Raw genomic sequence first — 72,089 nt, 5'->3', positions numbered from 1 at the left:
GTTAACCTGAGCACCGCTGGTTCTTGTAGTCCCATTGCTTACCCAGGAGTAAGGTAAACAGTGTTTTCCTCTAACAGTGGAATTGCTTCAAGAATGCTTTTTTCAAGCTTTTATTTATTGTATTCACCTCAGGATCATGAATAAAACAAACAGTAAAAGATGCAACGCTGTTCTCACAATAAGGTCAAATAATATAGAGTGAAATCCAACACTCTGCAGGAGGCCAATACAAGTCATACACCCCAATTAAGCCATCAGAGTAGATTTAAGTGGAATTTATTTGGTGTGTAAGATTTGAACTATGAGTTTCACCTTTAGAGAGGCAGTCTACAAAGAACAAATGCTGGGCTTGAACTTGTCCCCAAATAAATCAATGTTATCCTGCTGATACCACAGGAAAAATGACTTCTAGAGTCAAGTCACTTGACTCTTGTTTGTAAATACCTATTTCTAAACCTTTGGAAAAGTATTTCAGTACAGAAAATAAGTAGAACACATTCCTATCTTGGCCTTATGGCTTTTGTGAATTATTTATTCTGGGTTCTGAGTGGCTTGTTTTTTGCCCTTGCCATCTCTAGATTTACTGATTTATATTTCCACTGCAGAACGTTACCCAGGACTGAATATCGAGTACAACAGCACAAGGCATAAGGAGGTGGGTATGCACAGGAAATGAAGATCTTCATGTCAACCACGTTCAGAGGGTGAATGAATACAGAACAAAGTTTTTGCATTATCATTTGATTATCTTTCTCTTTTAGTCCATGTTTGGACATTTCTAGTACACAGTAGAGAATACAATGTCATTAAACTTTTATCTTCTGGTATATACGGAATTTGTAGGCTCTATGTAAACAAACATTCCCAATACACTATATTAAAAGTCTCTATGAAGTTTCTTGAAGACCTGCTTAGGGAACATGTATGGTTTTGTATATGCTGACTTTATATATTGGCTTAACTTGATGCTGAGAGTCTGAATTTGTGATCATTTGGCCTTTGGTTGGTTGGTTGGTTTTTAAATTATCTAATTATTAGTTGAGCCTAATGCCTTAGATGAACCTTTTTTCCCTCCTTCAGATGAACAAAATAAATTACTACTCTGGTCCCTTCTGTATTGTTTAAGATGTTCAGTTTAATAGAAAACGGGGAAAACATCTACATGAGCTCAGCTTCTTGGCTGAGCGTGTTTAGTTAACCTTGAGTGGAATGTATCTAAATGGAATTAACAAGCAAATTAAACTAATTTGAAAGTTCTGAGTTTTTTATATGTGCTGTATGTAGAATTTGGACAGTGATCTGCATTTGCTAATTTATGATTGTGGGAGCCTCGTCTTTTAGCAGAGCTGGGAATGAGGATACTTCTCTCTTCATTGCATATTAAAACAAAAGCTAGAGCTTTTTTCTGATGGAACTTGCTTACTTGAAATAAGTACATGTGATTCAGTATAACATTTAAACATCTCATTATGTCCTTTCATATTTATATTTTTATTTTTTTTTAGTGCTGCAATAAATTTGGCCCTTAAAATGTGTGGGTTTGCTCAAATGTAGTTTCAAAACATCAGCCTTTTCTGGACAGAGCTCATCATGAAAGGAACTGTCAAAGATGAACATGCAGTTTGTTACTGCAGGGAACCAATAAATAAGAATTCAAGCTTGTCAACATCTAGCTGTAGGAAATTTGAAGACGTTCAAGCTTTAATGTCACAAACATTCATAGAGTGCTGAGAGAGCTGTCGAAATGTCTTTAATGACGCCACTTAATGGGAGCAGATAAATGTAGAATGGGACCCAAGGCCTATACCTGAGGAGTGCCATAAACAACTCTGTCAATACAGGGAATAATATAGATCACTGAAATCATATTGTGAGTGGAATGAATTTACTATCAGGATTAAAATGTTGCAAGTGTAATCCAATGGTCTGGGAAGCTGCCAGTAGTTTCATTAGCTGTAGGGAATTCTACCAATTCAGATTGGTTGTATGTATCAAATAAAGACGTTAAATAAGAACTTCAGAAACAAGACCATTGATGGGCCTCATCCAGGTCTCAGATGAAATGTTTGGAAATGCCCTTTTCACAGTAAGTATTCCTGAGTTTTATACTTTCTGTAAGGTAGCACAAGGTGACTGTGGTTGTAGAACAAGTTACATATTCTTCTCTCTTGAGAAAGTTATGGTCTTCTCTTTTCCATTAAAGTACAAGCCTTTCATCCTGTGAGGGCATGTTTTCTTTGCCTGTATAAGGACACGTAACCCATCTCACTGAATAGAGACCACAGGGATGTCCCAGAGCAGCACCTGGCTTTGTGAGACCAAAGTGCTCGTCTTCCAGGATTAAGACTTGTGCTTTGATCAGAAGCGTTAAAATACAACAGTTCCTGTATTGTATCTTCTTGCATTGCATATTGTTTGGTTTTGCTGCTTTTTTTTTTTTCCCCATGAGGTAAGAGGAAGGATTAGAAAAACTAGACTTATCTTAAGTTGCATTACAAATAATTTTGAATTGTTCATTTAAACTCTGTGATTCTTATGTGCAAATACTTATGTAGGTTAAGTTTTAGAATATTTAACTCCTCTTCTCAAGGAGATGCTTCTAATTATCCATTTTTAATAATCCTCAGTGGAACAGGTACCATTTAAAAAATGCACATTAATCATAAGTAACCTATAATTATAAGCAGAAGTAAGTATACTTGCACTAATGAGCCAGTGACATTTAAGGACGTTTGTGCTCAAAGGAGTACGGCATTATGAAACGTTATGTCACAAAGGTGAAACACAGCAAAACTCCTAAAATGCTTTTCTTTAATGAAAAATATTGTATTTGACACGGTGATTTTTCTGCCAGTCTTGTTTGTTGCAAGACAAATTGTTGCATGCAATCTAGGTTACAGTAAGAGCCAACTGCATGTTTCTGGCTGTGAAATGAAATTAAAAGTTGGGTGAACGCAAGCAGTCTCCCTCTTTGGTCTGCCTTTTCATTCTGGGGAAGTATTTGATCAAAACTGAAGTACAGGCTGCTCAACTAACTGTTTAAGGTATAATTAATGTTAAGGTTGTGATTAAGTCATTGATACAAGTGAACCTTCAGCACTATGCTTTAAAACTGTACTGATGAGAAATGGACTGCTGAATGCAACTCCAAACCACTGGAGCATTTGCCTAGCTGCCACTGGTTTCAACGGACTTTCACCAATGTGAATTGAAAGTACCTTTGCAGAGAATTAGGTCTGAAAAACAGTTTAATTTTATTCATTTAATAAACTGCCTACAAATGTGTTACAATACCTATAAAAGGAAACAAACGTCTGTAAAATATATCGCAGTGAAGCGTCAAAGGTATTTTCAGTGAGAATCTATATGTTTCTTTCTCTAATTTAAATGTAAAACTAAGAATTTTAAATTAAATTAGAAAATAAAATTATGGATGTTACATAAATGAAACAAAATTAATCTTAAAAGTATTTTCTGTTAATTGGAAAGTGGGTTTATCATTAAAATTGTGAAAGGGAAGCCACCAGGTATCACTGAAGATGAATATACTACAACAGGTGAGTAATATTAAATACCTACAATTGTGAATTTCATATGAAATCTCTGTCAATAGGATCTGAATGCCTTTTTGCTTATCACCCTAACAAAGACATACAGGGAAAGGTCCAGAGAATAGGAAAGTAGCGGTTGTAGATCATTTGGCCACAGGGTTTTAAGTCCAATGAACTAGATTAGGTTTATGCCTCAGAATCCTGAAGAAGCTGTGCACTTTTTGAGTGTGTGTTGTATCCAAATGTCTATGTTTGCCAGCATTATTTTCCTAGTATTTATTTCATATTTTATAAATTGTTGTACCTGGTAGATAATTTACATGTAGCTTATACAGATTTTCCTAGGTATCTTACCTTAACACTGCAGGAGTCCTTTTACCTCTCTGTATTGCACACATTTTGTGTCCCATTAATGTCATTGGGTGTTGTGTGTGAGCTTGGAAGGAAAATGGAGCTAGGGAAAGAGCACCTGAAACTAATATTTACCACCAAATAGACAAATCCTGCTTCTAAGACAGGATTTCACAGAGTCATCTATTTTAAATGGCAGAATTGTCGCTGTATAGAAAACAATAAACATACAGAGCCTTTATTATGTAGTGCCTGATACTGAAGTGCGCTTAGCATTATTAGTAAATCATAGTATTTTATGATAAGCGCATGGCTCATTCATCTGCCTTTTTTATAGTGCAGCTTTTGCAAAGCTGCCCAAGTTAGTTCCGATATAGAAGGCCTGTGTGAAAATAGAAGCATTTCATTAAGAATACATTAAAAGGAAACTGAAGTGATGAAAATATGCCAGTAATGAATCTCCACAATTAATGGCCCAAATTAATGAAGGTTTCTCAATTCAGGAATGAAATAAGAGCTTCTAGCATACTTGCTCACAGATATCTAGCTTTCAGTCCGAGAAAAGAGAGGAGTAATTTATGTCCTTTTCGATGGATTAATGTTATTTGGCACAATTTGTAAAGTTCTTTCTTCTCTCTCGTTCTTACGTATAGTATCAGACCTGTATGCTGAGAGCTATGAGAGGAAGTAGCGAGTAAAAGGAATAATGCATACATTATCCCTGCTTCTCGTTAAGTATCCTGTGCATCTGCAGATTCAGTTAGTTTTGGAAATAGGATAAAGTGCTTGGATAGCAATATTTTTTCAGATGTTTTTTACATGGAGGTTTAATATGCATAGCCTGTCTTCAGTACACCTGTATGTTGTAGACTGAAATGGATCTTTTATGGAAATGCATTTATTTTGCATTATCCCTGAATAAGCTTTACCATGTGAATACATTTTAGGTTCTTTTAAAGCAGAAAGATAAATACAGGACAGTTATATTTAAAGATATTCCACAAATAATTGTAATGTTGCTGATGATATTTTAAAAAAAAAAACCGATCATATTGCTTATGAATAATAGGTTTAAATATACTTTCTTTACATCTTGGACAGAAATTTTAAAAACCTATGTGAATTTCCCATTATCCCATATATTATACTACGTGTAGGTTACGCACAATTGGCAAAGATGCAATGTTTGGTCATCCAAGTTTGTCTCTTCCTATGTAATTTACCTTCACGTGATAAGGTTGGCTATTGATGTTTATTAGAAGTGATCCATAGGTGGAGATACCTAACACTGCAGGCATATACTGTAGTTGGTAGCGCACCAAATGTTACCAAGGCATTCAGTGTTGTTATAACACGAATCATCCATAATTGGAGATAGTCAAAAGCTGAGATTTCTGCAGCAGAGATGCTAACATCAAATTCAAACTTTCAAAATATTGTGGGGAAAAAAAAATCATCCAGAGCTTCCTATTGTAGTTATCAGCAATGCCAAAGACTTAGAAGAACAAGGAATTCCAGAGGAAGAGCTGATACTTCAGTCTGCAGAGGCTAATGGAAATTCAGGAGTGTAGGAAGTCACGGATGACCATTGTTAGAAAAATTCAGAGAACTCTTAGTGCCAGTACTGGAATAGCGTCAGGACTTTGATGAGGATGTTACCACAGCAGCTCTTTTTCTTTCATTGTTATTGATAGCAGAGTATTAAAGGATGCTGTCTCTGCTCTCTACGTTTCAGATGAGACAGAACAACACTTGGCCTGATTCCATGTACCAGTGTTTTTGTTAAATCAGTATTTTAAGCTTAGTGTTCTTGCCAAATTCCAAACATGATTGTTCTTTCCTTTCAATTTTAGTCATGAGTAGTTATTCTCATTATCAACTTTTGCCTAGTGCTGCTAAATGTACTACCCTGGTGACTGGATATCAGGAACCTGTCTCTGAACTAATTTTTAGAGAAAAAAATGGTACTGTGTGAGTAAAGCTGCACACTATGGCTGAGCCTGCTGAAAGGGGAAATCCATCTCCTCCCACCCCTTCCTTCGTGCTGGCTCTGTGGCTCGTTGGACCATTTTTTAGGCAATTCTGTTTGCTATACCCAGCAGAAAGGTATTAATTTTTTATTTGCTGGGTTATTTCTACTGGTATAGAAGGCTTTAAGGTATGTAGAACTGGATCAAAACACCAGACCGTATTATCTAAATGCTTATCATGGTACATCTGGGTAAAAACTGCTGAGATATTGGCTGTGCTAGAATTAGTAACTTCTGTCTACCTTTTTGTTTTTCATATAGGACTTTTTTTTTTTTTTAAATCAGGTCTTTCCTACTCCATTTCCATTCTCTTTGTGCCAGCGTCACATCTCCCAAAAGTTACTGTCCTCCTTTTAAGGAAACTTGGGCCAATAATATGTCTGTGTTTTCCTTACTGTTTCTCTTACAGTATATGTACGCATATATACTTTCTTTCCTCTGGGCCCACTTCTAGCTCCTGGGCACGTAACTAGCTTCTCAGTAGTTCTGTCACTTCCAGTGTGTGAGCTTCAGGCATAGCCCAGCTCCTGGAAGGGATTAATCTGGCGAGTTTCCCTGACAGACAACGTGACTGCCATAGCAGAACAGGGACACAAGTTCCCCACCCTCAGCTTCTGAAGCCCTTTAGCCTTTCTCAGAGGAGAGGAGGAGTAGTAGTACAGCAAAAAAACATTAATACCGTACTTTTCTCAGGCTAATATATCCTGCTCCTCAGGAGGGATAATTACAGCAAGCCCAGCTAGAGCATCATGCCATGTATTATACCCACAGAGATGTGTACACAAGGCTCTGTGGCTGGAGAAGGGCATGCTTTCCTGCCAGGGGAGTCCTGCTTGAGTGTGGTATCAGGCAAAGCTAAACGTAGCTGCCTTGGAGCAAGCTACTACCACATTCTCTTTGTTAGTATATTTCTAATACTGAGTCATTTTATATTTGTCTCTACTTAGAAATACCTGATTTGTCCCCAGAAGTGTGTGTGTGTATGTATGTCTATAAAACATACCCATTGAAATATGATGGATATATACTTATAAGATCACACTGTAAAGATTTAAATGAGATATATTAAATATTTGAAGTACAAATATTTAATAACATTTTTTATAATTAAGAAATCCAAACCAGCTATTTTCTCTCCTTTGCCATTTGTTAGAATGAGCTGATCCTGTGCCATTTTTTTCTCCATTTAGTACAGTCTCTACTATGAAAATGTATTTTGAGACATTTTCATTATTTCAGATGCACAAGGAAAGACTAATCAGCTAATGTTAGAAGACTAACAACATTCAAATGCAACAACAGATGGCATTAGGAATATTGCTTGAATAGGGAGTTTAAGATGAGGCTCAGAACTCCACGTGTATTTCTGCCTAGGTTGCAGCACATGCCTCTTGATGTACAGCTGCTTTTGTCTGCAGATCCCAGTTATATTTAGGCACTTGCAAAACTAAAAATGATGAACTGAAAACCAAAATGAATATTGGTTTAAATATCAAAACATGATCTTGCTTACCAGTTATTAGAGCATGAAATGTTTACATTGAACTATATTAACTGTGTTACTATAAGGAGAACTGGCAATTGCCAGTTCATTATTAATGTCAACTTACACGTATCCTAACTGCAAAAACTTAACAATTTGGATTACAATTCTCTGTACCAAGCATCAATGTCAAGAAAATATTTCCTTTTTATTTTGTTTTCAGAATATCATCTAAATGCTCTGCACATGTACAGGAACTAGGGAAGGAAATAAAGTGTTCTTTGCTGCGGTTAAAACAGCAAGAACCCGCTGGGTACTTACCTGTGAGAAGGCTTGGCGCTGCTGGTTTTTGCAATAGGGAGTTGGTATTTGGCAGAGATGGACATTTGTCTCTCTTTTTTGTTTCCTTAAACTCTTGACACTGTTAGACTTTTGAAAATGTTCATTAGATGTTCTGTGCAGTCTTCTTAGTGTGTGGTCACTAAATCCTGAATTATATCCTTCAACCTCAACCTACTCCAAACCCTCAAAACATGGATTTACGGATATGTACAGTAACCGGCATGTTGTACCCCTCTCAGAGACTGATCAGTCAAGCTACCCACACTCTAGAACTGCATGAGCTCCGCAGACACCTTGTAATTCATACTTCATTGCATGGGAATTAAAATGGATATATAGAAATATCTCAGCTTTGGACGGTGACTGTCATGTTTGACCAATGCAGCTTGAATTGAAATTAATTTTGAAGGAACAGAAGTGTCTCACACAGAAGTGTCTCACAGAGTGTGTCACAGATGGAGATGAGTTAAGGTTAAATGGACCTGTAGTGGAGGATTGGATTTGGAAGCTCTGTGGTAGAGCCCTACGAGTATTAAAGTTTGTATACCTGATATAGGCAAGTAACTGATCTTTATTACTGCAGTATGAGTTGCTTCAATATTCAGTGTCTTTGAAAGTCAGCCTGCTGATTTTTAATATAGGTGTACATGCTGAAATTTTAGGCTCACCTATAAGGACGGGTTGGTGTGAGGATATTTGCAGATTTCCATGAAGCTATAAGAATTTTGAGTGCCTGAGGTTATGGTCTAAATTGTTACAAATACAGTATGCAATCAAAATTACTAATACTAAAATAACTGTAAGATGCTTTGAGCATTAAACCCCTTATTATGATTTTTGTCAGTAATTAAATTATACGCTTTTGTTCTTAAAGCATTAACTAAGATCATCTCAACTGTTAAATGAGTCTTCTGCTGAAAGTATGCGTTTTCTTTTACAGTGGCTCCAAAACACTGAATGTAATTTATCTGGTTCTCTTTTTATATTGACATCATCACTCCAGTCTCTGAATGTTTTCCAAGCATGCATTATATATTCCTGTGAATCAGAAGCATTATGACAGAGGAATGATTAAGAGATGAAAGTTAACGTTATAGACAGATTTAGCATTTGAATTGGTTACAAAGGTATGTCCAATTAAAAATGCTTAAAGAAGCTTTAAGTCCTGTCAGAATTCTTGTGAACAATATCTGGAACTTCTAAAATATTTCAGACCTTCATTTTCTGAGTGTCATCATTTTCCTACTATGTTTTTATGTATGCTTTAAAAAACATTTAAAAAATTTTCTAAGCTGTTTCATGAGTTCTTATGTATATATGCATCATATGAAATATACACATGATATGTCATAGCACAATAGTAGACATATTGTAGTATTTAATTTTATATTTAACTTTTATCTTAAAAGTCATTACAACACTTCATCAGATTAGTCTGGAATTAAGTCTAGTCTGTTAATGCTTTTATTTTGGCTAGGTTTATTTCTGTTCAGTCACTCCGAATATACTAGAAATAACAGCTTTCTTTCAGGAACAACTCCAACATAAATTTTATTCTTTACTTATATAAATATATATTTGCTCATATACATCCATGGGTACACCACCCTGCTACTTTGCATTAGCCTGCTCTGTCAGGCCTGCTGTCAATATGGTACTTGAGAAAAGGAGTTCCAGAAATCACCTCCGTACGTATGCTTTTGTATTTACTTTATATATTAGTCTTCTAAGCATTTGCCATTTATGTTTAACTTCTTTAAAACATTCATATGCCTAATTCTAAGTGCATATAATTCATATACATAATACATATATGTCAAATTTACACTGGAACTTTATACTGTATCACTATGTATATGTTGTACTAATTTTACTTACATAATAGATGGTTTATTCACTAAAACAAAGTTTAACAGGCAAGTGCTGGAATTTAGTAAATAATATCAGTTTGTCATTTTTCTCTAACCACTAAATAACTCCAGCTTTTCTAAGTAATAAATTTCTGTAGATCTACATACCAATAACAAACTTCATTTATGTCAGGCCAACTCCAAAAATTGCCTGCTACTTCCATAAGCCTAGCAAAACCTGAGCAAGTTCAACAAAGGGCAGCTGCAATACAGAATGGCTTGAAAGATATTTTGAAAGATGTTTGAAAGATATTCCCTTCTTGCTGCTCTGAATGGGTGGCTGTAATGAAATAGCTTGACCTTTCATTCAGAGTGTTCCTATTTGTGTTGGTATGAAATGGCTCTACTTTTTTTTTTTTTAAAAAAAAAAAGCTGAAATTAAGGCATGAAATTAAAAAATAAAACTTTTCTGTAGCCATTTTACGTGACTGAAGTATAGGTGAAAATACTAAATGTACTTTTCCTCAGTTTTAAAGGTAAATATGAATATGTCAATGTTTCCTATAACCCATAAATTCTAAATTTCATACAAATCTACTCAGAACCCAAAACAGAGCCAAAGATGGTTTTCAGTGTAGCATTTCAGTGCATGGTTGGTGATCATTAAACCTGTTAACTGACCTCTAAATGTCATAGTTGGAGCTCACTACAATTTGAGAGCAGTGTTTGAAAATTAATTTCTGAATTTGAAAAATATGTTCTTCACCTCATTTCCTGAAGTTACAAATGAAGAAATTTTGGAGCTATTAATTGCCTTAACCACTGGATTGTCACTCTTACCTCAGTGTGTTTTGACAGAAGGGTAGAAGGTTAGGCTATGAGAGGATTTGTACTTCATGGAGCTGAGTTGTCTTCCTCTGAAGCAGGTGCAGCTCTTTTCACTGGAGTTTTTCCTTTTTTTCTCAAGTGTAAAGTTGGGCCCTGAACAGTGATGGATTATGCTGGCAGCTATTATGTCCTGTTAAGGTCTTTGCTAGAGCCTTTATTTTACTTGTCTGATATCAGTGATTTTCATCATATCTTCTGATTTCTGGAGAGAGCGTATGGACAGAAACATACTGAGTTGCCTAATGTAATCTTTTTTTTTTTTTTTTTCTTTTAGCATCTATGTCTCTTTTTTTCAATTTTTCACTTAATAAAATGAAGTGGAAAGGATAGGAAAGAAAAGCAGAGAATAGGTCCAAGGAAAACCTGGAAAGAACTGTGCAGAGTAAAGATAAAAACTTCTGTTTTCCTCCTTTATTAACATTTTAAATTCAGGTCCCACTATCTCAGCAAGGTATATCTTGGTAATAACTTGGAGATCCAGGTAGGAATGGTAGCATCATAGAAAATAGGCCTCTCTAAAATATTCTTTCCAAAGAAAGAATCCTGAAATTCTCTCCCTTCTCTGTTCTTCTGCCATAGGAATTCTGCTTTATTGTCATGACTCGCTGTGGAATTACTCAGGTGACAACAGCTCTGGTGTACATGGGCATAGTTTAACTGGTGACGGTGTTTTTCAAAAGAACTTACATCTTAGCTGAGTTTTGTCATCTCTTTCTCTGAGGCATATTATCTCTTATAAATGCATATGTCTGCCTGAATGCAGGTACTCTACGAGAGCTTTATGTTGTCATCTCATTCTCAGTTGGCTAAACACAGCACTGCACAATAAAATCACCACTGCACAAGTGCAGTTGTACTGACCAAAGATGTCATTCTTGAAAGCACTGTTCACTTCAATAGAGAGTTTCTGCTCAAGAGCAAAAATCCTGGGGCAGCCAAAAACCAAGAGGAAAAATCTTTACTTTTAATTACCTTGAAACCAGGCTTCTTAAAGCTTCAGTTTTCCCAACAGCCTGCCCACTAAGCAGTTGACAAGTACAGCACAGACAAAAAAGGTTCTCTGACTGAAACAATTACTAGCCAGACCAGAGAAAAGCCCTAATGCAAACACAGATAGTGTGTCCCAGTAGCATTTCCTTGAATCTACACCAAAGCCGCTTTCAGCTACAACAGTAATATATAGATTTTTGACAAGGAAGTGATTTTTGGTGGAGGTGGCAGTATCATATAGCTTTCCTGCTCTTTTATCAGCATAGCAATGGAGCTGTCTTCTATCAACAAAAAGGGAAAAATGCCAAGGGAAATAAAATCAACCAGGCAAACTTTTTACATTTCGACTGATGAGCTGTATGCCCTTGTTTGGAAAATTTAAGGCACTACAAGCTCAGAAGCCTTTTTGCCAATGCAGAGTTTTAAATGCTAATGCAAAGGCTTTTGTGAGATTGCTCACAATTTACTCTAATAAAACCAGTTCCGTTGTGAGTTTAACAAGTGCTTGTACTGTGTGTTATGTAGCAATACTGTAGAGACATCATCTTAGATTTTGATGGCAGGAATCTCCTAGCTATGGCTCTGTGGTTTTGCTTTGCTTTTGGAGGTTTTGAACAGAGATTTGACAGAGACTGTGAGGGAAGGGATAGTCAAGAAGTTAATCCTGGGGGAACCTCTGGTTACAGGCACTTCAGGAAAAGAGATTTGGGAAAAGTTCAGATGTAGATTCATATCTAATCTTTCAAACTTGTCCATCTTATTACCTGAATTTTAAATTTAATTAGATCTCAGTATCTGAGCATCAGATGCTTTCCCTGGACATTTCAGAACTATACTACAAGTATGAATTTTTTGCAGACATTTTCTCAATTCACTGATATGCTGGGGATGGAAGAATTTTAGTTGAAATAAACAGAACTAGGTTGAACTTGCCCTAGCCCTGGTCCCAGCCATCTGGATTAATTTCTCTCATCTGATAATGAGCCCCCATCATCATTTACTCCTCTAGTAGATTTTTGGACCTGTTCTCAACCCTGCAATCTCTAATATTGCCTGAAGAGTTTGCAAAGATAGCCTGGAAGGTAGCTGCAAAGACATTCTCATTACTTTAATGAGTTTCTGACCACTGGTCCAGGCTATCAGCCCTATATTTAATTAAAGTAGCACAAACTGTGTATTCACCAAATGTCTAGGCAAAGGTCAACAATCTGTTCCAGGCTCCAGCACTCTTGTAATTGTTAGGATTGGAGGGAGGCTCTAAAAAAGACAGAAACCCAGCTCAACTCAGGTCTTTTTAGGGATGCTGTGGTCCTGTTCCTTTTCCTCTTAATCTTGAACTGGCTGACACAGCTAACTACCTCCTCCCATCACTTTTTGGGGAAAATACTTAGCTATTCAGCTCTCTGAACCATTCATATACATATTAGTGTCAGGACTGGGACAGGGATGGGGCTTCATGGGTAAGAGTGAGGGGAAAAAGAAAAGACCATCTCTGACTTGGATTATTTTAAGCTTCTGTAGAGCAGGACCTTTCAACCCTTCACTCTAGGATGTGCATGTGTCATTCAGAGTTTTTGAAAAATCTTGATGCAGGTGTTCTGCTATCTTCTATTTCTCCAACTTTTCCCCTGTTATGTCCTGAGGCAAATTCAAGAGAGGGGAAACAGATACCCCCTACCAAGTCTGCTACCAAGTGAAAGGAGTGCTTTTGATGCTAAAGTAGGGTTTCTTCTTCAATACTCAGATCTTCCTCCTCGTAAAAAAACAAGAACCACTTTGGCAGTAGGAAGATGGGGAAGCAGTGTTTACCTAGACCATAGAAGCTATCTAGGGAACTGAATTCCTTTTAAAGCATTATTTTCAATATTTAAAATTAATTGGGTAAGTGTTGAATGATCAAGACCATTTTACAAAAGGCTATAGTTCTGTTCTGAAATCTGAGGTTGTAGAAGAGAGGTAATTAACATCTGCCAGCATAAAGGCTGGCATGGATTTTATTACAGGCATTACTTTCTGAGGACTTGAATGACTTTGACCTCGAAATGTTAATCTTACTGAACTCCAGAGCAAATATCAAATGTCAGGAAAATCCAAATAGATGTGTGGACTTTGAGTACTCAAATTAGTCTACCTTTAAACAGAAAGGGGTTTACAACTTATTAGCAGAGCTGTCCCTCAACTCTGATATGAACAGAAATGGTTATTCAAGATTCTGTGGTTGGCTGATAGAGAAATAAGAGCAGAGAAGGGTGGTAACCTTCCATATTAATGGGTGAACTACTGTCTGGAGTCTAGCTGCCTGGGGCAGAATAGTTATCTTTGAATTGATAGATCTTTCCAGAGCCAGAAGACGACACTTAGACAGCTGAAGTCTGTGCCACCTATCTCTCTATTTTTCCCTTGCTCTTATCATGAGAGATGTAATGCTGCTTTTCCGGACCTGCGTCCCCAGCTGCCAATAGGTTTTACATATAGCTGAGCCTGTGGCTCTGCCTCTGTGCCTGGCTGACTAGCAACAAATTGTCATATACCATAACCAGCTATACTATAAACTAGTCAGCCTTGGCAACAGCTTGAGGAAAGCATCGCGAAAAAGATTTAAGATTAATAGGAGGCAACTAGGCCTGTTTTAAGACAAATGGAGTGGGATTTCTGAAAAAAATCAAGTTGTTTGAAGGGAACACCAGTACAAATCACTTTGTAATCTTCTCTGGTAGCTGGATTTCAGTGGCTTTGTATACTTTTATAATGCCTGGTGGGATTCAGCTGGCTCCTAAGTTTTGGGGTTTTTAAAGGAAATACCTACTATTTGCAGTATTTAGTTTAATATACATGGAACGAATATAAAACTACTTATCAATGAAAGCATTTGGTTTTGAATTACATTTTCAAAAATGATATGAATTTTCTCTTTCTTAGATTTTTTTGGGGTGCAAATAGAAAACATCTTCCCTAAAGAATGAAATCTGCTTCACAAAAGTACAAAGACAGAACTGGAATTTTACCTGCATACGGTAATTGATATTAACTGCTTGGGGATGCACTTTAAAAAGGCAACATAACTAGATATTTCCCTAATGCAAATACTATTACGCAAATCTGTTTCTAATGTGTTTGGGATCTTTTCGTGCTATTCGCTCTAAAGCTCTTCTTGTTTCTTTGCTGCTGCTTGCCCCCTGCTGTTTTTGCTATTGTTCTCTGAAAGAAAAGTTTAGTGACCATATTTCTTTGATTTTAGAGATACATATATATATATATATGGAGGTATGCATGTGCCTGTGTATACATACATGAAATCAAAGTGTATACATAAATAATTGCATATGTAAACTTCTTTTCATTCGACAAAGGGAAATGGAAAATCATTGATGCTTGGATTGAAATTAATTAAGATTTTCCTGTACTTAATATAACAAGGAATATAACTACATTAACCTGAATGCATTAGTACAGAAGTGCCATGTGTTAATTTCTCAAAGATTCACATTAAAAAAGAAGAATATCTGTTACAACAAAGTGGGAATGCTTTTCCCTATAGTACTGTTTTTTAACAGAGAACTGAGGACTTTACTGTGCTCAAAAAAACTGCACAGATATAGTTCTGTGACTCGTGGCATTCCCACTAGGAAAGTTTGCTATTGGTAAAGAAAAAGAAAAAGGTATTTTGGTTGTTGTTTTGTATTGATTTAGCAGCTAAGTAAACTCTTTTAGTAAACCTATTAACAATGCCGGAGTGATCTTTTACTTTGGACCACTTGCCAAAATTGGCAGTCAGTTTTGCAGCTCTAGTTTGTGACCCCAGCCTACAAATCTTTGTTCTATTATTATGTGCTCTATCCTTCTTTGGTCGTAAAAATATCATATCTAGGGCAACACGGGTAGAATAAGCAGGTTTGTCCATTGGCTGCAACTCCCTAGATATTTTAAGTTTTGGAGAGGAAAAAGCATTCAGAGAGGATCGTGTAGGGTTTCCTTCGCCTTTTCCTTTCCATAAGGAGTTTTTATGCCCTACTATGAGAACATTATCTCTTGAATAATACTAGTCAGTTCACTAATAGCACATCATGCATCTTTGTTCTGAAGAAACCAATACAATATGTATCTGTTTCAAAAGCAGCTCTTGGAGATGGGTGTTTGTAAAAGCAATCTTGCTCTGTGCAGTTGCATTCAGCCTTGGTGCAGGATTCCCAATGCTCTTCCTCTGTGCTGGTGCTTGAATTCCGGTGTAGTGCCCTGAGAGCTCCCTTGACCTTGACAAGAGTCCGCTGCTGTTCTCATGCACGCACATGGAAAAGATCTGTGCAGTTCTTTGCAAATAACGTCATGACTTACAAAATTTTGTTATTGTATGCCTAGAATAGGAATTTATGAATAATTATTTGTCAGATACTATGTTGGATAAGATCAGTTATGTACTTTTGTGGACGTAAGAGCTTTCTGCTGATTTATTCTTAAGTTTCTGTGTGATAGAAATATGCAACTTTCTTTTAAAAACATGTATACTAGATGACATATATTGTTCATAGAGAAGTAGCCAAAGCTTATAACTATATTTACAGGGTGACAAGATACTTTTTCTTATAAGTCTGTGGATAAGGAAGTGGTGCCATGAGGGAATGTGGGATGAGCAAGAAGGGAACCATGCCTCATTTCAGTGCCATGAAATCAAAAAGTTTATTTGCTAAGTGGGATGGGTTGAGTGGGTAGAGAGCAATCTCTGTTCTTTATGTTCTAAGGTTTCTATTCTATTACACTGACACACTTTACACTCACAGCAGTCAAGGCCCCTGTCCCTCTAGTCCCAGCTAGACAGGCTTCGTAGACACGGGGGAACAGGACACTCCTGACAGTTCAACATACCTCAGTGCTAGCTGGTGGTCTGACTACATCATGGCTCCACCTCAAGCTCATACTTCTGCATGATGTAAGGTGTCTGTATATGGAGATGGGTAATTCCATCATCTTTTGAAATATTTAGGAAATATTTTGTTGGAAAATTTGGAACTGGCATAATTTGAGATAAATGTTGGCTCTGTATGCTGAAGCTTTAAACATAGTAATAGCAAATATTCCTTTAGAATTCTTTTCCACTACTTAAAAAAAATAAGGGCTAATCAGGTAAAACATTCTGGTTTTCAGATTATTTTTTTTTTTTATTATTATTTTTTTACATTATATCTGGCCTGGGAGACAAGCATTCTAAGTAACATCTTTCTATCAAATCCCTTGAGAATTTCTTTTTTTTTACTCTTAGCCTGATTTTGTCTTTCATGGAAGATGAAATTCCTGTGAACAATCACATGTGTTAAAGGAGCGAGAAACTAGAAGACAGTTACTGGTATGATACACAAAAAATGCATTAAGGTTTGGACATAAACCTGCAGGAAGGAGGTGACTCATCCTATAGTCACCTTCTTTTGAACTTATGCCAGGATTCAATATTGCAAAGTATAGCACACAAGTTCAGCTAATGTCTGGGGACACTCAGTGGGAGTAGCAACTTTTAATTCTGGATTTCCTGTCTTTGGTGGGTTTTAGTCTGACCACTTACGTTATTTTAATGGAGACATTTCTGTCTAATTTCCTTTGTTTCTTTTCAAACCATTAGAAAAAAACCCAAACAAACAGAAGGGGGTGATATTAATAATATATTATGCCTGAGACTTCTTCAAACGTGATCAATGTTAATGGGATCACTGAGACTCCTCTCTAGAGATCAGAATTACGCTTTAGAGCTGCTACAGATCATGTTTTCCCTGAACACTAAGTATGAAGCATAGTACACTATGGTTCATTTGTGTTATCGGTGTCAATGGTGCTTTAACAGCCAGATCATTGACATTAGACACTATCCATTCTAATGTAAAACTTTTTTCCTATTAAATAGTAAAAAGGTGATGTGCTTTTTTTGTTTTTAACAAATATCATCTTACGTGGTAGATACCTGTAGAATATTTAACTGGCTTTGAAAGGAAAAAATTGAAAAGTTCAAAGTAATGCTACTCGCAGATTTGGCAATATTATGCGGTTTCAGTTAACATATCTTCATAAAATGTCAGAAAACAGTATACCAGCCATACAAGGTGTGATTATATTTCTGATGTAGTTCAACAAGCCATACTATATCATAATTTTTTCAAGACAGAGATTTGTCTCTCCTGAATGGCTACAGTGCTGTTAGATTTTGAGAATTCACATTGGAAGTTGACAGGAACAACAAAAGATGTTGTGAACGTTCAGTTTAAAACATGAAGATCAGAACAGATGCCTTTTCCATGGTTTTGGTGCAATATCTGTGTGTCTCTTCCTTGGCACTGTCAAAGAAGTTATCAATCTCGTTACCTTCATGTTTCAAATTGGGAAGTATAACGTGAGTAACTGCATATGTAATAATCCGTTTTGAATTAAGAATGAAGTAGAAATATCATTTAATCATCCAAGGTGTCTTTCCTAGAAATAGCCATCAATTATACTTATGTAGTTCATATATCACTTGGCCAATGAAATTTGCCCTGGTTTATGGAGGATTACCTTTAAGTATGCCTGAGTCTAGACTGAAATAGCAGGGCATTTGTAATGGTGTCCAAAAACCAACTTGTAAAGAATGTGAGAGGAAGACAGTGAAAATGCCCACATATCAAAGGGGTAAAGAGCTTGGAAATACTTTCTGCCGATCTGCAAAATAGGCTATTGTGTTGTGATTTGTTCAATTTTGAGAAGCATTTCCTTCTGGTGACAGAAATCTGCAAGCAGAAGCCTTTAGAAAGGCTCCCCGCAGGTCTTAGCAAGCCCCAAAGCATGCGCCTGGGGCGTGTGTGTGTCTAGCAGCACTGCAAAGACTAGAAGAAAGCGGTGGTACAAGCCTCATACATATCCACCAGATCAGGGTTTTCCTCCTGTTTACCATCCACAGTGTGTATAAAATATTTTTATGGCCAAATGTCTTCATGATATAGAAAAGCCCCAAAAGTTTATATTCATTTTTCAGTGTTGCAGTAGTTTAGAGGTTTTTGAAGCTGAGTCGTATTTCATGCCCGTCTCTTTTAATAAGGGCATTTTTTTCAGGGCTGGGCTAGCTTAGAAGCTGAGACAGCGCAGCTGAGCAGTGCTGAGCAGTTTCCATTTGAAATGAGGCTGTTGACAAAAGTTTAAGGGAATTGAAATGAAGTCTGAAATATCCTTCCTGCCTTCACCAGGATGTTTGGAAGCCCTAGGGTGCTACAGACTGTGAAAGATTAGTAATTAGAGGCTCACCTTCTGTATACTAATGAAAGACTCAGAACTAAAGCTTTTAACATTGAAGGGATTGCTACATCCTGCATTTTTTACTTTGAGGTTTTTAGAAAAACTAACCGTGTCAGAGGGCATATCTAGCAAGTTATACTGAGAAAGTGACAGTATTGTTTAAGCACTTAGGGTTTAAATGTGTGCTACGTAAATCACTTCCAATGTACTTCATCCCTGGTGCGCAGCAGCACAGCTGTGCCTGTACTGGGCAGCTTCCTGTGATCCTGCCAGTCATGTAGGGGTGATGGGCTGGGGCTTCCTGGGGAAGGCTAAGTCTCACTTTTCTGTCCAGAAATACCATGTCCCATCTATCAGGAGATAGAATTAGGAAAGCACTAAACAGCATTTTGATAGGATTTGATAACAGTCAAATAAACTCTCATATAGCACCTGTCTGCCATATCTGTGTTTGGAATTTGGAAAAAAACCTGCTCTTCTGTTTGGCTTTGGCTGTTTGCATATAAAGAAAAAATAAACAAGTCAGTTAAAAAGAATTCAACCAGGTGCCAGTCAACTTTGTTATTTATAAACTTTGCATCTTTGTTATGGACTATCATGAAGTTTCTAGCCTTATTTCATTTTAATTTATACTGAAATAGAGTATTTCATCTCTAACAAAATAAGGATAGATGCAATATCCAATCTACCCCTAATATCAGAAGTGTTTTCCCTTGTCAAATACAGGTATTAACAGACGTCAGAGAATAAATTGATAACTCAGCACAATATTCTAAATTCTGTTCTCAAACATTTATACGAAGACTGACATTTCAAGAGCTACACTTTCTGAAATGCAGATTGAAATAAAATTACCATGAAAGTGTCTATTTTGATGGTAACATACATTTCTCCTTCTACAGGAGAATGTCATGGACTCAGAGGTTATGGTGTCTTTTCAGTTTGGATTTCTTATCAACACAAAAATTGAATTTGTTATAAAAGCAGTAAGTTTTCTGCCCTATAGAAAAACATTTCTCCTGGACAGTTGCATTCTTGTATATCCCTGTGGGGAGACTGAATCGAGCTAAATATGGGAAGGAAAGAGGGATTACATATTTTCCTTTAAGAGCCCATAAGTTGGTAAATGTGACCTCACAATAAATGGTTGGGCATATGATAGGAAATATTTTTTTCTAACTAAAGAGGTGAAATAATTTGCTTCTTCCTAATAGTAAGCAAAACTGAAAACCCTAAGTCTTTCTGTTCTGCTGCTGGGTGCAGTAGAGAGGCATGCCACCCCTGACTCAGGATAAATTACACGACTGTACTGTATTCCAGATTTAACAGCTACTTCAGAGATACATCAAACAATTCACACTATGCATGGGAGGAGCAGCAATTCATCTAAAGGTGGCAAATCTGAGACATGACAGGTATTAAAAAGGAAAGGCTAAGTGCAGAACCACATTTTTATTCCACTGCCTTTCCACACAGGTCACGAGAGGCAGTCCGTTCGTTCCCTCAGTACATCACCAAGTTAAATATATGCACAACCACTTTCAAAGCCACTCTTTCTCCCTTTTAATTTTATGTCAATCAGCAGTCACTGAGATAGTCTAAATCCTTCCAAAAACAAGTGTTCATCTAAATTAAAATGCACTGTGTATTGTCTAATGTGAGAGTGTCTCAGACTCCTGTGGTATGGATAATGTCATAAATAGCAAGCCGTATTTCCAGAGCAGCTGGCTTCCCTAGCCTCTTTCTCTGCAACATTGACTTTAGAAAGTAGAGGTCCAAACCTTTTTTCATCTGTATTAATTAAAAAATTAAAAAAATGGGGGGGGAGGAGCAGTGGTAGAATATGTCTGTGAAAGTTAATGGAGTTAATTATATTCATAGCAGTTAGATGCAGAAGAATGAAAAGGTCAATTTGTATAAGCAGAGAATTAGTTCTGGTATTTTCTGAGTAACATCAGCAGTTTGAAGAAAAAGGGGCCAAACAGTCCATACTACTGAACTCTCACTTTTCAGAAATCACATAGAAAATGTGGCAGGTTGTTGAGTACTGCAAAGATCCAGGAAAAGGACTAAAATTTAAGCAAGCTGTATGGTATCTACTGCTGTTAAGGGAGGAAAGGTCTTTAGTGACCTTAATGCGGTCATCTTACCAAGGACTCCTAAGTATTTCCTTAAGGCTCGAGGGTGAAGCATTCTTGTTCTCCCCTTCTTACGTCACAATCTAACTATTTGTTTTAGCAATTCAAGGCTTGGGAGAACAATCAAATTGTGAAAAGTTGTTTCTCCTGAATCAAATCTGGGAAATTCTAAAAGCTGACTTGGAAATGTCTTTATTCCCTGTGAGAGTTCAAGGTCACTTCAGAAGGATTAAAGGAGCGTTTCCCTAGTGTCCAAGATGGACAGAACCATCTTAACCCCGGCTTTAGTCTTTTAGCCTTCATTTGAAATGAGACCTGCAGATCAAAATTTAAGAAGGGAATAATTACTATCACTGAAGGCAATCATATGAGAGTTGTAATAGAATTTCTCTAACACTATAAATTATATCAGATATTATTACCTCAGAACACAGTCCACGAAGAACTTTTCAGGAAGAATCAAAATTAATTTATAAAATCTGTAATTAAAATGTTGAGGATTAAATCAGTGCTTGAGGTCCTCTATGATTGCATTATCTTTCTCTTACGTTTTTGCATAATATTCAAATGACTCTTTTCTTTCTTTAAATATGGCTGTCAAAAAGAGAGAAAAAATCTAATAGATTAATTCTTCTTTCTGTCTTCCCTGATATTTTCCTCTTGATTTTCTTGTAAAATTAGGGGCCTTGGTAATTGTCTTGTCTCTGTTTCAAAAGTTTAAAGAGCAATTATAAAGGGAAGAATTAGTGAGTTGCAAATGAGCAAAATAATATGAGTTTATATATCAGCTATTTAATATTTTTAAAGATCTGTTTTGTATAGAGAGTCTGCTAGTTAGAAACCTGACTGGAAGAACCCAGAGCAAGAGGTAGGAAGTGGATTAACACTTTCTGGACGACTGCAGCTGTTTTACTGTTGTGATGAACCAGGTTTTGATGAAAGTCTGAAAGACTGTATATGGTGAGGACCATGATAAGGTAGTGTGCAAAATCTCTGTATCTTCCTTTAAGACTTTCTATTGAGTTTGAAGTCCCATTTTAGGCCTGTTTTCAAGTGTACAAGTATTTATTGCCCAGCATACCTCAGAAGGCTTCTGTAATTGTGGCCTCCCAGGTTTTATGCTAACTAAATAATAAGAGTCTACGTCATGTCAAAATGAACGGGCTGCATACTACCCTTAAGAGACTATCAGGAATTAATTTACTATAGAGAGCCCCAAAGTGGCTGTTTTGCTGTCCTTACTGTTAAGTGATATCATGATAGCCCCTTTGCTAATTGTAGGCAGAACAAACTTTCCTCACTCTCTGAGCTTGATTTAAACAGAATCTGAATCTAAGCTGGTTTTTAGCTGAACAACTTCCTGAATCGTCAGCTCCAAAATTATTAATCAGGAGGTACAAGACTGAGATTTTACAGTTAGGTAATGTTATTAATTTCAGGAGTACCACTCCATACTTCAGTCCACACTATCTGGTGGCCAGACACCAAAAGACACTTGGAAACTCTATTTTAACTGGGTGCTTAACACCTTTCAGATATGTCAGTGACTGATTCCCAGGGCTCTGTGATCAGCACCTTTGAGAACAGTGCACAATGCCTTCTGTTTCTGATGTAAAAAGAGTTAGAATGGGAGTAAAGCGCTCTTGCTGTTTTTGCATATGGTTCATTATTTCTGTGCTTCCCTCCCTTTTATTTCTCATTGCAGCCAAAACCTTTCCGAAGGGATGAAACGAATGGTGAGTGGCATCTTGTGGCTCTCAGCTTTACCGCATGACTGACTCAAGCATTAGGAATGTTAGTGCCCTAACAGTTGGCAGTCTCCCACCTCAAAGACTGAGCAATTCAGTATAATAGGCTGAGCAGCCTCAGCTACCATTGTTTCTGGGATTTTGCCTGAACTGTTAAATCTAGGACTTTCAGTTGGCACTTCGTGCTGCTGCTGCCTCTGGGCCAGTCATGCACATGAGTAATTTGTATAAACCACACTTTGCTAGCTTGAAATGAGTTGTGGTCCTGCAAGATTAGAACAGATGAGCGCAGCTCTGTCTGGATGCCATTGTCGACTATTTTTAAAAATATGCAGCGTGTATGCACAAGTAAAATAGAACAGGAGAAATCGTGCTAAATAAAATGATTTTGTATTGCCACTTCAGTTTCCATTTTAATTTTACATAGAATAGAATACAATACAGTTGTCCTAACAAACTTTGCAAATGTGTTGTCAGTGGTAAATTTCCGTAATTTGGTGAAACACTTTACTAAGTACAGACTATTTCTGACAATGCCATTTAAACAGAACTGTAGTGCTTTCATTTTACTCTTAGAGTATAGATATTTTTAATTCTGACCATAAGTATTAATGGCTATAGGCTTTTCAGAGACAGAATGACAATCCTGGGAAGATGGTCTTTGCAAAACTACGTCAGCCTCAGTCCCCTACCTACTCCAGCACCTTGCCAGTACCAAATAATTTAGAGGAAGGGAGAATACACCTTGAGTTATACAAACATGTAATGTAGGATCTAATACAGTCCTGAATTGAACTATTTCTGGTATATTTTATTTGGGATTTTGGCAAATCTACTTTTGTAATAACAGGTTCATGAAGTTAGATTGCTGCCATGAGTCTCTGCTCTTTTCATCATCTTTTACTTCTTCATTCTCTCTTTTCCTGTTTTACAGTGGGTTTTAGCCTAAGTCCAGTAAAGAGCATAGCCATTTGCTTATCTTTAAAAGAATGCTTACTTTCAGAACTAAAACCGGTTGAAAATGCTGCATCAGAAGCGCAAAGGTTTTGCTTTGTGTTTGTTTTGTGTTTTGGGGTTTTTTTTTGTATGAAATGTTTTCCACATAATTGTTTTTGTAAACCAAGCAGCAAACCCAAATGTTGTTTTTGATATAACTAAGCCATCATCTAGCCTCCATGTAAACTGTAAGGAGATGAATAGAGTCTTGAAAATACTATATTCTCCATCCAGTGCATCTAACGGAGTACTTACATTTAAATTTTGTTTCATCCTCTTAGTATGAATTCATGTCATTACCAAATGGTAAAGAAAAACAGATGTCGGGCTCACTTTTTCTAAAGTGGTAAGCTTGCAGTTAGATATTGAAGTGAACTGCTTCTGAGAGCGGAGTTTTGATATACTTCGGTCCATGTCTTTCAAATGAATATTTTTCTGTTGGAAATGCCTTTAGTGCCCTTAACTCTTCATAGAAGTAGCCAAAAAGGAAAAAAAATAAAAATGGCGGAAATATCAAAGCCATTACGATGAAGAACTTTGAGAATATCTGGTTAGTTAAGGGTATTTGTTTATTAAGAAGTGAAGAGAAAAGAACATCTGGCCATTAAAATAAGATGAGCAGGCTATGGAATAAATTTATATAAATAAGCCTAGCTTAAAAAGCAGAACAGTTGTGTGCTTTGCTACTAAACAGATTTTGTGGCAGTACTGCAAACTTGCCAAGATATTAAGTAAATTAAAGCCAACAATCAAGTCTTTAAGTACATACCTTAATGTCATAAGAGTATTATGGGCTTACAGAGGAAGAAGGCTTATAAAAGTACTGACCTTCATCTATACTCTGAAAGACATTCAGGTGAGTTAAAATAAGACTTTTTACAATATAAAAAGACAATACCTTAGAACAAAAGAATTGTGTGAATGCAAACATTGTAGCAAAAGTTTATAATACAGGCTTTCATTATTCATGAAATCATAATAGATGGCATTTTGTAGTCTTCTACCAGGAGATATGAGGCATTCTCAGATACAAAAAGCATTCTATAAGAGCACAGTCAATGGAACAGAGTTCACATTTGCAATGGAAATCGCATTTTCCCATTAATATAGAGGCAAAGTGTTTACCAATTTAATGGTATTTAGCAAAAAAGTCCCATTTTCCTGGATATCTCTTCTTAGGTGCTAACTTAACAGAACTGTCAATATTGACTTCATGTCTAATTTAGCCACATCGTTTGTTCCCTGTCCTGTTCTGGTGAGCTACACCACATGTTTGTTAGTTTATCGCTGAGCTCCTCTTAGAATGAGACAACTATTTCCCTCGGATGCAAATCTCAGATGAATTTTGGAGAATAGTTTCTATGAGCCTGATCTGGCTGCCTCTGTCCTGCAGGTTCCTTCAATGCTAGTCCAGCAAGCTTTGCACCTGCAAAAACTGTGGAGAGGCTATCCTCTCAGCATCATATGCTAAATGGGTCTACAGAGGGATCTGGACAGGCTGGATCGATGGGCCTAGGCCAGCTGTATGAGGTTCAACAAGGCTTAGTGCCAGGTCCTGCACTTGGGTCACAACAACCCCAGGCAACACTACAGGCTTGGGGAAGAGTGGCTGGAAAAGGACCTGGGCGTGTTGGTCGACAGCCAGCTGAATATGAGCCAGCAGTGTGCCCAAGTGGCCAAGAAGGCCAACAGCATCCTGGCTTGTATCCGAAATCATGTGGCCAGCAGGACTAGGACAGTGACCGTCCCCCTGTACTCGGCTCTGGTGAGGCCACACCTCAAGTACTGTGTTCAGTTTTGGGCCCTTCACTACAGGGAAGACATTGAGGTGCTGGAGCGTGTCCAAAGAAAGGCAGTGAAGGTGGTGAAGGGTTTGGAGCACAAGTCTGATGAGGAGTGGCTGAGGGAACTGGGGTTGTGTAGACTGGAGAAAAGGAGGCCGAGGGGAGACCTTTTCGCTCTCTGCAACTCTCTGAAAGGAGGTTGTAGCCAGGTGGGTCTTGGTCTCTTCTCCCAAGTAACAAGCACTAGGACAAGAGGAAGCCACCTCAGGTTGTGCCAGGGGAGGTTTAGATTGGATGTTAGGAAAAATTTCTGTACCAAAAGGGTTGTCAGTCATTGGAACAGGCTGCCCAGGGAAGTGGTTGAGCCTCCATTCCTGGAGGTATTTAAAAGACGTGCATAGATGTGGCACTAAACCATGGTTTAGTGGTGGGCTTGGCAGTGCTAGGTTAATGGTTGGACTTGATCTTAAAGGTCTTTTCCCACCTAAATGATGCTATGATTCTACGATTCTATAAAATTCCATTGTGGCAGATTATGACCCAGTCCTCATTTTGAACAGAACAAAAAACACCACAGCACAAAAAACAATAATGTGTATTAGAAGCTTAGGGGTAATGCAGTGCACTGGGAATACTAGGCCAATGCTATGCAGTGTGAATATGACCAGTCTATATGGAATTCTCTGTAGGAGACTACCCGTGAACGATTTCAGGCACTCTGCATCTGATATCCCAAGTATCCCTCCATAAGGTGAATATACATAGCCTGAAGCATGGAAGTTCAATGGCATCGTCATGGCCCTTAACACAGTCATGGTGGCTGCAAAGAAAAAAGTCACAAAGGCTGATTTACCTTGTTGTCTGATGGGGTTATCTGCTCTAAGGGGGTAGAGGGAACTTCTCAACAGTGGCAAGACGTATCTTTATAATGAAAGAAGCAATTTATGCTTCCAGTGATGGGTCTGCAGAGATTTGGATATCTAACGTACTTGGCAGTCTTAATGACTCAACTTCTCAATGGCATTGCGCTTACTGCACATGTGCTTTTCCTTTGGACTAAAGAAATCCTGTTATATGAAAAACAGCAAGGTATTTGAAACAATTACTATTTGAAGAAAACAGCAGTTTTTTCATTCAAGAAATATTTGCCTTAAGGCAAGTAACTCAGTGATTAAAACCTCAAACTTTGAATATTCCATACTTAACACCTAAAATCACTGTTGATTTTATGGGTTTGGTAAATGATTAACGACTAAAGAGAAAAATCTGGAATAATCCAAGGCTAGCAAATATTGAAATTAATATCTGTTTGATGCTTCGGTAGAGTACACACAAAAGTGTGTATTGCAATTTTCTTATTAATTGAGAGCAATGAAGGATGCTTTCCACTATGTCAAACTGTTTAAATAGTAAAATTAATAAACATGTATTTTAGTGCAAGGTCTGAATCCTGTTCATCTTACCTCACTGGGTCTACTTCTACAAGTAGGGTGAGTAAGCAGCAACTGACTACAATTTTTGAGAAACTGAGCAGGTGAGTGGAATTAGAAGAAAAGCATGTTAATTCATAGAAAACTAATAACATTCAGGTTTCTTCTACTGTGTTCCATAATGCAAATTTATCTATCAGAGAGAGGAATGCAGTGCAATTAAAACGTGATTAAGAAAGCAAACAAAAACTTCTGCTATCAAATTACATCACCATCCCAGCAAACATTTAAATTAGTCTTCAAAGGCTCCACTCAGCTGAAGCCATTCTCAAATTCTTAGTATATGTGCTAAGAATAGAGAACTGAAAATCAGTGGGTTCTTTCAAACTATCAAGTGTTGCCTCAATGTATAATTCAGTCTTTCTGAATTAAATGTATCTCCTATTATGTTGAATTTTGTAGTAGATTTTTCTATACAATGCCATTTCCTGAAAAATTGTAACTTACCAGAAGATTGTTAAAGAGACAGTCACTCTAGTGGTTCTTCATATTATCCGTAAACTGAAAATACTTCAAGCTAGCTTTCAAGGAAGAAGCTTCAGAGCTGGAGACTGAGAGCCAGAAATACATATATACATTATGGAGCCTGATTCAAAGTTTCTGGAGTATCGGAATACATGGTAAAAGACAGTACTGGATATTCTTGTTGTTTTGGGGGGGATCTGAGGTTCGTTGTCTCAGCTGTGGTGGCCACACAGAATCACAGGTTGTCTTATCTTGGACAACTGCTTAATTCTTTACCATTTCTCTTCCATCATAAAGGAGTGCAATTTTCATGTTTAGGTTCAATTTTCAAACAGGTTAGTCAGTAATAAAGGTTTAAATAATAAACTGGAGTGCAACTATGTTGCTCTCAAAATCTGTACTCAGTTGCAATTTGAGTATTTCCCAGGCGATATTTGGAGCAAAGCAGTCGTTAGGGTTTAAGGCCTGATCTAAAGGGCACTGAAATAAAGAAGCTTGTGACTGCCATGTGGCTCGATCGGGTACTGTTTATTCATAATCCTCTAATTTACACATGTTCTAGAAATTATTTCTTCATATTATGTGGGAGACAATTCTTTAGTATCATTGTGCCCCAAAAAGATGAACAAACGGAAGCCAGAGATTGCAAGTATCTCTTCTGCATAGATGAATAGATAAACTGTGTTAAGCTTTTATAGCTACCGACTGTAACAGAAATATACAGCAGATTAATTATGAGGATTATATAGAATGTAAGTATTGGATTAATTTAAAACAAGTTGCATTTCCAAAACTGCAAAAGTAAAATAAAAATAAGCACTTATCATATACTCCTCTGTCATGAAAGAATGAAAGGGGTGTTTTTAAGAAACTTCTGAACTCTTGAGACATCAACCAAGTGAAAGACAAATGCTTAGAAGCTATGCGTTAATGAATACAACTATGACCACTTTAATTCTAACATTAAATTATCAGTTTATCAAATTAGGATTTATTAGTCATATCAGATGTGGTGCTTATATGATATATTGCCAGTTTAACACAAGTAGCACATAGCTTGTAAAACACTGCCTAGTTTGATTTCTAATAATTTTCTAAGTTTATAAAATGTTAAGAGGAGTATAGGAGATACTACAAGAATACATTAGCATAGCTGTGTATTTGACCTCGTATCCAAGTCATTTTCTTGAGGTTCATTAAGGGGTAAAACTCTTAAACAGAATTGATGTACATGATGAATAAGTAGAGTTAGTTGCTGTTGAAGCCTCTTTCCTCCTTGATGTCTTCTCTACAGTTAGCTGAGTTGTAAACCAAGTTCAGTGCAGCAATTGCTTTTTCAGGTTTTAATATTACTCAGAAGATACATGAGATAAGAAAAATAAAACCCCAAACCAAACCTTGAACACTGATTGGATAGTCTTTATCTTTTTAACAGATACAGCTAAAGCGATGGTTAGAAATGATAAGCTGTCCCAGTTTCAGTCAGGTAGTGATTTCAGGATTGTCTACTACTGCTTGGCAATATTGGCTGTTGCTGTTACAGGCTATGGCAAAGGGCAGTCAGTTAATTGGTGCTCACATCCAGAGGTATTGAAGAAAAACTGGTTGCTCCTGTTTGTAATATAAAGAAGATTGTGTAAAAGTTAATACAGGATTGGAGCAAAGCCTTGTCCTGTTTACTCATAGAGGAGGACTAGCAAAATGCTGGTTCAAAATGTTTCTGAAGGTGTGCTTCAGTCATCCTGTAAATGTTAAGACAAAAGTCTTGATAATTTCTTCTAAAGATTCATTTTTCTCTTTTTATTCAGACCGTACCATCTTTCTTAACAGATTCAATAAAACCATATAAAAGAATGGAGGTTATTGAGTGAAAAAAGACAAATTGACAAAGGAATTGTGCTGCTAGAATATACCTAAGAGATTGAAGCCTTAAATTAATTCCAGAGAATTCGAAGAATCAGGGCTAACAATAACAGAAACCTAGAAAGGATGAAGAGGGGTAAATTTGAAAAGGTAGAAGTATGTAATGATACAAAATTACTTGTGAAGAGATTTCAGTCATGTATAGAGAGCAAAATTAATCTGCTCATAGTGAATTGGTTTTATGTGAAAGAAAAAAACCCCTCCACCTTGACATAAATCTGTTTTTTGAATGCTGAGATACTATAGGAATTGTCCTGAGTAAAACAGGCACAAACAGAAGGAAATTGCTATGCTAGGAATTCCTCCTCCCCATACCCACAACCTTCAGTCCTTTCTGGAACAGTAACACCTATCCTATCTGCAATCAGTTCTCCACAGGAGAAAAACTTTGGGTTTGCTACTGAGAATATTTTAATCCATTTCATGGTATAAACTTAAGTATGTCCACATAGATTAATCCAGCAATTAAAGACCAAAATGAAAAAAAAAATACATATTTGCAAGCTTGAGTTTGAAAGGATACTTTAGAAACTGAGCATTTAACATTCTGATGGGGAATGTATAGTATTCTCATGGCGTTGAAAGTAAATGCAACAATAGAAAACAAATCACTATAGAAGACAAGACAGAGTAAATGAAATCCTAAGGATAGGCAGAAGAAAAACCGCACTAGGTCAATTTAAGAAACTAAAATAGGCAATAACATTTATGGCATTTTTAAGGCAGGGTTGTGTTTTGGTGGTGGTTTGGGTTTGTTTTTTGTTCCCCCTATATGACACTTGAGTGGTTGATTTGTCATTAGAACTTTGAAGAAATTAAGGGTGCAGTCATTGTTTTAGGTATTTTAAGTAGCTTTTTGCTTCTTTTGCTATCTATCATATTCAAGTCTTGATCTTTCATGTGAATGCATGAATAACATTAATACAAATATTAATAGCCCTTACGCACCTGTGAACCTATGTTTGCATGGCCTTTCATATTTAATATCTGATGTGCTTTCACCTACTCTCACAGTAGTACTGAATGTAAAATGGTTAGTGCCATCATAAGCGCAATGTCCCTGCGAGGCAGGGAAATGCTATCACTGTTATTCAGCAACTAGAAAAAGGCTGAGCAAAAAAAAAAAAAGTTTGCAAAAAGGAAACCTTGATTTTCTGTGAGCCAAGTTAGCTCAGGCTTCTTCCTACAGAGCTAATATTCAACAGAAAAAATATCTCTCTACCTCTGAAAGCTGTCTTTTTAGAGATCAATTTGGCTTTAATTTAATGAATTCAAATTTAGTTTGGAGTATGAAGTTACTTCATTTAAAAATGTTTTTTTTCTAGATAGTTTGAAATCCAGCAAAGTTTTAGTAATTAAAGCAATAGAGTAATAGTAAACCTGAAAATAGAATTGCCAGACTGTTTTAACTGTGATAGCATGGTCTCACCAGGTTTCATCTGATTTTTGAACATGATTTATCTCATGCTGATATGTATGTGAAGGAAAACTAAAGGATTTATCTGCACTTCGGGGGAAAAAAGCATTTCACCACAACTTTGTGGCCCAGAATATTATCCTACATTAAGGAAAGAATAAGATAACATATCTTTTTGGCACAAACTAAGACAGACAGTAACTCTTGGGAGATGTTCTTTCTTTGTAAATCAGAACTTTGTTGCCTTTGAGGTAAAAACAGTGTCTGGTGTTCATAGACATATTTTATGAAATGCGTTACAGAATCTCTAGCCAAGTGCTGTCATGGCTTATTTGAGGCTTCCATGTGGCGTGCCTTTCTGATCGGTTTACCTTTTACTGTTTTCCTGCTGTTCTTGTTCCCTTCTTGCTGCTTAGTTACAACCCTGCTATTGCTAATACAGAATGGACCTGGCTGTCTGATGTGCTGAGCACTGGCAGATCCACTTGCAATGAATAGGACGCTTAAGCGGGCTGCATAGGTCTAACTGAAAATCAGGCTCTGTTACAGTAAAATTTAAGCTTGCATTTCCAAGAACTTGTAAGATTTCCATTAAGTCAATTCATTCAACGCAGAAAGCAGAGTATCAAAAATTATGTACTGGTTTAATTAATCTAGGGCTGCTTGATTGAAAAGCCCTGTGACAGGAGCACAGTAAAACAAATTTTTTCCAGAGAATTGGGCTTTACAATTCGTTTTCTTAGAGATAATCTGAAGATTACCATTTGAAACAAAAGAACTTGTTTATAGTATAACAGGAATTGATGAATCTCAAACATGCATTAAATTTTTAAGCGTAGATGTTTCAAAGTATGCCATACATGTGGTATATTAGTAGAGAATGGTTTGCTTCACTTCCTAGTTTATCTCATGCTAGAGATAGCCAAAAGTCAGGCATTGCATGTCAAGGGAATTTTTTCATCTTTTTAAATGAGTTTTCATCCAAATAAGAACAAAAACATTTTCAGCTAAACTTCTATGAAATGCCAATTTGCAGAAAATGATAGTTTAGAAAATACCAGCACATGATGCTTTGAAATGGATTCCACATTTGCTAAGTGTATTGGAGGCAAAAGAAAAAAACTAAGCTTAAGAAGTGAGCTGCGTTTAATCAACCAGGTGTTGTTGTGGTTACTGAAGCTGTGGTTACTTAAACATAAGAAAAGAACCTCTTTTACTGTGAGTTTACTGATTGGACATATGAATAAGTTGCCCAGAGATTCTGCGGAGTCTCCAACATTTGACGTACTTGAAACCCACCCAGACTTGGGCGTGGGTGATCTGTTCTAGCTGACCTTGTTTTGAGCAGTGAGCACGCTTTCTTCCTAGAGAAGTGGAGATACCCACACTACTTTTCATTTTCTCTTTGTGTTGTGAACATGGGTGATTTCATACATGAAAAGATTTTCCCCTACCCTTGTGAAAATGTCCCACAGGTGCCCAGGAAGAGATAAACGCAGATCATCAATGCACTATACATTGTATAGATTCTATAACACAAATCCCTATATAATCAAAGCAGTTTTATTTGGCTAGATAGGAGATTTATGGACATTCTCTTTATCAAGTTGCATTTAAAATTATCTGGATTCCAGTATTTGGGGAATTTGGGGGATGTTTGGGTTGGTGCCATTCTTAGCATGGCATGTTGCCAAAAATTCATTATATAGTTCCTATCTGTTGCCAGGTTAAAGTATTTTCGTCTTTCATGCATGCCTCTTATTCTGCATATGATATTTTCTCTGATTTTACCCTGATTTTTAATTTCATTCATTCTGATATTATTCTGATGCAGCCCAAACAATTAGCTTCTGTGAAGGTACTCCTAATTTACACTGCAGTGCGGGGGAGCAGATTGCTCTCTAGTTGTTCCTGTCCTTCTGTTAGTGGCTCTTCTGCTATTCATTCTACAGCTTCTTTTAAGAAATCCTCTTTTTAGCCTCTGTATAGTGACTGTTTTCTGTGCTAAGCTGAACGAATCCTGTTCTGTTTCTCATTCTTTTTTTTTTTTACATTTTCATTAAGTACCTTACAAAGATATCACTCTGTTATCCTAAGTTAAATTAAGTATATAACATCAAACGTTAATTGTTTATTCTTCAAACTGTGCTTGTTCTTTGAAATAAAAGACGGCGATGCCGTGTTGAGGATCCTAGCTATCCTGTCTGGATATATCCCTAGCAATTTTCACATCAGTGATTAAGGGATTAGCTTGAAACCACAAACACATGCCTCAAGCCAAAACATATCACGGTGGATTCTGTGATCCTTACAAGTAATACTGGGCCATTCCTTTGTTTATACAAGGCATGATTGTAGAGCAGCCAGTCATAAATGAATCTTCCGCTGTTTTTTCCAGTATCACAGCCTTCTTTTCAGACCTACTCAAAAGTCTTTCACAGTACACTATGCTTTTTTGGGATTCAAAGTACCTGGTATTCAACAATTCAGAATTTCTATATCTGTTTCAGTATTCAGTACTACTTGGAGTACTGCTATTTCAAGCTCCACTCCCACCCAGATCCAGGGTGGTACATCACAGATTGCTAGTAATTCTCAGCATGTCTCCGTCATGAAACAGAACAAGAGTAGTTCAGTTTGTGTTGGTCTGGATATCACCCTGGTGAGCTTCCTCTAATGATGTAATTGTATTTACATTACAACACAACCTTGCACTTAGTGAAGGATTTTCAGTCCACACTACTCCTTTAAAATTTTCCAACCTTTTATTTAGAAGCAGTGACTGGACCAGTTCAGGTGAGTGATGACCATAATTTTCAATTACATCAAAGCAGAACTGATCCAGCGAAAGACAAGATATAACCTGTTGGACAGCGAAGATTAGCATAGTCGATTTGAAAAATGTTGTGAATCTGTGAACACAAGAGTGTTTAGGGATTTCTGGGAAACATCTGTGTTTGTCTAGTTGCACTAAATACTCCCCAGTGAGGAGGGTAGTTTCTCAATCTAATATGCACAAAATTGATGAACCTGTGCTTGAACAGTGGTTGCAAAACAAACCCTTCACAATGATTAACAACCACGTCGGTTTTATAGCTCAGACCAGCCCCAAAGCTCCTTACGAAAAGATGCAGCTTTTTGCTAGGATTGCAAGGCCTGCGTGCAAGTTCCTACCGCCAGTCCGTGTTTCAGCTGCTGGAGACGATAATGTTTCCAGATACTAACTGGAGGGGCACTTCTGGTGGATGTGGGTAAGAAACCTTGTCACAGGGACTCCGTGAGAGTACGGTAGTCCTCCCATGAGGCCTCCCCTGACATATTTGCAGGTGAAAACAATACAGAAGGAGCAGTTTTGACGATGCTCCTTGGTAAAAATTTGGTCTCCTGTTCTCTACCTGTATGTTTCTACTGCGGTACTGTTTGGGGGGGATTGTGGCTAAAAGGGGAAATTGAATCAAAGTGCAATACATAATGGAATCTTAACTTTATAAATTCTAACTTTTCTGAACTATCAGCATGTAAGCTATTGCATTATTGATCACTGGTCAGTAATATCACTGCTGTTGGAAAATTTAAATAAGTCCCTGTTTTATATAGTATCATACGAGTTGAAATAAGCACATTTAGTCATAAACACAAATTTTCACTTAAAGTAGAAAAAAAATCCTTTTGGACATCAGTTTCAAGCAAATACATAATATCTCTCCAATTGCTGGGATATTTCTTATTTTTTAAATTACTACCATACACTTTGTGAAAACAGTCCTTTCTGTTCCCCCACTTGAGACTTGTTCTCTATTGTTGTGTTTGTGTGCTTGAGACAAGGATACAAGGATACGATCATCAGTAGGATGCGCTAATGATAGCTTTGAGTCATCTCTGCCCTGTTGAATCCCCAGAGAAGGTTAGAGAGGCCTCCAGGTGTCTGAATTATATTCCATTTTCTGTAACCTCCCATCAACAATTATGGTTAGAGTTTTCTCATCTAATTCTGAAGATTATTTTTTTGGGTAAGGATCCAAATAGCTGAGGACATAGTGTGTTGTCATGTTTTCTATTTGTGTGCTGCTAACTGTTGTATCATGATTCCAGTTTATTCTTTTAGCATAAATGAGTCCTGCATTCCTGTTTTTGTGATTTTTAGGCTTTTTGGGGAAATAAAAAGGTGCTATATTCTCTAATACAGTTGGTGGACATTTAGCTAATGATTATAGTCCCTATGAGTTTTCTGCAAGGAAAAATCTAAATGTCTCTGTATAGGTGTATCTCTTTATTGCAATATTAAGTAATGGTAAAATGCATGTATAATGTTTCTGGTAGAAATTGTCCCTTGCCCTTGTGCCTGGAATGTGTTCAAACTTTGTTGTTAAGATTGTTACTGCTAGACTAAATTATGAATTGTTCCAACAAAGAGAGAATAGTGATGCCAAAAAGTCTATAGAAGATTGATTAGGTTATAATTATGTAAAAATTGAATTAATAAAGAATGCTTTTTCTCTTGTATTGAAGGATAGTATGTTTTCCAGAAGCAACCACTTACTGCTCCTAGAATCACTTTATTTAATTGCTCAGTGGTCAGACAGGCAGGCCCGCAGCACACGAGCTACACTAATTAATTATTTGTATAGCAATAGACCTTGGAGACAAAAGGCTCTGTATTTTCTTTTACTTAATTCTTCTTTATACCAGGACAATTTCAGAAACACCAGTGGAATTATTCCAGATTTTCACTTGAATGAGATGTGACTTGTTCTTACAGATTTATTTCTAGAAATGTGTTCTTGGGATGCCTTTCTAGATTGCAAAAACAGTGTAGGAAACATCCGTTCTCAGTATAAAATGTGCTTGCATAAAAATGTGAGTGGAAAGGCCTCAGATCAGTTTAGGAGAAGCATTTTAGAAAGAGTATTCTGGTTCTAGTGTACGTTTTATTTGTTTGTATAGAATACTTAATGTCTTGAAAATGCAATACCGATGTTATGGGACAGGTTAGGATGATTTTTCCAGACTGAGAAGAATCTTATTCATTAGGGGAGTATTCACTAAAGTGTATACTTTGCTTTGTTGAGACACCAAAGTTACATATTCGAGAAACTAGTCCTGTTCAATATCCTGAAAAACAATGCGTTACTCTAAATCTGCAATGAGTAAGGTACCACATAAGGAACTTGTGTCTTGTCTATTGATACAGATGTAGTAAAACTAGATAGACCCTCCATCTTTGAGACACTGCGTCTGTCTTCCTGTTGAAATATAAGGAAATTATAGAAAAATAGGAGCACGCAGAGCACACAGCTTAGGTCCCATACCGTCCTTCTGTTTGCTGGATTTACAGCTGTCTACAGCCCAGACTTGTGACATTCACCATGTCGGTGTGCACGGTCTCATTTTTTAAATAATTTTCATCATTCTGCAAACTGGAAGTAAATGCTGGTTTAATTCTCTCTCCTCTCATTTTAAGAAGAAAGGACGTCTTGAAACAAAATTTAAAAGCCAATATTATAGGCTTTAAATATATATGCTGCAATATTTCAATAAAGGATCTTATTACCTGTTATTCTTACATCCAGTATGTTACACAGTCCTTTAAAAGCCTCTGCATCTGTTTTCCAGCCCGTTGAATGTGCTTGGCTTTCTACCATGTCACAGTGAGTACAAATGATGGCAAATCTTACTGTATTGCTTGCATTTATAAAGATAGATCGACATTTGGCCGCGTATTCCCTAGATTATTTAGCTTTTAGGTGAAATGGAATAATCACTAGGGATTAAGGAAACAAGGGTATATATGCATGTATGGGAACACAGTATTAGAACTGAAAGAGTTGGATTTGGAGAGTAAAAAAACCTACTTAATATCTGCATCTGAACTTTATTGTTGGCCAAAAAAACCACCTTTGCAGTTGACAAATGAAAGCAAAGTAAGCCAGGCAACCTCCCTAACCCTGCGGGACCGCGGGTGAGTTTCTCAGCAGGAATTTGCCAGTGTTTCCACTGAGGTTAAAGCTTTCACTTTTTTTACAGAACTAAATGAGGACATCAGGTGAAATACAGAAAGGTACTCATCAGGCTAACGTGTAGAATATTGTATACCCCAGGATACCAACTTCAGCTGTCTTCAGAGAACTTTTTTCTTGGCTTTACGATTTAGGAGAATACCACATCCCAAACTTTTTATTCTGGATCAGCATGAATCCTATTAGGCCTATTCCAAACTTCTGGAAGGGAGTCCATTTTTCAAGCACCTTGTTTAGCTCAGCATTTTAATTGTATCTGCAGTAGTGTGACCTGTAACTCCTGAAATGAAATGGCGTTGCAGAGTGATTGCAGTTTATCTGCACACAGACAGCAACAAAAGGCTCATAGACAACCTGAAATCTACTTTGAGTTGTGGGAGTTAGAAGGTGAACAGGCTTCACTGTGACATAGATTTCCTGTCATAGCAAGCAACACTGCCAGGATAATGTCATTCCTCTAAGTGTTGAACAGTAATTTTCCTCATTGTTATGATTTTTTTTTTTTTTTTATGATGAATAACCATGCTAGAGATGATGTTCTTTTGAAATGGAGGACTGAAATGGGGAGAAAACAGAAGAGACTTGAGTGAGAGGCAAGGAGGCAAGAGATATAAAGGGTGGAGAGGACCTGGGAAAGACTTGCAGGTGTCTTGATGTAAGAAAACAGCAAAATGCCAACAAAAGAGGAAGGAAAGCAAAGAATGTGTCCATTCTTTTTTTTCTCTCTCTTTTTCTTTTCCTTTTTTTCCCCCTGTTTATGTTCTTAAACTGTTCCTGTCTAGTGAGAGGGAGAGAAAAATAAAATGCAGATAAGGTTTTAAAAATGGGGTATTCAGAGTCTCTTCCTCAAGGGGACACACTCATGAGAAGTAAATTTCTCTTTAGTTTAAATCCAGTTAGCTTATCTTTGTGTTGTTGCTTGGGGTTCTTTTGGTTCGGTTTGGGGATTTTATTCCTGTTTGAAGGAAGCTCCTTAGTTTTCTTTGTCCTCTGTATGCTATGTATAATGCAGTAGTCGCAGCAGTGCTTTGGAAGTCTAAATTCATTGTTCATTTATGATGATCTTCCATTAATATAGGATATGGGATTATTTACATAAGATAAAAAAGGAGTTTGTAAAACAATCTTTGGACAAAGACATGGTGTGTTTTGAATGCATACGATTTTATCAATGCATGACTATACATTCTATATGAACAAGACCTTTCATACTATGAAGATTTTCTGCTTGCCTGGCAAAGCTTGGAGCAAAGCTGAAATCAAAGCAGCCTTACTTAGTGAAGCAATTTCATTTTACCTGAAACACTGAGGCTTAAATTATAAGCTTCAGGATGACTCAGTAGAAATAATGCATGCATATAAACTACATAATTTTCCTAGTGTATTTTCACAATCAATATAACTGTGTGTTTAAAGTAGGGACCTTAGGTCAATCTTCTAAGCAGTGAACGAATAACATATTTTTTATCAGAGAAAAGCTGCTCTATGCAAATAATATCTGACATGAATATTTAATAGATTGTACAGTAGGAAGTAATTGCCAACTAGTGGGGCATGCTAAAACGAAAAAGAGAAATACTGAAATAACAAATCCGATCAGATTTCACTTACAGCATTTTCTTAACACTAGGTGGTCTGACAGGTCTTGATGGAATATGTGTAATAAATGTAATAACCTCTGTCCAGGTTCTAGATAGTAAATATTCCTATTAAATAACATAACAGGAGGTTAGCTGATAGGTATATGTTCATCTATCATAGATTTAGTGTTTATTGAACATAATGTGAGTTGTTCTTCTTTTGCATCTCGAGATATTCTCCATACCGGCATTACCATCACTATTCACTGTAGTAACTGAATCCATAAAACTTGGGGTGTCTTTATTAGAAAAGACCACATGTCTAATAAATCTTCTCTATTGCCCCCACCTTGAATAGTCTTTCCATTCTCACTTTACTCTTTTGTCTTGGGAACCCTAGGGCAAATGGAGACCCACAAAACTGAAGAAGCTTTCACAATGTTTTCTTACGGCAAAAGATCACTTGATGCTTTTGGTCCTTCTGGTTGTGTATGAGTGTTTCCTATAAAGTTTACAGAGGGAGGTGGTGTCCAGGAGCTATTATATAGTGACTGAGCAGTTGGATGACTTGATGTGAGAATGTTCTTTAATGTGGCCATAAACCTTTCTGGGCTTTATGGCAACTTGGCCATGAAAGTCGCACATAAAACAGCCTTGAATGTGTGCAGCATCTGGACCATGAGCACTGAGAAACAGGAATGCAGATGACATAGATTCACATACTTAACCACAAAGTTGCATCCACATATTTGTTAAGTGAGTGGAAAGCAAAGAATTTATTTTACTTTGTACCCTCTTCCAGTGAAATAAGCTCGCACTAATTTAGAGGTCAGTGGATGTAAAAATTTATGCCATCCACCCTTAGTGCCCATGGGAGCCCCGAATTATGGATGTTATAATGAAGATAATTAGAGTAAGCTCTATTTTAGCTGAAGGCAAAAGGCCTTAAATCAAAAGGAGTATGTTCTAGTAACCTTGAAATTGGGGTGAGGAATGCAGACTGCCTACTGGCATAACAAATATCTAAACTCATTGTTTAAAAAAGTAAGAGAAGAAAATCACCATGGGAGTCGGTGTTCTATCAGGCCTAGGCTTGCTTTTGGTGGGCAAGATGCATATTCCTTGACTCCTGGTTCTGCAAGCAGCATTTCTGATGATTATAGTGTGGGCTGGAGTTCATACGTACTCCTGCATGATTCCTTGAAATCATATCTCAGTCTCTTTGTTGATGTATGGGTGGAAGAGGAACTGATGTGACTATGGCTGTATATACCTGAACAAATATCCAGTAAAGATTTTTCTTACCCTTTGACCCCAATTGTTCTTGTATAGCAAGCCTTTGCATTCCAAAGCTGCTGTTATGCAAAACTCTTTCTGAATGTCTCTTTCTCTTCCAAGAGTTAAAAAAAAAATATATATTACTGAAGCAAATGAGCTATTAGCACATATGACTGTATGTATTAGGGAGTGTATCTTGTTAAATTCCTGAAGAATACGACAAGTGTTTGTATGTGTATTCACTGTCTTTTACCTTGAGGAGTAGTTTTTCTCATGTGAAATGTTAGATACTTACTGTCCATTCTTTCCTCTTGCCTATTATGTTTTGTAGTTATACCTAAACTGTAATTACCTTTGTTTATGCCCTATGAGATAAAGCCCATGTGTTCACTGAGTTGACTTAGATGATATGGTCATGGTCCAGATGCTGCATCTGCAGCACCATCCACAGCTTCTCTGGGCAACCTGTTCCAGTGCCTCACCACCCTCATCGTAAATAATTTCTTCCTAATATCTGATCAACACCTCCCCTCTTTCAGCTTAAAGCAATTCCCCTTTGTCCGATCACTCCATGTCCTTGTAAACAGTCCTTCTCCAGGTTTCACTTGTAGGCCCCTTTGGGTACTGGAAAGCTACTACAAGGTCTCTTTGGAGCCTTCTCTTCTCCAGGCTGAACAACCCCAACTCTCTCAGCCTGTCTTCATAGGAGAGGTGCTCCAGCCCTCTGATCACCTTTGTGGCCTCCTCTGGACTCGCTCCAACAGCTCCATGTCTTTCTTGTACTAGCGATCCCAGAGCTGGATGCTATACTGCAAGATAGAGGTCTTGCGGGAGGAGAGTAGAGGGGCAGAATTCCCTCCCTTGACCTGCTGGTCAGGCTACATTTGATGCAGCCCAGGACACGGTTGACTTTTTGGGCTGCAAGTGCACACTGCCGGCTCATGTTGAGCTTCTCTTCCACCAACACACCCAAGTCCTTCTCCTGAGGGCTGCTCTCAATCCATTCTCCGCCCAGCCTGTAGTTGTGCTTGGGATTGCCCTGACCCACGTGCAGGACCTTGCACTTGGCCTTGTTGAACTTAACATGGTTCGCACGGGCCCACCTCTCCAGCCTGTCAAGGTCCCTCTGGACGGCATCTCTTCCTTCCAGCGTATTGACCCACCACACAGCTTGGTGTCATCAGCAAACTTGCTGAGGGTGCACTCAATCCCACTGTCCATGTCACCAACAAAAATGTTAAACAGCACCAGTCCCAATACCGACCCCTGAGGAACACCACTCGTCACTGGTCTCCACTTGCATGTTGATCATTTGTGGCATATTATCAACCACTTCAATTCACTTCAGCTAAATAATGAAATCCAGCAATAAATTGAACAGACAAGCAAAATGTCTTCAACATGCTCTGGGGGGCTCTACCTATTTTCTTTCTACTCTCATGATATTTCTTTTCTTTATGTGTGAGCTGCTGCCAATGCCAGCGTTTGAAATCAACCAGCCAAAGAAACCCAAATATACTGCAGAGCGTCTGATAAAGAAAATGTGTGAAGCTGATCGCAGCGTTCTTGACTCCATTTTTTCTGACTTATTAACTTAGAGCTGGGACTGGAATTCCCATGGGATTGATGCATAGTGAATTCTGGGTGTATAGTGGGACAAAGTCTAAAAAAATTGTTGGGCTTTTTCTGTCTCTTTTTTTTTTTTTCTTTTTCTTTTTTTTAAGCAAATCTTGCATCTCCACTGTTTCACTTTGGCTGGTTTAAAATCCTAAAGGAGGCAAGGTTTATCCCTCGCAGATGAAGGAGAAAATCAGCGTTACATGGGAAAGCATAATCTCTAATGCACCCTGTCACGGCATGAGCTCTTTGGCACAACATATGGCAACAGAATTACCTTTGTACTGCCCAACTGTGGGATATAATTTATCCAGTCCAAGGGACTCTGGTGACAGGCAATAGATTTGATAGCGCACATGTTCAGCATGCTAAAATGCAAGACTGTCCCCTTTTCGCGAATGCAGAGCTCTGTAGCACTGCAGAGCAATTCTGACTGTTCCTGGCAAATCCTTGTTCTCCCCTTATGATGTCACTTATATAGTGACATCCTGCGATAGTAATAAGAAAGGATGTGGTAATGTAACTGCTGGAGAAGAATGAAAGAAAAGTGATAAACTGCAACTTTTACAATGTGCACTGTCAGCTAAAGAATGAAACAATTTTAGGCTTGAACATTAAGGACACGGAAAGTGCTTGGAGATTTATGCGACAACAATACTTCAGATCATTTTATGGTATCATTGTTTCAAATAACTGAAATTAAAATGGTGTAGTACGGTGGTACTTCAATAATTCTATTCATTGGAGAACTGGGATTTTTATTTGGAAAGTAAAATATCATCACTGCAAAAGATAAACAATATATTTTTATTGTTGGGCTCTTGTATTTTTAAGGTGATTTACTTGCTTTTTCTCTTTTTTGCCTACTCTAGAGATCTAAATATGCAGACCATATTGACCTTCAATATGACTATTGAAACTAAACAGAGAGTTGAAATCTTATTTCTTGTCATAGAAAACAAAATTCTGAGGTGCAATTTCTTTGAAAAGTCATATACTATCCATAAATGTGTCTCAGAAACATTGGGAAAGATCTTTAAAATTTCTCAAAGGGAAGGTTTGAGATCTAGTACAAAATGTCTAATAATAATCAGTCATTTGTCAGCTGAAAAACAAATCTGCTTTTTGCTTTGGCAGTAGTCTATTGTACGAGCTTGGAAGATTTAATTTGAAAGAATTGTACTTGATGTTCTTCATTCGGTGTAAAGAATAATGTAATGCCATAATAACCGTGTCTGACTTTGTTAACATATAGTGAACTTGATAGGTTTTCTGACATTGACTGGATTTTTCATGCTTGGGAAGAGTGTTGGTCAGTTTTTAAATGAGATGGGTATGAGCAAATTTTACTGACATTTGGTCTAAGTTAGGCATACCTGTTGGTGGCCAGTTCAGCCCACTCTGCTGGGTAAAGATTTTGTGTTAATATGACCCATAACTACTGTTTAATTGAGAATGGGAATAACGTATATTAACTAATAAGGTGTGTTGGGGTGGAAAGGAAGGGTGATGACAGAGGAGTGAAAGAGTGTTCAGAAAACATCTGTGTGAGCAGGAGGTCCTGGCTTGCCACAGCCTGTGTCCTCTTCTGAATTGGGAACAGGAGATGGATGTTGCTGGGGCTGCTTTGAGGCTATGTCTCAGAGATCACAAGTTCAGGCAACGGAGCAGGAGGTTTTCATCTGCACACTGGGCTTCTTGCAAAATACAGAGCTTAATCCTGATCTTCAACCTTACATCAGTGTATATTTTTTTAAAGACAAAAATAACAACAGAAAAAAGTTGGTGTTTTTTTTTCTTGTTGAAGATCTGGTTGCAAGGAAGAATTGGATTAGTCCAGAGGAAGAGCCCTTTGACATACTTTCATGGAAGACAAGGAATTGAGAATTGATTTTGAAATAATATATGCACAAAAAATCTAGTTTTGGAAATGAGTTGTTTTTTTGGTTTTTTTTTGAGAAGGGAAGCTCTTACTTCCTACTTGTGATTGTGTAACAATATTTCTGATTTACTACACAGTGATTTTCCTTTTATAGCAGTCAGCATGTGGAACATTTTAAGGTTTTTTTTAAGCAGCACATACTGTGGATTGTTGAGCTTGTCAGTCAATACCAGACTTAATTGTCTAATTGTCTTGATTAGCTGAGGCTCGGCTTCAGGACAGATACTATTTTTTGAGAGGAGAAAAAGTTGCTAACAGTTGGATATTTCCATTTCTTAGGTCACCAGTGATGTCGCTGCCAAACAGAGGTTGGGAATAAGTGTTCAAAGGGTTGTTAAACTTTTTTTTTTTTTTTTTTTTTTCTGAAGTGATGTGAGTGATAGTAGTTCAATCATGATTCCTTAACTTGAGTTTGAAGCATAAGGGGTTTCCAAGTGATCCTCCATACTCACTCTGGGGTTTTTATGTTCTCATTTCTCTTAGTATTAGATCCATTCATTCCGGTGTGGCCACAGTTAATAGTGAATTATGGTGAAGCAATTATCCTAGAGAACAAGTGCGTATGGTTGGTAGGTTATAAGTCGGAATAATGAGGGACAGAGGAGAGCAATTTTGGCAGTGCTCATGAGTGTCAACCTGTTAGCAGCATGTAATGGTTTCAGGATACTTGGGAAACATATAGGATGGCATACAGCTGCTTCAAACAGGAAAATAAGAAAAAAGTCTATCTGTACTTCCCAGCAATCGCTCATTCTGAGTCAGTTTGCATTCAGCCTAACCCACTGGATGGCTAGAATCTGTGTGTTAATAAATCATTTTTCTAAATTAATGTATCCTAGTGTTAAAAGCTTGGCTTCAGGACAGTCTTAACAGTATCTCTGCTCTGACAGCACTAAGTTGTTTAGCATATCTCACCCTTAAGTGTTAATGGGATTCATGAAGTAAATGTTCATTATTTCCTCTGAACTAGATTTGTTAAGTGTACTTAAAATGTGTCCCCTGGTGTTTACTGTTACCCTTGCACTATAGATGCAACACCTTTGAAATTTAGAAGTTTCACCAGGATATGCTACCTTGGGCTACCTGGTCTAGTGGAGGGTGTCCCTGCCCGTAGCGGGGGGGTTGAAACTAGAGGATCTTTGAGGTCCCTTCCAACCCAAACCATTCTATGATTCTATGCATCCTGCTAGGCAAAAGATAAAGCTGTTTCAAATTTACTTTCCCTGTGGGGTACCTGCTACCCACCAGACAGGGGGGTTCATCCTGATGCCTTTCTCTTGTACAACCATTGGTTGGTCACTGGACCAAGAGAAGTGGGAACAACAGTGATGCCACTTCGGCGACAGGATCTCCCCATTTCCCCAGACATCCTTTTTGGTGAACGAAAGCAGAGGTAGGCCATCTCATAGCGGTGAGGGGTTTGGGTATCTGGTAGCCATGTACCCAGAGGGGTTAGTTACCAGGTACAAATACTGTATTTTTATTTATAGTGTTGTGATTAGAGCACTTCCTTGGTAGGCATTGTCCTGGTCTCTAGTCCTGGATCCTCTTTGGTGGTACTTTTTATCCAGGTCTTGCTGTGCTAAACACACAGACCCATAACTGCCTTCCTACATGAATATCTGTATAATGATCCTCTGTCTGGTCTCTCTCCTTCTCTCTCCTCCTTTCAGTAAAAAAAACCAGTTTCAGTGGGAAGGATAGGGAAAGAAGTGGTAGAACCTTTCCAGTGTTTTTTCCTGTAGTGTATGTGGAGTCTTCTTCTCAATATGTCAGATGTGAGTGCGATCAGAAGAACATGAGAAATTTCCGAAAATTCCCAGATGATTTAACTGTGTTCGAAGGTTTGTGGGTTTCACAGTGTTTGGGTTAAGAGGTCAAAATTTCCATCAAATTATACTTCAGACACTTAATTCTGAGAATGTGTGTGTGTGCGCGCGCGTGCATGTACACGGTGTGGGGTAAAATGTATTTTGTATTGTTAAAAAAAACAACATAAAATATTCACGTAGTTATTAAATAGCCATCAGTTCACATTAGTTTGCATTTAAGGACAACAATTTTTCATTGTAGATTCCTGAACTTTTTCACCTAAATGCATTACTTAAATAAAAATCTACAACTTCATCTTTAATCCGTGAGGCACGTGAGCAACATACAGGAGTATACAGGGCACAGTTCTGAATGTTGTGACTTGGCTGACCTGAAAGGGACAATTCAGTTCTTTGTGCAGTTAGTAACAACGCTGAGTCCTGTTGAGTATTTTGGGTGTAGCAGCCGTTGTGTAGCCAGCCTCCTGCCTGCAGCCAGCTCACATTCGGCTGGTTTGGACATTGCATACAACAAACTTGCATGAGTTTGCAATATGCAATATAGAGATACCTTAAAAGCCAGCATGATATAAAAAATAAGAGAGACCATAAGAATTGAAAGTGTTTGGTATATTTGGAAACCAGGCCACTCTTGTTTCAATTTCTGTCTGTAGATTGAATTTAGATATTCATATATGAAAATTGGGAAGCATTTTTATCTTCTAAGCCTGCACTGTGAGATGAAAGGTTCTTCTTTAAAGAACTATTTTTCCCTGTCCTGCTGCTTTTTAAATAAAAGCAACTCTTTTCAGTTTATTGTTTTGGTTTTTTTCCTTTTGGTTCCCTCTAACAGAAGGTACCTCTTTCGCACTAACTACTTGTGTAATACCTGTTTGAAAGATAGCAGTCTCAAGGGTTGCACATCAATCACATCAGACAGAGATGGGATCCTGTTATGACACACAGCTCTCAGAACATACACTCTACACATATTAAAATGAAGTCAGCTGAAAAGTGGTGTATGTACATACATTACCCCAGAATTAATATTGGTACGCAGCAATATCTAATCACACTGCAACCTACCACTTCACTGCATGTTATTGCTTTGTGTTGAGGTCTCCTTTCTGCGTTGTTAAGTCAAACTAAAACAACAAATAAGCTTAAAATTGATCATTGCTGCTTTGGAAACAGTTATTTAACTCCTTCAAAGTCTGTTTACATTTGACATTTCTTGAGCAGAGTCCTTTAGAGATAGATATCTTTTTGTAGATCTTCAAACTGAAACTCAAGGCAAATTCAAAAGACTGCAGCTGTTATCAGGGAACTTTGAAAACAGGATTACTCTGCTTTGGTCTGAAGTTATAGTCCTGCATTTTTGAATACTTCTAGGTGACTTTATGGTTTTACATCAATGAGAGCTGTACGGCTGAATCTATGCATGCTTTTTTGAAATTGTACAGGCTTAAATCTACTGCTTCTGCATCTCTGTAGTGAACCACACAGAGCAGGGCATTGAAATCTATCGGTTCTTTCATAGTCTCAAAATTTTGAAGCAATTTGAATGTTCCTAGAATGTATTGCCTGCAGTTAAGGTCTCTATTTGGAGTGCATGTGGTAATGAATTTATTCTGGAGATGTATTCTGTGGTTGAACCTGGGATGCATGTCACTAGGTTTGTCCAGTTTTAATTTGGGCACGCTGGAATTCAGCCACTTCTTGTTGCACTAGAATGGAAAATAGGCGTTTATTCTCTTACTATTTTTTCTGAAACTACTGCTGCTCGGTTTCCAATAAGGGAGTTAGAGAAAATGCTAAGTAAATACAGGCTTAATGGGACTTTCAAGGGCCTTGTAAAGAGCACATTTTCTTACTAATTGCCAACTTTTCAGGTGCATCTCAGCCACAAATAACTTGGGAACTACAGTAAAACTCCTTGTTTGTCTTTTATTCTGCTACTAACGACAAAATTATTGGCCATTTGCTTGGACTGCAATGTTCTTGCTGTCTTGCCGTCCTTCCACAAAGATGGCACTGGTCCAGCTGAATTCATTTACTTCGACTCTTTCCTTTAATGTGCTCGTTTTGTACTGGTGAGGGTCACTGGGAACTACTTGTCTTGGACCAAACTACTATTCCCTTGCTCTAGAAAACAGTCTGGCCCCAGTGAAGGAATATGACCTCAGAAACACTGTGCATGGGAATCAGGGCACCGGCTGTGGAGAAACGCTGGATCTGGAGCAGAACTCAAAGTCCAAACCATTTAATCCCCTTCCCCTGTGTAATCAATATTCGTCCTCAGCCTATAATTGATTCCAAAACTGTAGATATTGATTGTCAATAAAAAGAATGTAAACAGATATAAACAGATGGCAGAGAAAACAAAATATATTTTTGAAGTGAAAATAATAAGAACAAACACAAGCCGTATAAATGACTGTTATTATCACAGATGTACATTGGTACATTTGCCATCAGGATTTTACTTTAGTGCTGAGGAGTTCCTTTCAGTTCAGTGGGTTTACTGATTTACACCTCTGGAACAGTCAGAGCATGACTTTCAATGACAGCGTTCCCAATAGTGTGAATATAGGTTTGTTTCAGTAAGGACAGGAGTGTGTGTAAAGCAGTGTTTCCAAACATATTTTAATTTTGCTGTGTCCAAGAAGACAAACAACTCTTGGGGATACTGTGGGTCGTCCCTTAACAGGGGTCTGTATATCCAGCTTGCATAGCTCAGCTGCTCTTTTAGCCTTCTTTGGGTTGCTAATCCTTCAGAGCCTCAGAGCACAGAAGCACTTTATTACATTGAAAATACAGATGGGTAATTTCCCTATGAAACTGTGACTTTTGAGGGGTTATGTTGGGCAAAATGTAGCTTATGATATTTTTTTTATCAAAGCGTTCAGAAAGCTAATATCCCAAATCTCTGTTTGATAGTGCAAACACAGGGAGGGAAAGGGGATATCAGATGAAAGAAAATAGGGTATCAGTAGCTGTTAATTAGAGCAAAAATATTAATTAAGTATTAAGATAGCATAGTGTAAATTGGAATCTTTTACATGTTTCTGTGTAGGGAATTTTGCATATTGAAGACTTTTGTAATAGTCAAAATCTCAACAGATTTTTTTAACATTTATTAGAACTTGCAATCCATGGTGGCCAAGTTTCTGGCATAGCTTCATTTTAATAGAATGAGATCTGTAGTGAATTTTGAGGCATTGTCTGTTTCATAAAAGATTACACTAGAAGCATTCTTTTTAGTATTTTTCTAAATTGTTGTAAAAAAGAAATAATAAAAAAATCATTACTTTTAAGCAGAAGAAAATGAATGTTTTGCCTACAGCAAGAAACATCATGAGGGTGCTTGTTAAATTATTTGCAGCATCTATAGACAATCAAACCACACTACAACATTCCACACAATGTTTATTCTGGTCGTATATTAAAGAAAAATCACTCCAAGAATAAGCTAAAATATAGGACAGATTTGTCAACATCTTTATGCCACCGTAGGGAATCATCACATCTAGAACAGCTTTCAGAACTGCTTGGTCAAGGGAAAAAATTGTTCCTTAACCCTTTTGTGTTTTCTGCAGGTATTTGTGCTGGTATGGGGTTATGCCAGCACTACTAACTCCTGAAACTTTGCATATTTTAATATATCTTAAATTTGACATAAATAACAACTTTTACTATCTACTGCAAAGAAACCTGCTAGAAGTATTTCTGTACACACATCTTACACAGAATTAGTCCCAAAGCCAGTCCTTACACATGGCAATGTGTAGTTACAGTTGCACTTTATGAAGTCTGCTCTGTTTGGTGGGAAATACAATGTCGTGAGTTGGGATGAGGAAGGACAACCATAGAGAAGAGAGCAGCTGGAGCACTCTACGTCTGCAAAGCAGGGCTTGTTATTTGCCCTCATTTCCCTCCATCTCGCTTGGCCTGAGAGATGGGCTGAGCTCTGCCTGCAGGCAGGGAATGGTCTCACTTTGTAGGCAGCGTAAAAAAGTTGCCCGGCCTTCACTGCTGCACAGCTCTTTGGCTTCTCCTCACCTTTGGGGACAAGTTGTGTTTCACACGCAGCTGTGCCAAGAGTGTGAAACACCTTCACTGGGTTTGAAAAGGGTAACATGAAATACAGCTTTGACAATAGGCCTTACTTGAGTGAAAAATTCTGTTTAATTCATTTGTGCTTTTGATTTTAGTAGGAGGGAATATTATTGTTTAAAGCTTTTGAATCACTTCCTTTGTTAGCAGCACTAGCAGAGTAAACTGCCTGCCTTTGAATTTCATCCTGAGTAAATTCACTCGTGCTCTCCAGGAGCTGCCAGGGAGGGAGTGCAGGGTGGTAGTCTGCCTTCTCTTGTGATGATGCCTTGGAAGAAAAGACGCCGGGAGGAGAGCTGCACAGAGGGTTAGGAGGAGGGGAGGTGTTTTCTTCCCTGGTAGGGAGCTCTGGGGAGGCAGGTACTGCTGTTAAAGCACTTGCCTCCTTCCACTGTGCGAGCAAGGGCTTCAGGTGAAATAAGGGGCATCATCTGGGACTCCAGGCAGCAGAAAGGCTTTGAATACAAAAAGATATATTCTGTGTATGAAGGTTTTCTAGCATCTTTTTTGGTTGTTATCATTTCTGTTAAAGCCTTCCAGCCTGGATTTTGCTCATTACTGGGTTTTTTTTGCTTTTTGTTTTTCTTTCCAAAACCTTGCTACTTTCATCTGCCCAGGACAAGAGGTCGAATTTTAATCTGAACTGTAGTATCTCTGTTTTTCGTGGTATAAAACTGCTTTCCAAAAATTGGTGTAAAACTGCAGGACTGTCTGTCCCATTTGAAAAATATATCTGCTGGGCTATCTGCCGACTCTTTCTACAGGATTTTCTCCTGTAGAAAATCGTTATTTCTTCAAATGACATTGAGGGAATGGTGGGTTTGACAGAGCCAAGTACGCTGCCCTGCCTTGTTGTTAAAAAGCACCTTGAGAAAAAGAGTTGATCAAGGGGAAAGAGAAAAAGTTTTAAAAATGTCTTTTTTATATTTCTTGTAAGCCTGCCTTCATCCTCCTTTCCTCTGTGCACCAGTATTTGCTCATTTTAGGATGGCTCTGGTTCTTTCCTGCACAATCTGAATAAAAACTATTGTTCTTGGAAATGATAAATGTACCCTTATCGTCTGGAGTGAGGATTGGAAAATTGTAATGCACAATATAAGCTATAAAATATTAATTCACAAGAAATAAGCAGTGTGTTCCCCTGTGAGATTGAGAGATTACTATCAGGCCGAAAATCTTGCAGGATAACCAAGGCTTATTTGGGAAGGAAAAGTAGTTAAAAGGACTTTCAGAATGTGTATTCTAGTTGCTGTCTCAGCTCTTCATGTGACAGATACTTGGAAATGCTTTTAGTTTTACAGATGAAATTTATTGATTAGTGAAGACTTGCCACTAAGGCCCAGAGAAGATACTCAAAAATGATGCTACAGGCTTTCTCCTTCAGTGTGTTGGTTGGATAAGAAGCAAAACACACAAACGTGTTACAAAAATTACAAATGATGGTACTTGACACTAATGAGAAGCCTTATTTAAGAAAAATGTGTGGGCAGAAATCAGTCATTAACAGCTATTATATTTAGTAAGTACCAAGATCATCTCCAGGTAGCTCTTCATAATCCTATTGTTCCTCTCAGTCAAACACAGCTGAAGGAGCAAGGCACAGAGAATATTGCCTTTTTAGTGGCTGCTTCTTACCTGAGGTTGGATGCTGATGAATATTTCTGTGAATCCCAAGCAGGGCTGTAAAAGCAAATTGCTGAATCTCAGGCTTTTCTTGAAAATGTGGGACAGACTCAGATGATTGAGGTGCTTCTGCAAGTTGTTTACAACGTATGAGAAAGGTTAAAGCTGTTGAATAGGTAAATAACTAATTATCATTTTTTCTGTTTTCTGGCAAGTTAAAAAATAATCGTATCAGAGTTTTTTAAAAATGATAGTGAAGTTGGACATGAAAAGATGATTTGGATAAGACGTAGTAACGAAGTAATTTGAGAAGATTAAAATGAAATATTTTGTCATTTTTGTAAAAGAACTTGTATTAGCATTCCAGTGTAAACACTTGGAAAAACTGTAGTGAACTTCTAAAGGATTTTGAAGTAACTTTGTTACCACCCTCTGTGGTGGGTTGACCCTGGCTGAGGGCCAGGTGCCCACCAGAGCCGCTCTATCACTCCCCTCTTTCATTAGACAGGGGAGAAAAGGTACAATGGAAAAAAAAAACACTTACGGGTCGAGATAAGGACAGGGAGAGATCATTCTCTAATTATCATCACGAGCAAAACAGACCGAACTTAGAGAGGAAATTCATCTAATTTATTACTAGGCAAAACAGAGTAGAGGAATGAGAAATAAAACCAAATCTTAAAAACACCTCCCCCCACCCCTCCCATCTTCCCGGGCTCAACTTCACTCCTGGCTTCAACCTCCGCCCCCCTCAGCGGCACAGGGGGACGGGGAGTGGGGGTTACGGTCAGTTCCTCACGCGGTGTTTCTGCCGCTTCTTCATCCTCAGGGGGAGGACTCCTCTCATCGTTCCCCTGCTCCAGCGTGGGGTCCCTCTCACGGGAGACAGTCCTTCACGGCCTTCTCCAACGTGAGTCTCCTCCACGGGGTGCAGACCTTCAGGAGCAAACTGCTCCAGCGTGGGTCCCCCACGGGGTCACAAGTCCTGTCAGCAAACCTGCTCTGGCGTGGGCTCCTCTCTCCACGGCTCCACAGGTCCTGCCAGGAGCTTGCTCCAGCACGGGCTTCCCACGGGGCCACAGCCTCCTTCAGGTGTCTCCACCTGCCCCGGCGTGGGGTCCTCCACGGGCTGCAGGTGGAATCGCTACACCCCCTCATCCTCCCTCCATGGGCTGCAGGGGGACAGCCTGCTTCACCATGGTCTTCACCACGGGCTGCAGGGGAATCTTGCTCCGGCGCCTGGAGCACCTCCTCCCCCTCCTTCTGCACTGACCTTGGTGTCTGCAGATGTTCTTACATCTTCTCCCTCCTCTCTCTGGCTGCAAAAGCTCTCTCTAACTGTTTTTCTCTTTCTTCAATATGTTATCACAGAGGCGCTGATTGGCTTGGCCTTGGCCAGCGGCGGGTCCGTCTTGGAGCCGGCTGGCATTGGCTCTATCAGACACAGGGGAAGCTTCTAGCAGCTTCTCACAGAAGCCACCCCTATAGCCTCCCCGCTACCAAAACCTTGCCACGCAAAACCAACACACCCTCACAAAACAAGATGAACCTCCTTTAGGCGGTTACAGTGATGAGGGTTTATCCATCGTTAAGGCTGAGTTGCACAAGACAACAAACAACTAAAGTAACATTTTAGGGTATGAACTGACCATATAATTGATCAGGTAGATTATAATTTTTTTCCCTCTGAAGAATTACTTGCTGGAAACAGTAAAGAGAAGAGTATTAGATTAAAATGAATGAGATTAAAATGAACTCTAGCTCTGATACGGTGGTGGTGTTGAGTTCTGGCAGCAATGATGTATCCTGCAATTAGGGTTGGACTTCAGTTTCTGGTATAGTGCGGGATTGTTGGTAGCGGTTTGGTCCTCAGGTTAGCCATTTGGTCTTCCACAGATTATTTCTGTCCGGAGGCAAATCTAATGATAATGCTGTTAATTTAAACAGGAATACCTGTAGGGCTACATGTCCTCTCCTCCAAAACAGATAATCGGGCATCTGTATCCACATTCAGCCCTGTGGGGTCTGATTTGCAGGCAGCAAATCCAGTCCTGCTGCGGTTATTTTAGATGTTTTTCTCAAAGGAAATTAATTTCCTCCAACTTTCCCAAACATGTTACATTCTCTCAGTATTATCTTTTCTGTACTTTTAAGTAAGCAATTGTGTTGAGCTTGATTCATTACAGTATAGCTTTCGCTTTACAGTAGTGAAATTCAGTTAAGTTCAGTGAAATTATGGTGAAGTGAAACAAATACTGCAGTAATGTGCTTTGGTATGTTGATCTAAAATTATGAGTTAGAGAAGCACAAGGATTTTGGAGAGTAATTATAAATATTACAAAGCAGAAGCCTTGGATGCTGAGGTTTCTCAGTGAACTTCAATACTAACCTCGTTCTTACTTTTGACATGTTTCATCTTTTTTGCTCAGCCTACTGCATCTGAATAATGAAATAGTGACTCTGACACTGAAGCGCTGATTTACTCTTCTCAACATTTCACACGTTTTCCTCAATTTTGCATCTGTTTTCTTGCTGGCAGCAACCTCTTCCATCAAAAATGTCAGTGTTTTTTAGAGTCATGAATTTAAGAAAAAATAGGGAAAAAATCTCCAAAACCTCTGAAGTGAATTTCTTTACTTCAGAAGCACTTCATACGGTAGTTTTCTATCAAGAAGATATATAGTAGAGGTAGTTGAAAAAGAAAAATGGCAATTTGGAAGATCACTAGCTAACGATACTTGCTGCCTGCTCTCAGCAAGGTGTCAGTGTTGCCAGCTACAAAGCTTTTGGGAAGGAACCATTATGCTGTTTATGTTACAAGAGGACGGAAAGTGGGAAAGGGTTCGGGTTGAAAAGGGGATGAAGCCAAATTCCACTTTTAAAATGTACCTGTCAGCAAGCTGGTCCAGGAAAGAGCATGAACTAATAGTGCTCTAAAAAATGTGCTTAGTTCTCTCTAGGATAAAATAATAAGCCACACTATGCTAAAAGGTTATTGTTATTTTGATTACTGTGGAGAACAGATTTTAAGTAGGGTGTTCTACACCCAGACTTAGCCAAGACCGGTGTTTATTTCTGAGTTGTGGTTCTCACATGCAGCCACACAGAACACAGGAAAACACTGATTACCCAAAAAGAGCGTACGTGTTGCTGGTGAACCATGTAAAAAAATTCTTCCATTTCATTAACTCTGCAACTTTTTTAAGATTCTCTTAAACTGTGAGAGTATGCCAGATGGAAATAAGAAACAGGAAGGGTATTTGGGAAAGTCGTAATAGCTATGAAGATCAGAGAGAATTTATGAAATATATATAATTTGAATTTTAAAACCTATAAATCCTTAATGATAATATTGTTCTATGATTCTCAATTTAATAATCTACTATAAATTTTACAGTTCATTACAATAGAAACTAATTATTCTATTCCCACATTTGTCTTCAAGTAGAAGATGTGGGAAAGGGAAAGCAGGCAGACACTTTAGTGGCATAAATTTATAATATTTAAGTTTTAACAAGAAACTTTCAGGGTGTTACAGTACACTTCAGTGGGTGTTCTTTCCAATTTCAGTATGTTTCTTACTGTTTCTAAGTGATGATAACTTAAAAAAAGCATGAGATGATAGAACTTCAAAAACAATCTCAATTCAGGAAGTAATAATAGTAATAATTTTCCTGCTTGCTTGCTAATGATAGTAAATGGAGACATCAAAGAATTCTTTGGGAAGAGAGAAAAAGGGTGATTAGAGCTGATGGGGATAAATGGATTATGGAAACTGGAAATATATTTCTCCAGATAATCAGGTTCATAAATCGGAATGTCAGGCAAATATTAGGGACGTGGTTCACAACCAATCATTTGCAAACTGTATTAAAAAGTTTTGGCTTGTGATGAGACATCAGGTTCTTCAATCCTGTCGTATTTTCAGATCACAGACAATGGCAGCTGCTGTAACAGAAAATGAATAAGTAAATTGCCTGGAAATGTCACTGTAGTGTCCAGCATGAAATAGCAGGAGAGGTGAGTGGCATTTTTTGGAATGTCCATTTTCATTAGTAGGTTTAAATTTGCTGTTGCTGAGACTGGCCCTAATCGTATTCTTTCCTAGTCATCGTTTCAAAGTTAGAAGAGATTCGCAATTCACACATTCTTAAATACGTATTGGTGTGGATATGTAATATTTTCTGGTTCTGTATTTTTAGGTTGTGCTTCTTTCATTTTCAGCTTGTGGCTTAGAGCTGGAAATTTGTTTTTTATGACCTCTGAGATTCTAAAGCAATCATTTTCTCAGTGTAAGGTGGGTTGCCAAGTGCACCTTAAATATATATTAATAAATTCGATATAGCTTCCTTTCTACTTTCGTAATCAAGAAGCAAATTTCCCTTACCATGACAAGCAGGATTTGGGGATCACCTGCAAATTACATTCTTCCTAAAGAAACTAGAGACAATTGGAGATAAAAACATACTTTTCCAATTGTGAGACATTGTAACTCTGATAAATTATTGTTAGGATCCACATTCAAAAAGAAAAGAAGACTCATATTAAAACCAGCTTACAAAGTAGTATTGAGACCTAAGATGTAAAAGACCTATTATGAACTATGTGCACATAAAATCTCCTGCTGTTCTGTGTTTCAAGATGCAGAAAATGAAGAAGAATAAACCAGGCAGAAGAGCAAAAGGATTCCTATTTGCTAATTATTATTTCTTGCTTCAGAGAATAATACTAAGTTTCTGGAATAAAAAGGAAAGAGATTCTTAATTCTTTCAAATGTGAACTTCACTCAGCTGTTTCAGGGTGGAGTTAGCTGTGTTATCTCAAATGTCATTTTGTGTTTCTGTACATGTAGCATATTCACATGCACCATTTTGCTGTTTCACTTCTTCCTGGAATGGCCAGGAGGGATCAAATAAGGTTAGGAATAAGATCATGTCCTGAGGCAGCATTAGAGACCGCACAGTTTTTTTCATAGTCAACTGCAGTCCCATAAAACTGGACATTATTATCCTGTGTAAGCTCACTTCCCCTGCAAATGCTTTTCAGGGGTTTTTTGGGTTTGTTTTTTTTGTTTTTTGTTTGTTTGTTTGTTTGTTTTTTAGATTTCTGTGCCATACACAACATTTCAGACATCCTGTGTAAAGTTAAAGACCAGTGTCTCTGGCCAAAGAATTGGGAGAGCTAAAACACTGGCAACCAGCACAGGATTAGAGAAAAATCCTAAAATGCCAGAAAGCCATTTCCACTGTCAGATGAATTCTCCACTGCAGGTTTTGCAACCCCCTTTGCTTTCAATGAGCACCAACCCATGGGATCTCAGTAGCCCACCCAGTTGAAAGACATTAGTCTCTATTTTATCCTCTTGTCACTGTATTACTTAACTGTCAGAGGATACTGGGTGGCCACTGAAATTATTTCTAGCGTGCAGACAAATCTGTAGAAGGTGAAAGAACTTTGTGTATTTTATACTTTCTGTGTCATATGTTGCAAAGAATCTCCAAATTCAGAGTTGAAAATGTTATCTGTTAAACTTTTTAGAAATGAAATCTTTTGGACTATTTAGCCATTATCAGCTTTAGTGCCAGGAAATTTGTTCCCCTTGGTGATTTTAATATTCATAAAATTAACATTAATTGGGACTCCATAGCCAGTGAATTTCTATCACTGTTTAGACTCATTACATCTTCTCTAACATATTCAGCTCCTTAGTCATTTTCTCAATCTCATTGATATGGTGTAACATTTTTCCAGTAAATTGAATAGCTACCTAATCCCTCTTTGATCATTTTATAGTAAACTGTGAAGTTTATTTCCAGAAAGCAGATTGTTAACTGTGAAAATCTGTAAATTATTTATCTCCTAGAAACTATTTTAATGCTGATGTAGTTGTTAAGTATATTTTTATATGACAGTTTTAATTAAGTTTTTCAAAAGGTTTCCAAGCATATGCCTCTACCTCACATACATTTTGAACTAAAAATGTGATGGTTAGTTTGTTTCCTGATTTTTTTTTTTTTCTGGAGTAGAAGAGATGCTGTATGTATAGGAATAATGCTTCTTATTGACTTCTTGTTCCATTCGTGGTTGCAAGGGCTTCTTCCTCACCCAATTATGTTTGACCCTGGCAAACAATGGTGAAGGTGGGAAGAAAAAGCAATCTGAGCCAAAATGTACACAGTAGTTATTTCTCTGTGTGTGGGGTTGAGAAAAGATGAGTGTGCTGCAAGGAAAGGTTGATTAGAAGAATATGCTGCAGAGGTACTGCAGAATGTTAAAGCGTGATTCTTTTTGTAAAGAGACTACTTGGCTCAGCAAGAGTGAGCTTTGTATTCTTAAAACTTCAAGTCAGGAAATTACCACTTTATTCCAGAGTTGGAAGATTTTTCCCCTTAAAAAGCAGAAAGCAATGGAGGATGGCATATAAGTACATTTTATTAATAGTTTGCATTAACCAGATCTATCCATGCTGACCATAGCGATGCATCCAAGGCTGGGTGCAGTTTTTCCAGCTCTCTTGCTGTTGGAAATTATTGTTCCTCTGTGATAGCCTCACATTTCCTTGTTCCATTGAATCGACTTTGCTTCTCCTTTGAACGGTACAACAGCTCTTCGTACTGGGACAATTGACGGTTAGTCCATGCTGACTTTGACTATACCGTGTCCTGTTCAGCAAGTCTGTGCATAGTAAAGTAAAATGTATACATGCACGTCTAGCATTCTGAATGTTCATTTACTGCAATTGATTACCCCACTCCTGTAGACTGCTAGGCCGTAGCTATACTAAGAAATCAGAGGCATGGAACATAATATCAAGTTCATGGCATGGAACACATAATATCAAGTTCACAGAGCTTCCAGAACCAATTCAAGAAAGTCAGAATATCTACTGAGAATAGTCCTGGTCTAAGCTAAATTCTGATATAGGATTTATTTATAACTCTACCAAAACTGTTTTAGCAATTTCATAGTAAAGGCAATTGAATTTCAGTTCCAGTAATTGTTTATTGCTTTGTGCTGTTAAATTTAATACTGTATGTGTAGCCATTGGGTCTATGTGTGTGGAACCTTTTCTGTGGCAGCCGTTCCCAGGAGTGTAGTGGTTTTGTACATGTGTCCAGCAGCACAGCAGTTGCATGGATAACAGGTGGGATAAAAATGACTGAAAGGCTACAAAAAAGTTAAACAACTCTTCCAGGTTCTGAAAATCTTGTTGATGGTACTCTAAAAGAGTTTAAAATACTTCGGTGAGTCCTACAGTTATAACTTAATAGAATTATGGACATATTTAGAGAATTATTGAGGAACCAGTGCATGTTCAGTTACTACAAGCTCGTTTGCCGTGTCAGGAATCTCAGCTTTACATATGGTATAGCCTAGTTGTTCTCTCCAAAAAGTCCTTTGTCTTACTTGAGAATCCCTTTCTTCAATCTTCAAGTCCTTCTCACAGTGAAATGCATTGGGCAAGATTGTGCGTAGCAAATAGAATTAAAAAATAATGCTAAGTGACTGGAATTTTTTCTTATTATTTCTTTATTTGTATAGTAAAATATACTTTAACAATAGCAAAAATTAAGATCAGGTGAAAAATGGGATTCCAGTATTTCCACTCAAAACTAGGTGACAAAAATTCAGCACCACTTCTGCGAGCAATGAAGATGTTGTCATTCTTCCTTACAGTATACCAGGATATCTTTTAAGCAATTTTCTGTGGTGATCTAGAAAACTTCAGATGTTGCTGACATTTCTGCGTTAAAGTGATATACTGGAACAATTGCCTGTGGGTGTATATAGCAATATATTTCTTGCAGTCCTCTTCTGGTTTCATCTTCTAATATGCCTGGAACAGAGAGTACTTTTCTTTTTTTTTTCTCCGCTCTAGCCATCCTATCCATGTCTTATGCGCAGTGTCATTCCCTGGTCGTATGCTCTGCATGTTGGTATGTACATGTATTTGCCAAACACTGCAGATGAAGGCGTCTTGGCTATTTATAACTAAAAGCAATTATTTTTACTCTGAATTTGAAACAGCTCCAGCTGTGATTGTTTAGATAATATATAATGTTTATTCTTCTCTTGTACCATCCTATCCACAAAAAGTTTCATGCCTTCTGAGGGAGGAGAATCTTCATTAATGTTTGGTAAAGGAAGCTGGTAAATGCAAAGCTATTGAGATTGTAACAAACTCCCTAAGAGGAGCCAGGCTTTACTGCCACAAACAGTGAAAGAAGTACGATCTGCCTACTTGTCTTCTTTCAGCTAATAGCACGATAAGATTCTGATTTTGCTGCTGCTATTGAGTACTTGTCGTGGTTTTACCCCAGCTGGCAGCTGAGCACCACGCAGCCGCTCGTTCACTCCTTCCCCATCGGGATGGGGGAGAGAATTGGAAGAGTTAAAGTGAGAAAACTCGTGGGTTGAGATAAAAGACAGTTTAATAGGGAAAGCAAAAGCTGCACGCACAAGCAAAGCAAAGCAAGGAATTCATTCACCGCTTCCCATGGGCAGGCAGGTGTTCAGCCATCTCCAGGAAAGCAGGGCTCTGTCACGCGTAACGGTTACTCGGGAAGACAAACGCCATCGCTCCGAACACTGCCGCCCCCCCCCCCCGCCCCTCTTCCCCCAAGCTCCTTATAAACTGAGCATGACGTCATATGGTATGGAATATCCCTTTGGTCAGTTTGGGTCACCTGTCCTGTCTGTGTCTCCTCCCAACTTCTTGTCCACCCCCAGCCATCCCGCTGGCAGGGCAGTGCAAGAAGCAGAAAAGGCCTTGGCCCCGTGTAAACACTGCTCAACAATAGGTCCATAGAACAAAAACATCTCTATGTTATCAATGCTGTCTCCAGCACAAATCCAAAACATATCCCCACAGTAGCTACTATGAAGAAAATCAATCCTCTCAGCTGAAACCAGGACAGTACTGAAGAGTCAAGAAAAAGGTAGAATATTGTGGACCAGAAATCTGCATTAATTAGGCTGGAGGATGTATCACGGTAATATCAGTATCACTAAGTCTTTGGATCAAGCAATTTCAAAGACTGAGATTGTGTTGCGAGAGCAGTAAGGGATGTATGCAGGCCTGTTTTGTAATACCTTGGCATGAAGTTTTTAACTATGCTTGTTATTTGTGAATATGCTGAGAAGATGATTAATTGCTAGATTAAAAAGAACTCTTTGATCTTGGAATATCTAATGCCTGCTGTCCATGGAGACTGATATTAAAACAACAGACTTCTGTAAAAGTTCACATAACACCAGTCTTGTCTTATCTTTACATAGGCCCTTTCATTAGTTGGAGCAGAGAGAAATTGTATTGTTGTAATTCAGAGCCCAAAGACCCTCAGAGGTCATAACAAGTAGCAAAGCAGTATTATGCTACAGGAAGGCTTCAGGTGTCTGCTCACCTCACTTAAACCCTAGCACAGACATAAAAATGGATTGAAACGGATTAACTCAGCAGTGAGAGCTGTCTCTGTGCAGGGAAGACATGTAATGCACACCAGTTTAAATACAGACAGGCAGACTGGGATTTTCAGAGGAATCTACCAAAATTACATTGGTGAGTTCTGGTTTTAATACAGTTAGCAGTTAGCTCTCCTACAGGTAGAAAATTACTACCCAGTTACATGTGTGCAGCTGAACTTTGAACAGAAAAGACTCTGCTACTGCAAATGCGACTGGATTCAGTGATCTGACAGCGGAGCTACGGCAAACCTAGCTCTGGTAATGTGAATTAGCGTGGGGAATTGGGGTCTGTGTTTCATTCATGGTTCATGCAAGTTGACAGAGTAACTTTGTGCTGAAATACCAGATAGCGCTGCGAGAGAGAAGGAGATGTCACATGTTTCATTTTCTGCTACAGGGATGGTAACATCTGGCCCAGTGATAATGAACAGCTGGGGAAGTACAGCTTTACATTGCCACAGCTGTTCGCTTAGTGAGCGTGAGTGGGAGCCTTCGGTCTCCTACCATGCTGTAACCTCATGACTTCATTAGAGGTAGACTTCACATTTCTACTTGTCTTTTTTCTGGACTCCCTGTTGCCAGCAGACGCTTCACTTGCTTTTATTATCAGAATGATGTAATCAAAATAAGGGGTTTGTACTAATCTGCCAGATTCCTGAGATATTATGTTAAATTTTAATGGACTGGGGGAGCGTGCATGTGTGTGTCTGTTAAAACACAAATGTGCTCTTTAAACAGACATCTTGCGTAGCTCTACATGTAAATCTTATTTGTATTTGGAACTTTTGTGAACAAACGCAGCAATCAAATAAAGGTAAGGCCAGTGAAGCATTTTTGCAGATTAATAGCAAATTTAAACTTTAGTCTCTTCCTGTAATGGCAAGGCATATTTGGCATTTGGAGTTCATCTGCAGGCACATCACTTGATCAGGCTTCTTCCACTGTAGGAGCTTCTGGCATATCTGGCAGCTCAGTCCCTGACATTTTCGTGAGAACTGTGATGCTCCCTCTTAGAGCTCTTCATCGAGAGATCTGGCTGAGATGTGAGAGCTAATGACTGGTGATAGACAGGAAGCTAGATCAGATGAGATAATAGTCTTTTCTGACCTTAAAATCTTGCAATAACAGTAACAATAATAAATCAAAATACCTCAAAGTTTCAAGCCTGAATATTACAAAAGAATACAATTTACTTTGCCTTCCACTGGCTACACTGCCGTTAAGCTTTAAATGCTTACTTTGATAATATATAATATGCAAAGGGTTGCAGTACAGCCTTACAGGTTATTATGATGACAACATAAAACTTTTCTGAATCCTAGACTTTACCTACATAGCTTATAGCCCTGCAATTTTGAAGTTCCAAGTATTATTTTGATCGCCTTTTTATATAAAGTCTATAAAACAGCACTTAAAAATAACTTTTGCTTAGAACACAAAATTAACTCCTGTGGCTGAGTGTTTATGTACACTGATGTTATTTCTTCATCATGGACGTAACAGGTGGGGTGACCACTTACATAATCAGGATGTTAATTTTCTATCATAATGTTTAAATTAGTTGAGAATCATTAAATGCATTTTCAAATATTAAAACTAAGTTGTGAAATAAAAACACTTTTTTGCTGCATTTGCTTTACTTACGGCACTGCTGCTTTTTCTTTCTGTTTGCTTTTCCTCTTGCTACCAATGATTTATTCTTTAGTTTTTCCTTTTCATTGCTTAACTTTGTGCTGTATATTGCAGATTCAGCAGAGATGGGTAACTGAGACTTAATGTTGAAATAGACTTTTCAGAAAGCAGTCATTATTTAGCTTTTTAAAAGCTAACCTTCCTGTCGCATTGATCTATAGCTCACTGATTGATCGAAGTAGATCACATGCCTCCTGCACAAGCTGAGCTGTTGCTAGCATGCTTTAGGCACTACTGGATCCTTTTCAGGAAAGTCTTTGTTGGGATAAGCTGGGGTGAGTTATCACAGGCATTCGTTGAAAATTCCGGGATGAAAGATGAAATTTTTGCCTCAGTGAAGTCACCAAGAGTTTTAAATTTAATTCACTGGAGTTGCGTGCTCATATAGGCTTTCTGTTTCCAAAATCCTTGGCATTCAATGACCTCATCCTATTCCTCTAATATAAATATGAAATATCCAGGCTCATATAAGACAGAAAATATACTTTTTAGCTGCCCAAAAGATCATTTTTAGTAATCATGATCTCTTCAACATTTATTTGGGACTAGGTTATCTTCTGGTTTAGGAGATTAAATTTGGTTTGTCACATCTTCCAGATAGGAACACCTTCCTGCTGGACTAGCGAGAAAAAAATCAGAATATAGGTGTCTTCAGAATGCCAGGACTTGGACTTCACACTCACGGAGCATAAGCCCAGGACAGATGAAGATGTTTCCAAACTAAGGTTATGAAGATTTTGTTTTTCATGGACTCCCAGGCATTCCAAGGATGTAATTAGAAACGTGTTAATAATCAATGTAAATCAACAATAATTGGACTTAATGGAATGAACATTCCTTTCTGGCAGAAACACAAGCTATCTATTAGTATAGTGTACTGACTCAAGAAGCTATTTTGATTTTCAGTAGGGTTTACTGGGCAGATACCATAACCCATATCCATGGGTTAAAGTTGGGAAAAGGACTTGGAAGAAGTCAAAATACCAACTATGTAGTTCTAGTAGTTCTGTACTGCGTGTAGAAAGGTGCATAAGTACATCTGTTTACACCCATACATGCACAGTGTACACCCCGGCTTCCTGTATTTAGCTTTGGAAAATGCAGAAGCACCATCTCCTCCATCCACGTGTAACATGCTAAGCATTAGTTGAGTAGTACATAAGAATATCACACTAATAACAAAGTAAGATTTAAAAAAAGCATATTAACTTGGTTTTCAATGAATTCCAAGGTGTATGCACAGAGAGTGGGTATCTTAGGGTGCCTATTTCACACCTTGACAACCTTTACCATTGTATCAAGCAGGCATTGCGAATGGGCTATATAATCCTCATTGCTGTGGCATTATTATGCCTATGCAGAGAAAAGCCTCTGAGCAACATGAAGCCATGTATTCTGGGACCTATATGGTCATATCATGATTCCTTTCAAATGTTACATTTTATGTGCTACTTTCTGCTATGTGAGAGACAGTTATCTCATAAAATCAGCCCATGTCCCCTTAAGGGTTAAGGAGAGGGCAAATGTGTTAGCTTAAAAAATGCGCAGCGTCAATGCAAGCGTGGAAGGCAAAGTCAGTAGCTGCAAATCAGCTGAAAAGTATAAAACTCAATGCATGAGAATAGTAATGAAGTATTATTTACAAAAAATATTAGAAATACAGAGTAATTCTTTCTGTCACCTTGGTTTAAAACCTGATGAATGTATGCCAAGACAGAATGGCAATTCTCCAGAAACCCGTCCTGTGATGTCTTCACCTTCATGTCCTTCATATTTATTATCTCCAGGGTCCAGACTGGTGTCCATGTCAGGCAGAGCCAAGTGAAACTACAAAAACTTCCTCTGTTGTTTTCTGGAAGTGGCTGTGGCCTCTGCAACATGTTATTTGCTTGTCCCTTCCACTCACACCCTCAGTTCCTTCGGCAGCACTCTATAGCCACGTCCTGTCTTCAGTAAGGGGAATATATGATAATGAGGAGACAGATGGGATCCTCTTCATGAACTCTCATCTCTTTCATTTTCATTGGTGACAGGTGCTGGAATGAATTCTGTGCTAATGGGAACTCCTGAACTACTGGGGTAAAATTTAAATACCTGGCAGAAGAAAATTATCATATGGTTAAAGTACCAGACTTTGGTTCAGGAGCTCTTCTGAAGACTTTTGTTTGATTTGTGGCATGACACTTAATCTTCTGTACTTCATCCATAAAGTGTGGATAATATTGCCATCTTTTCTTAGTCCAAGAGAGGGTGATGATTCACACAGGCTAGAGAGGGAAAGACATACAAAATTATTGCTTGAATTTTAAAAGGCTCGTGTTAATGCACTGTGCAGAGGATCTGGAGCACATATTAAATGAATTATTATTGTTTTCACTTCCTATGAGCCATCGTTTCTTTTCAGCCCTTGAACAGCCCAAGTTTCTGATACAAGGTTTACTCTGAGCAAACACTTTTCCTTGGAATTGCTTTTATTTCTAATTGAAGGAGAGAAAGGGGAATAAATTAATAAGGAATTAATACAAGATCAACATGAGAGAGCAGGCAGGAACCATTCTCTTTATCTCAGCCATTTTGAGTAGATTTTTAGTCCTGTGTTGAAGCAGAGAGCATGGGACAGTATTATTTAAAAGGATGCAAATGAAACAGGCAATCAGGTGGGCCGCTTATACCTCCATCACCAGGAAACCCAGTATTTTAGCACAAACCTCCATCTGTCTCTGGTGCAGCACTGCATCACTCTTTCTCATAAACTAAGAATTATCTGCTGTTTCTGTATGTCCTATCTTTTTCCGTTGTCAGCCAGGTGAGGCGGAGGTCTGGAAAAAGAGGCGGCAGCATTAGGGGTGCAGAGGATGTCAGCCCCAGTTGAGGACCCAGACCTACCTGCCTCTAAGAGATGTGAGTGAAGAGAAGAGGTTTTGCAGGTAGCTGCTTGCCTTGGCCTTGCAGCAGGCTAACTTCACAGACTCCACTGGGAAAGTCCCTCGCAAAAAGCAGCTTATTTCTTAGCATAAAAAGTATGCTGTCTTCCTCCTTCCTGATTTCCTCAGAAATGCCTTATTACTTAAAATTTTTTAATCCATTTCACCCAAATATTTTTGTCCAATTTCCTTTAACATAAAACCTGGTATCTTACATCTCAGTATTTTAGGATGTTGCGACTGAATTGTTTGTATACACTTGGATATTGAAATCACTTTTCTTTCTTTTATGATAACCCTTCCATTATCATTTTCTTTCAACTACTCTCTTAAAAAACCTTTCACTTCGGTGCTGAGATGACTTACTAAATGTCATAAAATTATTTGTGAATTTCTAGTGAATGTTCTTGAGAATAAAAGGGCAATAAAGATCAGAAGAATGCTGATAATACATGACTCGGCTATGTAAGGCTCTTATAACAGAAAACTTGGAATCCAGTCAAAAATAGATTGCAGATAGTACTCTTATTACATGAAGTACAAAGTTAAAAAGGGGTTACTGCTCTTGTAATCCAGCTTACTTGTGAAATTTAGGAGTATTATAAACCCTGAACAGTTTGTGACAGATGTGACATTTAGGTGGCCTTCGTACATTTAGAATAAACTTTTCTAAAAACCATGATGGAAGTTTTTATTTTGTGTCCCTGTCTTTCTGATACTGGATGGAAATACGCAGATATTTTTTCTCTTTGGAAGTTCTGTCTCTGATCATCACTCAAGGACCTTTTAAACCTCATCTGTAACAGAAAGAGCAGATTAACCAAGAATGTAATTAGGAAAATCAAATGTTGCTTGTTATAAAGATGAGTCTTTTTTCAGTTCTGTGATTTATTTTCTTAGCATATGCTTTCATGCAGTTGCTATGCTTCGTGCAAATTGTGGGTACGAGGTAAGGTCACCACAAGGTGCACAAACAGCAAGCGGTATTTTCTGTTGTTATATCCTTCCTGTACGTGAGTTAAGAATGATAAAGCATTTTGAAATGATACACGAATGAAAGGAGATGATCCTCTACTGCTAGATCACAAGCTTTAGCCAAGGACTATGCAGTTCAAGTCTGAGATAGCTCTGTAGTATCACAGATGGATAAAGAAAGATGCAAAATGGCTTTTGCATGATTATAGGGATAGGAGGGAGCAGGTGACTCTGTTTTCTCTTACCATGCATTTGTTTAGCTGAGGACTGTTCCCTTCTCACCTTAGCTTCTTACAGAGTCTCTGTTTCCTCTATATTGCTATTTTTTTGATAACACAAGGAACTCTCCTGATTTGTGCAGAGCTTAGCTGCAACATAAGCTTATCAAAGCCAGAAAAATGGGAGGGGTTTTCTCCTTTTTTCAAAACTTTTGTAGTATGGCTCTTGTCCTTGCTACTGTAAGTCTGTGCAGTGTCACATAAAACTTCATCTAATAACTCTTCATCAGCCTCGTAGACACCAATTCATTTTCAACCGCGAGCAAATCTCGTATCGGTAATGAAGAGGATCACCTCTGCATATCTTTTAGCTCAACAGGAGAGTATACAAGAGAATAAATCCATCTTGGGTGTATAAATGTTTTTTTTCTTTTGGCAACAGGTTTGCTAGAAAATTGCAGCGTTCTGAAATTGGTGAGAAATTTCTCCCCAGAGGCGTATTTTAGAAGTGGTCCTTGGGCAAAATACATTTATGGAGGAGGGGGCTGCTTCTTTCAGTACCTGCATTATTCGGTGCTGAGTGCATCACTCCTTATTGTCATCCAAAGAGATGTACTGCTAGGAAGCTTTTATGTTTACAGTGTTCAAAGAAAAGGTCGCTTTGCATTGATTGTTTCTTGCCCTAATTTTAATTAAAAATTCACGCAAGATTTTCTTTTATTTGCTCAGCTTTAGGCATTTGTTTGCTGTAAGAAAGGGAGAACATGAAGGATTTCAGATAGCCTTTCTTCTCAGAACATCTTGTAAATCACCCTGTAAACTTACTAATGTTTAATTCTTTCTGATGGCGATAACTTCAGCTTTGTAGATAGATTCTTTTTGTTTTCTCCCAGTTTCCTGGGGATCCTAGCACTTTTTCACTTGGTTAAGAATACTTACCAGGCTCATAAAGAGCAGGCAGGAGCTGCAGGAAAGCTAGTTGTGTTAACGGCTGAAGTAGGCCAAGTGCTTGGATCACACATCCCTGTCCCCAGCTTCCAGTATCGCGTGCGTGAGGTGGAGGGAGGAATGATAATCTAACTTCAGCTCATCTTCTCACCTTGTTCTTAGATACTGCAGTGCAGACCCACCTTGCTCAGCTGTTGAGGCTGCGCTCCTTAGACTGAACCAGGGAAGCTGTAGTGTAGACTCACGTCTTGCCAGCCTGGTCAAGGAGGTGGTGGGCAGTTGGGGCCATCTTCAGAGGTGTTCTTCTGGCAGATCTGTGAGCAACCTGTGAAATGGCATCTCTGAATTATTTTAAGTAACGAAACTATTCTAAGGCTGCGCTACGAATGTATGCTCGTTGCACTCGAGCACTGATACATACTGCGAGGTCTGTTTCTTGACATAGCTGTTGTGAAAAGCTCATCTGATTGTCAGACAAAACCTGAAATGGGTATTCTGCATGAAGAACTTCAGAGGTAGCCACAGTTGACCTAGCAACCAAAATAGCCATTTTAATTCAATCTAATGAATATTATGCATGGAGAGTTTTGTATGTAAAGTAAGAATTGAAAGCATTTATGTCTTTATAAAGTTAAATATTGCATTTCTTCTTAAAATTTGGAAAACTTGTTTGTTTAATACGGCATTGTTAATTTCAATAAAGCAAGCTGATATTTAATGATGGCTTTAATGCACTGACAAGCGCCTTAGTTTTCAGGCTAATGATAATCAGGAACAGATAAAACAGTACAAAGAAATGCTACTTACCTATTAATTTCAGTTGCTGGTTTAATGCCCAACAGGTTATTGTTTCCTCAGTTATGTCCCTGTTCCTATTCATTTCCATTTGATGTTGCAATATTCTGATCCTCTGTGCTAGCTATGTCGTTGGCCTGGAATAGCAGTATATATTCTGTCCCTGGGAAGGACCGGATCTGTGGTGAGTTTCCAGTGAAAAATGAAAGAAAATATTACAAAGTATGGTGAGGACAGCCTGCGATACTTTTCTGTACCAGGAAAAAAAAAAACAAACCTCTGCAAATATCAAATTAGTCCTCTCTTTAGAGCTTATTTAGCAAAACTATGTTATGCTAAAAGAACTTATTTTTATCAGAAAAATGAATGAAATAATTTTACATGGAAGGATTTTAGCTTTCACATGTTTCACTGATAGTGTTGAAGAATTACACAGTTTCAAAACCATGTAGTTCTAGGTCAGTTTATTCTACCCAGTGTTTCAAGATTTCTGTGTATCAGGCACTGTATTTTACTGGCACTTTCTTTAGGGTAGAGCTATATCCTAAAAGAAAGGAGCATCTTGGACAGACTAGCAGGCCTGTCATTCAAGAAGCATAAACCTTCTCCCCTGTGCAATTAGGGAACAAGCTCACTCCTGACCGACTAACCCTGCCAGTTATGCTTCATTGAGGAGCAACTTGTCAAATGTCACTTTTTAGCCTGAAAACCAGAATTCCTGAATGCTTTTTAAGACGAGTGGCTGCTGCAAGGAGATTTGTTTCCTTCAATAAAGAACCTACTGATAGTCACAACCACAAAGTAACTGGGTCTTAGAAGGGTCTTAGGGCTCAAGTCAGTCGCCAGGTAAGGAAATTCCTGCCTGCTTGGCCCAACAGCAGCTGACTTCAAGTCTAGGGTGGGTGTTGTTGGGCTGAGAAACAGTGACAGCAAGTTGGGACATTTTCTTACTGTGATTCATTTATTTGTAAAAAAAAAATATTGTTTTCTCTTTCCTTGAAGAGTGGCGGGAACAAAATAAACAATCAACATTCCTTCTCTGACTTTTCTGCAAGGACTCTACATTGGACTCGGTGTCTGTGCTGCTTTAGGAGGTGCGGAGCTATCGACAGTGCTGGGCGATAGTTTTGTGTCCACTGTGCACCTTTGAAATAATGTAGGAATTACACCTGTTAGCTCCACGCTTCTCTCTGACCACTTCGTCTCAAGGGGTAGCACCAGGCATTCTCTTTTTCATTTTACTGTACAGAGGAATTTAATCTGAGTGCTTAGTATTCATTTATTTAAATGAGATCAGTTAACATGTTTGCTTCCAACTCCCATCGAGGAGGACCGTTACCACCTCATTCCTAACAACGTATCTACAAACCTCTGTGCATATCAAGTAGTATATGGAAATTGCCTCTGCTTGCAGGTTAGCCACTAGGCTGTTGTTATTGTTCCTAAATTCTAGTAGCCTAACGGAAGAGTGTGCTCTTGCAGAGAGCTCTTACTAGAACTATTAGAGAAGGATTTTGTAAAATACATTGCATGCATAATATTGTACGTGATCAAATCAGTTAGCGCACCTGACTGGAACAGCTGTATTTTGTTCCTTAAAGCATGGACAACTCTGAAGAGTTGGCTGAAATAGGCTGTAATCCTGGGGTTTGCACTAGGAAAGGGTTAATGCTTTAGTGGATGGTTTGAAGGCAGGATTGACAGTAGCCTGCTAAGGAGTGAGCTTGACATTGAAGGAAACTACAAATGCAAGCAGGTGAAGCTGTAACAAGCAATAATTGCAGGCTAATTACCTTTTTCAGCAACTTTCCACCAATGAATGCAAAATTAAAAAAAAAAAAAAAAAAATCTTTTCCCAAACCAGAAACTATCAATAAACTTTTAAGGCAGAAAGTTTGTAGAACAACTTCTTGAAGTAGTAGTGTGTCAAATGTTTATTGCATTTGCTGGTAAGCTTGGAAGTTTTCTTAATAGGATGGTCAGGAATCAGTCAAACAGAGAAACTATAGCCTGGGAAAAAAAAAAAGTACCCTTTTGTTCTCTTTTATTGGTTTGAATTTTCTCCAAATGAGTAAGTCAAGCAGAACAGGAAGTCTTGAAAGCATTTGTTCTCTTGCTCGTGTAAAGTTGGCTGCACTGCAGTCCTAAAATCCCAAATCAGCAGCTGAAGAGGTGAGATTTAAAAACTGTGGATACAGTTTGAAATAAATCAGCATTTCAAAAACTGAATCTCAGTGTTTCTGTATTAGAAATGAGAGAAGCTGCTTGCACCGAGGTTAAAATAGACAGCCTCATCGTGATGATGTCCCCTTCTTCCTAAGCTTTGGATTTAGATTGTATTTTCTTTCTTCAAGGACACGGTGCTTTTCAGTTCCCCAGTATGTTTAGAGTTTAAAAAAGCTGTTGTTTTATTTCTTGCAATCCTCAACTGCCTGGAAAAAAAAAGACTTTGGATCCTTTTAAGGAGAGAGAGGGAGAGGCAAGTGCTTGTTCCTTTGTGTTTCTTGATGCACAGCATGTGTAGATCACTAGATAGTGGTTGCTGGTTTTCTCTCTAGTTTTTGTGAGGAAGTGAAGATGTGCTGGGGGGCCATATCTTCTTCTGGGTTCTAGTGCAGATCTCGTAATGTGCCATCTATAGAAGGAAAGGGAAGGATATAAAAATCTGAAAACACCCTGGAACTAAGTTGAGCTGAGTAAGGTACAACAGGACTTTGCTCTATACCGTGATAGACTTGGTCACTTTGCACGCTGTGATTGAACTTACAGTCACTGGGTGCAGACTGAGGCACACACTCCATTGCTGTCCAGTCTAAAGCGTACTGTCTCCTGTCACAGGCAGTTCAAGGTTAAAATTGCCCTGCTGCTTTGTGTAGCTTTGTTTTACAGAACATAATACTACACTTAAGAATTTTGTTGTTCTCGTCAAAACTACGTAGATTAACCTAACTTCTGTGAGAAAACAGTGAGGCTGACAGCTTGTTTGCTAATCATGAAATAGGATATTGATAAAAATGTAGAATGGGTTGTCTTTGATTAGCTGGCTTAAATATCTGCTATGAACAACATTTAATGCAATGATCAGTCATTTTGTGCTCGACTGAGTCATTTTAGAAGTGAAATAAAACTGACTTTTATGAGAAACAGTAATACAGGAGATAGCTCAATACGTGTGTTTTAATTGTTGCTGCTTTTCTCTCTTTTTATGAGGTTTCAGAACATTTTGTGGTTTTTACAACAGTTCACTGGTGTGATGGGGAACAAGGCTTTATGTACAAAGAAGAGTAGCTGGATAAGAGCCAAAAAGAAAAACAAATGCACATTGTTAAATTTACAGCCTACATGAAATACATAATTCTCTATTCTGCTTATTAACCTCTTCTGCAATCTAGTTTGCATTCAGGAAATGAAATCTCACTAGTTAAAGGGCACTGCGTTATGTAGCGTGGTAATATTAAAGTAGAAGATGTGTAGCTTGGTGGCGGGAAAAAAGAAATTCCCTCAAACCCAAAGGAATAACTGACTTGTAATAAACATAACAAGTGCATGACTTGGTTTAAAGTTCTTTTCTGGCAAGTGACAGGTCATTTCCTCCTGTCATCCCTTATGGTTACTTGCATCCTCTCTTGAAAAACTTATGGCCAGATGTGAAAATATATATATCTCAGTACCCAAATGCAATGGGATTCTTAGGAATGAGTGGTAGTCCAGCACAGCAATAATTTGTGGTGGTGTCTGGGGTGATTTTTGGGGGTTTAGGGTTTTTTAAAAGATTAATAATTTTATTTTCATTTTGTAATTAAATATTCTTGACTTTATGTACTTGGAGTGGTATTGCCCACACATTTCATTTTTCATGAAGCCTCCTAGAATAATGTGTGTTTTAAAATATGATTAGCACAAGCCTGATATGATTATTTTCAAGGTAATTCTGAAAATATGAAACCTGCTTAAAGACAAAAAAAAAAAAAAAAATAATGAAACCTGTTCTACTGCATGACTAAAACTGTTTGCACTTCATGTAAAAACTCCATAGTGTCTTGCAGGTGAATCAAAAAATTGATAGAGGTTTGCCAAAACCAAATGAAATGCTTCTTCACCTCATTCTGGGGATGTGACTGTTGCTCAGGTGCTTTCTGCAATTCTGTCTAGAAGCAGGCGGAATTGTGGAAGGCACATTTCCAGGCAGAAAGTGAAGTATTAATTTATACCCCAAGGAAAAATACTGGGAACCACACAATGAAGTCTTTCGTAGCTTCTTGAAGAGGAAGAATTCATTACATTTTCCTCAATGCTGATTCAGATTATTCCCTTCAAGTAATTATTTGCTCAGAGATGCTTTTGTTTCTTCAAGAAAAGCATAAGAAATATCTCCCTGGTGCTTTTATTAGTGTTTG

This window comes from Balearica regulorum, chromosome 11 (assembly GCF_011004875.1).
Source record: "Balearica regulorum gibbericeps isolate bBalReg1 chromosome 11, bBalReg1.pri, whole genome shotgun sequence".
Classification (NCBI taxonomy): domain Eukaryota; kingdom Metazoa; phylum Chordata; class Aves; order Gruiformes; family Gruidae; genus Balearica; species Balearica regulorum.
This window is presented reverse-complemented; position numbering follows the sequence as displayed.